This window comes from Pelodiscus sinensis, unplaced genomic scaffold (assembly GCF_049634645.1).
Source record: "Pelodiscus sinensis isolate JC-2024 unplaced genomic scaffold, ASM4963464v1 ctg44, whole genome shotgun sequence".
NCBI lineage: Eukaryota > Metazoa > Chordata > Testudines > Trionychidae > Pelodiscus > Pelodiscus sinensis.
In genome coordinates this window covers 198,898-259,845 of record NW_027465914.1, presented here as the reverse complement: position 1 = coordinate 259,845, position 60,948 = coordinate 198,898, and the positions used below count along the sequence as shown (strand labels likewise).

Here is a 60,948-nt window from a genome sequence, read left to right as displayed (position 1 = left end):
AAGGGGCCAATGTAGACGAGCCCATGCAGTTCTCAGATAGCCTTCTGACCCAGAAAGAGGCTAGACAAGAGGGAGGGTAACACACCTGAACAGTCAATGCCACTTACAGCCCAGAATTCATCAGCAACACTGAATTCCCAGAAAGACAAAGTGAAGATGATAAAAAAAACCAGACCCCATATCACTAGCTATAGGGTTTAGATCTAGCTTGGTGTGTATCACAGAAGAGTGGTTAGAGACCCCCAAGAGGCACTGGACTGAGGGTCTTCTACCATCTTAGTGGAGAAAGGGCAAGGGAGAAACCCTGCATACTGGTTACTTACAGTGGATCTTCTGGAAACCTCAACTTCTCTGAGGGTATGTCTTCGCAGCAAAGTTATTTTGAAAAAACAGCCATTATTTCAAAATAACTTCACTAGCATCTACACAGCCAAACTGCTATTTTGAAATTCATTTGAAATAGCGGAGCACTTATTCCAAATTTGGTAAACCTCATTCCATGAGGAATAAAGCCAAATTCAAAATAGCTATTTCATAATAAGTGCTGTGTAGACACATTGAAATAGGGGGCCTCCAGCCTTCCCAGGGTGCCCTGGTGGCCACTCCAGTCTCAACCAAGATCACTCCTCTCCTTCCTCCCTCCCCGGAGCCTTTAGGGGTTGACTCTGGCCACAGTGTCTGTGCCAGTTCCAAGCCTGCCAGGCCAGAGCCAGCAGTCACTACCCCTGACCCAGTGGCCCCAAAACATGAGCCAGCAAAGACTGGCAGCCAGCCCTCCACCACTCGCCAGGAGCAGTCTGCCAGCTCCCAGGAGCCTGACAGGGGCTGGAGAAGGCGGGCGCCTTCCTGGTCCAGGGTGGAGATCATGGACCTTATTCAGGTTTGGGGGGATTGCCCCCAATGTCCATGATCTCTGCACTAGAGAGAGGAATGCGGCCATCAATGGCAGGATAGCTGCCAGCCTGGCCCTAAAGGCCACATGTGAACCCAGGAGCAAGTTTGCATGAAAATCAAGTTGGTCTGGAGAGCACCCCAACCCTGAGCCTTGACCTTCTCCTCCCCTTTCTTCCTCCCCCCAAGTTTTCCCCCTTCCCTCTCCCCCCCTCTCTTCTCCCGTCTCCCGCCTCCTTTCCCCAGTCTCACCAGAGTTTCATTCTCCCCCCTCTCCCCCGGGGTTTTGTTAAATAAAGATAGTTTGTGTTCATGAAAATACGTGTATTTTATTTGACATCAGGAAGGGGGCAGAGGGAGAGGTAAGTGGAAGGACGTGAGGGAGGAATGAGGCACAAGCCCCCAGTGGGGCAGACCAGAGAGGCTCTGAGGGCTCCTCAGGATGGAAGCTCTCCCGCAGGGCCTCCTGGATACTGACAGCCCCCTGATGGACCTCTCAGATGGCAGCCTGCAGAAAGTTCAGACAGGTCCGCAGCAACGCGTCCACGAAAAGCACCAGAGTGCCCAGGGGCAGCTCTGGCTTCATGTCGCAGAGTGCTGTGATGTCCCGAGTGAAGGCAACCAGAGCACACAGAGACAAAATGGTTTCCTGTCCCTCATGGAGGTAGGCAAGCAAGCAGGGAAACCTGAGAACTGGCTGTCCAGGGGGGTGCCTTTAAGCACAGGCCTCAGACAGCCTCAGGCAGCAGCCACACAAAGTAACTCCTGACCTGATGCCCTGCCGGACCTGGTTCTGTCCGGCCTTAAATGCGATTCACCGTACACTCAGTGTGGACGCGCTATTTCGAAATAGCAAAACGCTATTTCAAAATGCATTTTGTGTGTAGACGCGCTATTTCGAAATAAGATAGTTTGAAATAATGCTGTAGTGTAGACATACTCTGAAAGAAGAAATCAGGCCCCTGAGTAATTGAAACAGATACTTCAAAGAGTTTAATTGGAAACATGTGCACAGTAAATACAAACACTATATTATTTACAGGGGAGGGTTATTTACAGGTGACTGTTTGTGAGACACAGCATGGCCAGCACCTGAGAAATAAACTTAAAGAGTCATCAGCATTTGTACAATGCCCCTTAATAAATATAATAACATGGGTTGGGATTAAGCTGCTGGATATGGAATGGAAAACAATCTCCAAAACAGGAAACACCACAAGATTAGGGGAACTCCTATTACCTAATATAGTGAATTATCAGAAAGTGTCAGTTCAACAGGGGGTCTCCATTGATCCCCTTCCCATATTCAGCCATCACAGGAAGAGTCTCTCCCCATTGAGAACCACAGACAATGATATCCCAGACCCCCTCAGCCTTTTACCCTCCTTTGCTAACTGTTGTCTGGTGACTCCTCATAGGCCCAGAACCCAGGAGGGCAAGAGTAAAGTGCTGAGAGAGACTAGAAACCTAACTATTCAGGAAACTTTTTCTATAAGGTGGAGGATCATAGCCTCTAAATTTGGTGGACGAATGATATGTGCACAGTAAATACAAACACTATATTATTTACAGGGGAGGGTTATTTACAGGTGACTGTTTGTGAGACACAGCATGGCCAGCACCTGAGAAATAAACTTAAAGAGTCATCAGCATTTGTACAATGCCCCTTAATAAATATAATAACATGGGTTGGGATTAAGCTGCTGGATATGGAATGGAAAACAATCTCCAAAACAGGAAACACCACAAGATTAGGGGAACTCCTATTACCTAATATAGTGAATTATCAGAAAGTGTCAATTCAACAGGGGAAAACACTGATCCCCTTCCCATATTCAGCCATCACAGGAAGATTCTCTCCCCATTGAGAACCACAGACAATGATATCCCAGACCCCCTCAGCCTTTTACCCTCCTTTGCTAACTGTTGTCTGGTGACTCCTCATAGGCCCAGAACCCAGGAGGGCAAGAGTAAAGTGCTGAGAGAGACTAGAAACCTAACTATTCAGGAAACTTTTGCTATGAGGTGGAGGATCATAGCCTCTAAATTTGGAGGACGAATGATATCTGCTGAGTACCTTCTTTGAAGGGCAGAGTGTTCTGAACTCCCAATAACATCAGAGGGAGTTTGAGGACACTCAGCAACTTATGGGACTGGACAATACAAGCACAGTTAAAGGCCCTGGATATCTAAAGGAAATCACCAAAATCCACAGTTAGATGCTTAAATGCCAATTAAAGCCACCCTTAGTGAATTCCCCCGGCATGTGTAATCCCCTAAGTAGTATAAGGGCCCTACCATCAATCAAACGTTAGCCCTGCCCCCTGACCCCGGAAGTCCCGCCCCCTGACCGCCAGAATTCCCTTCTCCCCTGTCACCGGAAGGCCGGCCACTGGATGGTAGTACATCCGGGTCAAGAGGGACAGCTGACCGGGTGTCATGTGACCCCCGTTAGGCCCGTCCCCTGTCACCGGAAGTCCCGCCCTTTGGGGTAATTCATCCGGGGTCAAGAGGGGCAGGTGACCGGAAGTAAGGAGTGTCATGTGACCCCTCTAAGGACTCGCCCCGCCTCCCTCAACCAATCAGGAAGGGGTTTTCCCCTGTAGGACCGCCCCGCGAACCGCTTTAACCAAGCGGGGGGGCAGTTCTGGGACCCGATGACCCGCCCAGCAGTGGGTCGTGTGACCCCTCTAAGAACTTGTCCCGCCTCCCTCTACCAATCAGGAGGGGGTTTTTCCCTGTAGGACCGCCCCGCGAACCCCTTTGACCAAACGGGGGGCAGTTTTGGGACCGGATGACCCGCCCAGCAGTGGGTTGTGTGACCCCTCTAAGAACTCGCCCCACCTCCCTCTACCAATCAGGAGGGGTTTTTTCCCTGTAGGACCGCCCCACGAATCGCTTTGACCAATCCGGGGAGTGCAGTTCCGGGACCCGTTGACCAGACCTGAGGCGGGTCGTGTGACCCCTCTAAGAGCTTCCCGTGACACCCTTTGCCAATCAGAGCATAGCACTTCCCCGTAAGTTCTAGCGCCACACAAAAGAGGCCATCTTGTTCCAAGAGCGCGTGTTTCAGAGAGCGTGCAAACGCTGAGCGGAAACATGGCTTCTTTCACCAACTTTGTTTTGGTGCCGAGAAGAAAGCGCTACATCAGCGACAGTTCCGAGGAGGAAGGAGAAGTTGAAGGGAGCCCTTTGGCCCAGCCGCTGATGGATACACCAATATCTGACGCCGAAACCCAACCGCTCACGATGCAGCCAGACAAGCTAGATGGCCTGGAGGAAGAAGGTGCCCATGGCTCTCAGGAGTCGGACAAGACGCTTGGAAAAGAAGCCAAATAGGTAAATGAAAGATCGAAGTTGGGGCATCATGGGGTTAGGAAACCGGGATTTTGTAAACTTTAAAAAAAAAATGACCAGAGCGTCTTACATTATTTCTTTCTGGCAATCTTTTGACAGCTTGACGATGCCTTTCTAGCTGACCGTCAGACCCGGGACAGCATTGCATCGGACGAGGAAGACGAACCGGGCCCACCTTGTTTTTGCTCAACACTGATACAAAGCATTGAAGAGAACGCCAAGGATGACGGCCATGAAGAATTCAGGAGGTGGCTGTGCATTGACCTAGTTGAGCCAGTGCCACATCATAAGCGTAAAAAAGTTATGCGCTCTATTGTACGCGTTGGTGTTTATACCGTCCTTAGTCACTGTCTTAGGGAAAAGCTTTTTGAGGATTGTGAGGGTTGTGTCATAAATGCGCCAGCCCAGCAGTACCATGACTGTTTGACTTGGACTCCAGAGGGTATAAACTGCAAGCTCCGGGGCCTATGTGCTGAACTGTGTTTGGAAAGCTTATTAAATACTGTTATTGCCGTAGGTCCGTGGTCCCCAACACGGTGCCCGCGGGCGCCATGGCGCCCGCAGGGGCATTTGCATGCACCTGCCAGGTGCTTGGGGTTGACCTGGCCCTGGGTACATAGCGTGTGGCGCTTGCGCGGGGGGGGGGCGCGCTGGCCCCGGGCGCGTGGTGCTTGAGGGTGGGGGTGCCGGCCCCGGGCGCGCGGTGCTTGGCGGAGATGAGCATTATTATGGGGTTCTGGATGTGAAAAAGTTGTTCGGAGCGAAAAATTATTGTGAGTTTTGCCACACAGTGTACAGTCATGACCACTCTTGCAGGTATTGTTGCCGCCTCTGCTTGAGCGGAATGTGCTCAGACAGCGTGGGCGTGCCGCTGCGGTGTCCTAGCTGTAGACTATTTTGTCGAGCCAAAGAGTGCTTAGTCAGACACATAGACTGCGCATCGAAAAAACAAGTTGAATGCCTGTCTAAAACTTTGTGTGATGTGTGTCAGTCTTACATGGACAAGCGGCACCGCTGTAAAGGGCGACGCTGTAAGCAGTGTAAGGGCTTGCTTGTTGGCAACATTGACAATCATTTCTGTTTTATGGACAGCCTTAGAAAGCCCGAAGCCTCAGAAAAGTATATTTTTTATGATTTCGAATGCACGCAGGAGACGGGGTTGCACACTCCCAATTACATTTTTGCTCTGGCCCTAAAGCCAGAAAAATCCTGGGAATTTAAGGGTAGCAAGTGTCTTTCTATGTTCGTTAAGACCTTTATTGGCAAAGAGTTCCGTGACTACACATTCATAGCGCACAATTCCAAAGGTTACGATGCGTACTTTGTCGTGAGACAGCTACTGAAGGAAAAGATGTGCCTAGAGCTGATCACTCAGGGTAGTAAACTAATGTGTGTGAAAGTTAAGGCCCTGGACATTCGTTTTATAGACTCTTTAAACTTCTTGCCCATGAAGCTTAGCAAGCTACTGCAGGCGATGGGGTTTGAAGGGTGCAAAGGGTATTTTCCACATTTTTTTCACACCAAAATTACGTGGGGCCTATGCCTGGTGTGGGACACTATGGTGTAGACAGTATGATGCCCAGGGAAAAAGCAGAGTTTCTCGACTGGTATCGGGACCACAGCTATGAGACGTTTGACTTGCAGAAAGAGCTCGCGTATTACTGTCAACAGGATGTTAACATTTTGAGACAGGCTTGTATTCTATATAGAAAAGAGATTATGAACATGACAGAGATGGGGGATGTAGCAGAGAGAGGCCCTGGTAAATTCACTGAGATAAACCTGTATATCGATCCTTTCCAGTACATCACGCTGGCCTCCATCTGCATGGCGATGTACAGGTTTATGCTTTTGGAGCCTAACACGGTAGCTCTTCTCCCTCCAGACAATTACCACCGGCAGAAAAAGAGATATTCGACCCCATCTATTCAGTGGCTGCTGTATACCTCTTACAAAGAAAATATACAAATACGGCATGCTTTACAGGGTGGGGCACTACAGGTAGGCCCCTACTTTTTAGACGGTTATGCCAATGTTGACGGGGTACGCACGGCCTTTGAGTTTAACGGGTGTTTTTTCCATGGCTGTGTCACCTGTTATTGTGAAAAAGCACAAAACCCTATGACAGGGACAACTTTTGGGTTTCTTTATTACAAGACGCAGCTTAAGACTGACTATCTAAAACGACTTGGTTTTGTAGTGAGGACTCTCTGGGAGCACGAGTGGGAGGTGATGAAAGAAACAGACAGGGAGCTTGCAGGCTTTTTAAACCGAGCCCAGTTACCCCAGCCTCTCAGGCCTAGGGATGCTCTTTTCGGGGGGAGGACAAACGCTATCCGCCTATATTACAAGCCTAACCCCGGGGAAGAAATCCACTATTATGATTTTACCCTTTCGTAAACAAAACCAAAGAATACCCTATTGGACACCCCGATATAGTTTATGACAACTTTGGACCCCTTGCAAATTATTTTGGAATTGCAAAAGTTAAGGTGTACCCCCCGCGAGGCCTCTTTTTCCCATTGTTACCTGTCAGAGTGGGTGGCAAGCTTATGTTCCCGCTATGCCAAACATGTGCGGAAACCGAGCAGCGGGAGACGTGCACCCATACTGATGAGGAGAGAGCTATCCTGGGGACATGGTGCACGGTGGAATTGACTGTGGCCATAGCAAAGGGGTATACAGTGGCTAAAATCTGTGAAATCTGGCATTTCAGTGACAAATCTGACAAACTCTTGTCAGAGTATATCAAATTACACCTCCGTCAGGAACAAGAGGCTTCAGGGTATCCCGGCTGGTGCACAGACGAACAAAAACAAAATAAGTACGTTAACGATTTTTACCAAAAAGAAGGCGTGCGTTTACGCCAACACGAGATCAGGTCGAACCCAGCTAAACGCCAAATTGCTAAACTGTTTTTAAATTCTCTGTGGGGTAAATTCGGCCAAAGAACAAACCTACCCAACACCAGCATCGTAAGAGACCCTGATGAACTCTTTCGGTACCTGTTTTCCCCCAATTACGAGGTTTCATCCTGCGAGTTTATCGACAATGAAACAGCATGCGTGTCTTGGAAGCACGCAAAAGACCGGTACTCTGTCTCTGGCAATACCAATGTTTTCATAGCCTGTTTCACCACCGCTTATGCCCACTTAGAATTATACAGTCTCCTAGATGGGTTGCAAGAGCGGTGCCTATACCATGACACTGACTCAGTGATATTTGTGAAAAGGGAAGGTGACTGGAATCCCCCTCTGGGGGATTATTTAGGGGACCTCACGAGCGAGATCCCGTCAGATCAACACATCACTGAGTTTGTGTCGGCAGGCCCGAAAACCTACGGGTATAAGCTGTCGGGAGGAAAGGCCTGTATGAAAGTCAAAGGAATTACCCTAAACGTAGCAAACTGTGAAAAGATCAACTTTGACAGTTTGAAAGATCTAGTCCTGGACTATTGCACGGGTCTGCAAGAAAACACCTCAAAAAAGATAGAGGTGCAACAGCCCTCGATTGTAAGAAACAAAAATCAGTGGCAAATAGAGACAAAAACCCTTAAAAAACACAAAGGTGTTTATAACAAGAGGGTCCTAGGAGAAGGGTTTAAAACCCGGCCCTTCGGCTTTTGAAAAATGGATACGAGGTGGAAACACCCCTTTTCTGCAATTCTCGCAGGGCCTAGCAACTGTGGGAAAAGTTACTTTATAAAAAACGTATTGGATAATGCCAAACACACACTGTCTGTTATGCCTGAGAATATTTTGTGGTGTTACAGTTGTTGGCAACCTCTGTATAAAGAACTGCTCTGTAAATATCCCTTTACTAATTTTGTGGAGGGTCTGCCTAATGCTTTTGACGATGACCATTTGTTTCCTACTAATAAAGTGAATCTGATTATCGTGGATGATCTGATGAACTCTGCTTGTGAAAGCGATGAAATTGAGAAAGCCTTTACCAAGTACGTGCACCACAGGAAATTGAGCATTATGTATATCGTTCAGAACGTATTTTGTCAGGGGAAAAAGAGCCGTACGATTAACCTAAACACTAAGTACATGGTTCTGTTCAAAAACCCCAGGGATAAACTGCAAATCGCTACGCTTGCTCGGCAAATTTACCCCGGCAAGGCTCAATTCTTTCTAGAAGCTTTTGAGGATGCTACCAAAAGACCTTATGGCTACCTGGTGGTGGATTTAAATGCGTCCACGCCAGAAGCTTATAGACTAAGAACTGGTCTTTTCCCTCCAGACTGGCCGGTGGCTTCTACTTTGAAAAGAACAACCGCCGGGTATAAAAAGAGATGATTTATCGGCAGACCCTTTTTAACAGCTGGGGGTTGCCGACCGAAAACATGTCTAGCTGCGTGAAGAGAAACCTGGCTCTTTTAAAATTACTTAGCAAATCACCCCCGCAGCAAAGGAAGGCTATACTGTGTTCGGCCTCTGACGATTTAGTAGCGGCCATCTCAGAACTAGCACTCAATACCTTAAAAGGAAACGTGCCTTTGACGCAGAATCAAGTGAGCGTGCTGAAAAAGAAACGCACGCTTATAAAAACATTGTCTAATAAAAGGGTCTCGCTTAAAAGAAAGAAGCATCTGGTGAAGCAGTCTGGGGGGTTTATCGGCCCTTTGTTAAGTTTTGCTGTCCCTCTGATAACGGGGCTTTTGAATAACCGATAATGGAGTATGCAGAAAAAATGTACCTGGTGCCCAGCCATCAGCTGGAGCAATTAAGGGCTCCCCCTCCAGTGGAGGAAAATATCAGAACAACTGCAACTCGCTTACTGGATGCTGAAATGAAGTCTGTTCTTCAAAGGACTGACTTAGCCGAATACGAAAAGGCTAAACTCTACAGCGCTGTGCTTCAGAGATACCTAACGTACGTGAAGCAAAGTGATGCAGATAAAAGGAAAATAAGTCTGTTTCTACCAGAACAGAGTGACACCGCCAAACCTCCAGAAACAGAAAACACCTCAGACTCTGTGGTTCAGGAGGTGTTGGATAACGTGAATAAGCGTTATAAGAAAAACGCCTCAGTGTTGCTAAATAAGCTGGGCCAGGATAAAACTATCGCTTCCTGGAATGATAAAGGTGCATTTGTGTACAAAGGCTCGGTGGTGAATGGTTCTAACATGCTTGACTTAGTCAGAGCCGTCACCCAGACGCGTTCTGTCCCTAGCAGACATGTACCTAAAGGATGGGATGTGTTTATCAATGCCATGGCAGAACTAAACGTTCCATCTTCCATCATGGGCAGTGCAGACAACAGAGTTCTTTTGGAACGCCTGAAGGCCTCAGCCACTGACGCTGGGATGGATCGAGAAACACCAACTCCTTTTTTGCCTTCTAAAAAACAAAAATTGGCTAAACTGTCTGACTGGCTCAGTGTGTGAAGTTTGTCATGTTCTAAAAATAATTTTTGAACTTGATCACATTTTGCTTTAAATAAAACACTTCTCTATATATAGAATATCTATTTAATATATATATATTATGTCTAGGTATTTTTTCTGAATTGTTCATTGTTTTTAAGAAGAAAAATTAAGAAAAACAACCATCAGTTGCCTTTAAACCCCTCACCTGGGGTGCTTTACTGCGTGTCAATTTAATTTTCACATCCACCCCGTTCAACAAAAGTTTTTCTTGAAAAAACAGGTCGCTGTGTAGATGACCCAACAACTCCATTGTCCTGCTCTGGGACGTCAGCCTTGCACACCTCACAAATCCTAGATTCTCACCATCCAGCTGTTTTTTCGTGTTGTCCAGGAGTGTCTTTGTAAAACAGTCAGGCGGAAAATTGCTTACTAGGCGGTCTCCCAATGTAACGTCCAATTGACTGAAAATAGAGGCCACTGGGTAATTCACCAGGCCTACCGCGGCATCCCTGGGGAGTGCAGTCCCATCGCCTTTTACTATCTTGCAACAAAGGTAGAGTAGGATGTTGTTTAAATCCATATAATCTATGCCATTCCCTGCTATAAAAAAGTCGATGGGGGCAGTTTCTGTCACGGCTGACAGAGGCGGCACCTCGATGTAGATGCTTTTCTCAATGCTGGTCTGAGTAGGGGCTATCTGAAACAAGTCTAGTTCAGATTTGGTGCACTCTTCCGACCCGCAGTGAACGAAAGCCATGTTGACTAAAATATATCTCTTTTACCAGGTACAGAGCGTGTCCTCTTTCTCCCTGGCTTCCTCTTGGACTTTTGCTTATGGCCTGTCCTGCGTGTCAAGGCTCTTCTTTTAAAGGGTTTCGGGGGTCCTGTGCGTCGCGGATATGACGCATTTCTCTTTCTCTTCCTCCTTTTAATATACATCAGCCCTGACCCTTCCTGTTTAGCCGGATTCCCCACCTTCTCCAAGACAGCCTGGGAAACGTGGCCTACCACATCTCTGGCTATGTTTTGAGCGGCTGTTTTTATGTGGGGTTTAATAATCTCTAGCCCTCTTCGCAAAAGGGGTACAGCTTTTCAAAAAAGGCTACGGAATATACCGCCCACGCCGGCCCCGTACATCACAGGGGCTCCATGATATCCAGGAAGGGCATATCCAGCCTGGGCTTTGTAATAGTTGCTGTAGACTTTGGAGTCACCGTAATTTTTTACGATCGCCATAATAGTGTTTTGCTTTTTAGAAACCTCGCTCTTTCCGGGAACGCAGGTGCAGCTTCACAATCACCTTGCCAAAGCAAAATGAAACGCATCTGTTTTGATCCGTCTTTATTTCAATGGTGATGGTGTCGATGTGGTGTTGACTGATGGGTACGTAATGAGGCTTATCGTAGGTGATGGTAACAAACTCATTGTTATTTCCTCTGACAGGGACGCAGCGTAACAGGGGGACAGAAAAGTCCCCCACAAACTGGTGTTCTACAATATCCGTGTATAGATACAAGGAGTTGAAACCCCCTGTGATGTCTGCTGAGAAGGGACTCTTCTGGACACTGTGCCCGGGGGCCAAACCCAGAATGTTAGCTAGCTCCCCGAGGGTAGAAAACGTAGCAGTAGCATCGGTGGATTTAAGTCTACATTTTCTACTCACAGGGTCATAATTCATGATAACATCAGGCGGTCCAGAATGACGTGCCACAATGCTATTCATATGTTCCAATAATTCGGGTATAGTTGAGTAATAACCTCGCCGTAGGATATAACTCCATGGTTTATCTCCAAAGGTGATTTGGAAAGGGGTGTCCTCAGTAATGTTGTTCCAGCTGTTTGGATATTGTATTTCCGCTAACCCCACTTCCTAGGCCCCCGGGAGATCCAACGACTTTATTAGCTGTATTGTAAAGGCCGAGCTGGTGTTTTGGGGAAAAACCCCAGAGCTGGCGTTGCTGGGCAGAGTGATGTAGAAGCCCCCGTCCTCCATTTCTCTCCTTGCAGGTGGGATTGTTTTTATTCTCGCTTAAACGTTACAGAGTTGAGAAGCTTCTACCCAACTGTTAAATTTGTTGGGCCACCCCAGCCATTTCACCAATAGCTGCTTTTTTCTTCCTTTCCCTTTCTCTGCTAGAACTTTTTCAATCCTGTAAATCCTGTCTTGTTTGGGGTTCACCTTTTGTAATTCTTCAGGGTAAAACGACCCCGTCACTGTCTCACCCTCGTAATCTTTTAATCGGTAGACAGGTCTCTCACCCCTGGTTAAGGCTTCATCCACTATGAATATCTCATCGGTAAATGTTTGTTCATAACCATTTTTAAAGGCACCTTTGGTTTTAGAGAGTCTCACGTGGTCCCCTTTTCTAAAAGGAACAACAGCCTGTTTTATTTTAACATCATCTCCATAAACAGTTTTCCAGACCTTCAGAGAATTTGCGGGGTTCACATCAGCAGGTCTGGTCCGTATAGTTCTGTGAAAGCTCCAGCTGTAACTCTTTATAAACTCAGATAATATGTCAATGTAGCGAAAGGTATTGTGGGCTGTAAAATATCTCCACATCCTAGATTTTAAAGTTCTGTTAAATCGCTCCACAACCCCCGCTTTGACTTCATTGTTAGGAACAAAATGGTGGACACCATGCCGCTTTAACAATCCACTTAAAGGTTTGTTTAAAAATTCTTTTCCCCGATCCGTTTGTAATTTTTGAGGCACGCGACCTTCGCTGAAAATAGCTTTAAAGGCCTTGGCTACCTCCTTGCCCGTCTTGTCCTTTAGGCCTAAGGCCCAGGCATATTTTGATAAAATGTCTATCACTGTTAAAATATACTTAAAACTGCTGTTGCGTTTGGAGAACCCGTGCATATCCACCAAATCTGCTTGCCATTGTGCATCCATGTCTGAGACAATGGTCTTGTCTCTTTTAAAATGTATTTGAGCAGGCTTGTGCAAAGAGTAAGCGTCTTGGTCTGAAAGCCATGATGTTACCTGTCTTCTGTTCAAAGTTTTACTGTGCTTTTTGACTGCTTGAAACAGAGGGTTCACCCCACCAAAGCTGCCAGCTTCCCTGGGGGTGTAATATATTTTCTCTAACAGAGCAATCTGCGTAGACATGACTGTTATTTGTGTTAGTAAAAGATGCTGTAAGTATGGAAGGAACACATTCACACCAGCACATTTCATACAAGTTTTATTAAGCATCTGGATTAACACACCCTTTTACAGCCATCTGCAAATGGGCACCATGACACCCCCACCACTATCGCTATTAGGGAGTCCGAGTTAATTCATTCTTGCACGTTTGTTCTCGAGATCCATGTGTCAGATATGAGCAAAAAAAGCGGGCACAAGATAGATTTACTCCCACAGGATTACCGATGTGCAATTTCTCAAAGGTTTCTAGAAAGTCATCGTCGACCTGGCAAGAGATTGTCAAAAAAGAGAATAAGCTACAGCTGCTGGTTTTTAGATTCACAAAACACCCATGATGCCCCCCACCTCGATTTTTTCATTTACCTGTTTGACTTCTTTTCCGTTCACCTTGTCCGACTCCTGGGAGAGATGGGCAGCATCCTCCACAGGGACAGATAACGAGAGGCCGTCTAGCTCGTCAGGCTGCCGTGGGAGGAGTTGGGTTTCGGGATCAGATTCTGGTGTATCCAATAGCAGAGGGGGCAAAGGGCCCCTTTTCGCCTCTCCCTCGTCCTCGGAACTGTTGCTAATGTGGCACTTTCTTCTCATGTGGTGGAAGGCCCTCGTCACCAAAACAAACTCCAAACTTCTGGTGGGGGTGGTGAAGGAGTCCATGTTTCCGCTCAGCGTTTGCACACTCTCTGAAACATGCGCTCTTGGAACAAGATGGCCTCTTTTGTGTGGCGCTAGAACTTATGGGGAAGTGCTATGCTCTGATTGACAGAGGGTGTCACGGGAAGCTCTTAGAGGGGTCACACGACCAGCTTCTGGTCTGGTCAACGGGTCCCGGAACTGCACCCCCCGAATGGTCAAAGCGATTTGTGGGGCGGTCCTACAGGGAAAAAAACCCTCCTGATTGGTAGAGGGAGGCAGGGTGAGTTCTTAGAGGGGTCACACAACCCACTGCTGGGCGGGTCATCCGGTCCCAGAACTGCCCCCTGATTGGTCAAAGCAGTTCACGAGGCGGTCCTACAGGGAAAAACCCCCTCCTGATTGGTGGAGGGAGGCGGGGCGAGTTCTTAGAGGGATCACACGACCCACTTCTGGGCGGGTCATCCGGTCCCGGAACTTCCCCCCGATTGGTCAAAGCGGTTCGCGGGGCGGTCCTACGGGGAAAGCCCTTCCTGATTGGTAGAGGGAGGCGGGGCAAGTCCTTAGAGGGGTCACATGACACCCCTTACTTCCGGTCACCTGCCCCTCTTGACCCCGGATGTATTACCCCCAAGGGCGGGACTTCCGGTGACAGGGGACGGGCCTAACGGGGGTCACATGACATCCTTTTTTTGCTTCCGGTCACCTGTCCCTCTCGACCCGGATGTACTACCCTCCAGGGGCGGGACTGCCGGTGACAAGGGAGAAGGAACTTCCGGGGAGTCGGGGGGGGGGGGACTTCCAGGGTCAGGTGGCGGGGCTAATGTTTGATTGATGGTAGGGCCCTTATACTACTCTCCTACCCCATAGCAGAGCTGGCCGCATACCACCAATGTCTAGCTTCCCACCGAAGTATATGAGGTGCAAGCTGGAAACAAGCTGGCACAGACAGAGCACATTGTCCTCCAGCAATCCCTCTCTTGTTCCCATTCAAGGTAGCAGGAGCTCTTTGATCTAGTTGTCTGTGCTTCATTCCCCGAGCACTCATCCAGGTCAGATGTCTCTTAGGACCTGAGTTGCCACCAGCTGGACAATGGGACTTGGGTCATTCTGTAGGACCTGGAGAGCTGGAATTACAGAGAATATGACTCACTTTTCATATAGTCACCTATGCCTGCAGTAGCTGGAGATTTAGTACCAGTGAGTACCAAGCTACAGCAGCTCTCTGTCCAAACAAAGCTTTAGGTTCCTCCATTGGGATCCTTCCAAGCTCCAAACTGAGATGGAGGAGGGGGGAGAGGGGAGACCCTGACCCTACCAGAAACTCATCCAATTGGAAGGTGCTCCATTGACTCAATAGCTTCTGCTTTTAAGTTATTTTACATCTCCTGACAGAAATAAATCTGATGGTGTGGAGTTTGGGGTAGCAAAAAGTGGCTCCCAGGGAGCCGATGGAGCCCAAAGAGTGGATCACACAGGTTGGGAAGAGGCATTGCCAGGATAGCCAGGAGATGCACTGACTTATATCACACTGGCTGCAGTTTCCTCCAGGTACGTCTACACCGCAAAGTTAATTCAAAATAACAGCTGTTATTTTGAATTAACTTTAATAGCATCTATACATGCAAACCGCTATTTCGAAATTAATTCGAAATAGCAGAGCGCTTAATTCAAATTTGGTAAACCTCATTCTACGAGGAGTAACACCAAATTTGAAATAGCTATTTCAAATTAAGTGCTGTGTAGACAATTAATTCAAAATAGGGGGCCTCCAGCCCTTCCCAGGGAGCCCTGGTGGCCACTCTGGGCACAACCAGGAAAACTTGCTCTCCTCTCCCTCTGGCCCCAGAGCCATTAAAGGGATAGACCCTGGCCCGTGCCAGATCCAAGCCTACCAGCCAAGAGCCAGCAGTGGCCACCGGGGCCCCTGAGCCAGTAGCCACAAAACGTGAGCCAGCAAGGCACTGGCAGCCAACCCTCCACTGCTCCTCAGGAGCAGTCTGCCAGCACCCAGGAGCCTGACAGGGGCTGGAGAAGGCGGGTGCCTTCCTGGTCCAGGGTGGAGATCATGGACCTTATTCAGGTTTGGGAGGGATGCCCCAGCATCCATGATCTCCGCACTAGACAGAGGAACACGGCCGTCAATGGCAGGATAGCTGCCAGCCTGGCCACCAAAGGCCACATGCGAACCCAGGAGCAGGTTTGCATGACAATCAAGTTGGTGCGGTGAGACCCCCAACCTTGGGCCCTGATCTTCCCTTCTCCTTTTTTCCCTTTGCTTCTCCCTTCCAACTTCCTCCTCCCAGGTTTCACCCTCCCCTCTCCCACCCACTCTATTCCTCTCTCCCACCTCCTTTTCCCAGTCTCCCCAGAGGTTCACCCTGTTGTTCAATAAACCCAGTTTCTATTTTTGAACATACATGTCTTTTATTTGACATCAGGAAGGGAGGCTAGGGAGGAGTAAGTAGATGGACGTGAGGGAGGAATGGGGCACGAGCCCCCGGTGGGGAGGACCGGGGTGGTTCTGAGGGCTCCTCGGGGTGGACACTCTCCTGCAGGGCCTCCTGGATCCTGACAGCCCCCCGATGGACTCCCCGGACGGTAGCCTGCAGCAAGTGCAGCTGGGCTGATGGCAACAACCCTACGAGACGCATCGGTGTGCCCAGGGGCAGCTCTGGCTCCATGTGGCCGAGTGCTGTGGTGTCCCGAGTGCAGGCACTCAGGGCACTCCAAGACAGGACTGCTTTGTTGTCCCTCATCGGGGTAGACAAGCGAGCGGGGAACCCTGAGAACTGTCTGTTCGGGGTGGGGTTAGGGTCCCGTGAAGCACGGAGCTCAGTTAGCCTGAGGCAGCAGCCCCACACACTATGTCCTAACCTGATGCCCTGCCAGCACTGGTTCCGGCCAGCCTGAACTTCGGTTCAGGGTCCACTCAGTGTGGACGCGCTATTTCAAAATAACAAAATGCTATTTTGAAATAGGTTTTGTGTATAGATGCATAATTCGAATTAGCTTAATTCAAATGAACAATTTCGAATTAAGTTAACTTGAATTAACGCTGTAGTGTAGACGTACCTCTTTCAGAGCAGACTAAAGCTGAATCTGTCCTTTGATGTGTGGCTGATGCACTTCACACCTGTGGTATCAGTTACTGCTTGCTTGTCAGCTAAATTTCTTTATAACTCACTAATGAATAGGATTTCACCTGTATTTGTTACTTACAGGTCAACAGATGTTCCATGTCCAGCCATTTCATATTTTTGGTGTCCGTATGTTCCAGGATGATGCCTAAATAAGCAGTGTAAAATAAACATCAATAAAAAACCTTCTCTTGTTAAGTGCAAGGTGATAACATTGGCCCTTTGGCTTCTATTGTGGGTCTAAGGTGAGCTGTAGGCAAGAAAATACTAGAAAAGTTTAGCGTCCACACTGAAGAGAATAAGAGAAAAAAATTAAGAATGTTTACATAAAACCTCATTTGCTTTAAACAATCTATGTTCCTCTTGCCACTGCTGTCAGTTATTGGAGATATACTAGGATAGTGTATTAATCTAGTGGTGTGAACAAAGGGGCTGGGGCCAGGAATAAGTGCGTACTAAGCAAGGATCTCACATGGATAAATTAATTAGGCCACAATGCTTGCCTGGCTTGCATGGGTGTGCTAAGGAACGGATGGCACAGGGCCAAAGGGGAGGAATCTAGTGCTTCCTGGGCAAGGCAATCAGGAACCTGCAACAGCAGGCACTGTGTGGCGGTGGCCTGCCTACCTCCCAGTGATGAAGCACCAGTAAGGAACAGTGAACAACACTGAGCTTAGGTCTATAGTTTGAGTCCACACTAACTCTGACTACTAAAAATAGAGTGCAGGTAAGATGACAGAAGCAGTCGGAGGAGCTAGCCACCTTGAGAACAGACTTTTGGGTTTGGATGGGATCATCCTTGGAATAGTTAACCCCTCCTGCTACTCCTGCCACAGCTACTCTATTTTTAGCACACTAGTTTGATCGGAGAATAAACATACCCTACGTGACAGTGTGCCAGCCTCTGCTACTAAATGACTGCGCCATCTCAAAGCATTCTATTGCAAATTACAAATTCCTCCTAACACCACACTGGAGAAGTAGGAGAACATTAACATCTCCATTTATGCATGAGAAGTCACAGCACGGAGAGATTAATAGTAGCTCAGTGCTGCACACAGGGACTTTTTCTGTCTACCTCAAAGGGAATACCAAAAGGGACACGGCACACTTTCTCTCACCAGCTAACTTGGCTGCAACATTGGCATGATTTTGCGCAAAAGCAGCTGCCTGTCTACACTGGCGGGGAGTTCTTGCGCAAGAACACTGACATTCTAATGTATAAAATCAGTGCTTCTTGCTCAAAAACTATGATGCTCCCGCTCAGGAAAAAGCCCTCCTGTGCAACTGTTCTTGCGCAAGAGGGCAGTGTAGACAGGCCACATTAATTTCTTGTGCAAGAAAGCCCAATGGCTAAAATGGCCATCGGAGCTTTCTTGCGCAAGAGAGCGTCTACACTGGCACGGATGATTTTGCACAAAAGCGCCTCTTAGCGCAACAGCACATGCCAGTGTAGACGCTCTCTTGTGCAAATATTCTAACGCAAAAACTCTTGCGTTAAAAGTATGGGTATGTCTACACTACAAAGTTAATTCGAACTAACAGCCGTTAGTTCAAATTAACTTTAATAGCGGCTATACATATAAACTGCTAGTTCGAATTTCAATCGAACTAGCGTAGCGCTTAATTCGAACTAGGTAAACCTCATTCTACGAGGACTAACGCCTCGTTCGAATTAGGTAGTTCAAATTAAGGGCTGTGTAGCCACTAAATTCAAACTAGTGGGAGGCTAACCTTAATCGGGTTGCCCTGATGGCCACTCTGGGCCAAGCCAGGGAAACTTTTCTGCCCCTCTCCTAGCCCCAGAGCCCTTAAAGGGGCACGGTCTGGCTACAGTGCCTGTGCCAGTTGCAAGCCTGCCAGCACCCAGCCAGCAGACCCTGCACCTGGCATGGCATGAGCCAGCCACCCGCTGCCACCCAGCCCTCCGCCTCTTCCCAGGACCAGGCTGGCGGCTCCTAGGAGCCTGCCCAGGGCCACAAGAGGCAGGTGCCCACCTGGTCTAGTGCGGAGATCGTGGACATTATCGAGGTTTGGGGGGGAGGCCTCCAGCGTCCATGACCTCCACACTAGGCACAGGAATGCAGCCGTCTAGGGCAGGATAGCTGCAGCCTGGCCACCAAAGGCCACATCCAAAACCAGGAGCAGGTTTGCATGAAAATCAAGTTGTTCCAGTGAGACCCCCGACCCTGAGCCCTGCGCTTAGAACATAAGAACATAAGAATGGCCGTACTGAGTCAGACCAAAGGTCCATCTAGTCCAGTAGCCTGTCTGCCGACAGCGGCCAACACCAGGTACCCCAGAGGGGATGGACCGAAGACAATGACCAAGCGATTTGTCTCGTGCCATCCATCTTCAGCCTTCCACAAACAGAGGCCAGGGACACCATTCCTACCCCCTGGCTAATAGCACTCCACGGAACCAACCTCCATGAATTTATCTAACTTCTCTTTAAACTCTGTTATAGTTCTAGGCTTCACAGCCTCCTGTGGCAAGGAGTTCCACAGGTTGACTATAAGAAGAACTTTGTGTGAAGAAGAACTTTCTTTTATTAGTTTTAAACCTGATGTCCATTCATTTCATTTGGTGTCCTCTAGTCCTTATATTATGGGAACTAATGAAGAACTTTTCTTTATGCACCCTCTCCATACCACTCATGATTTTATAGACCTCTATCATATCACCCCTCAGTCTCCTCTTTTCTAAGCTGAAAAGTCCCAGTCTCTTTAGCCTCTCTTCATATGGGACCTGTTCCAAACCCCTAATCATTGTACTTGCCCTTTTCTGAACCCTTTCCAAGGCCATATCTTTTTTGAGGTGAGAAGACCACATCTGTACACAGTTCTGAAGATATGGCGTACCATAGTTTTATACTTCCCCTCCTCCTTCTTCCCCTGGCTTCCCCCTTCCAGCTCCCTCCTCCCAGGTTTCCACCTCCCCTCTCCCACCCTCTTTCTTCCCCTCTCCCACCTCCTTTTCCCAGTCCCCCAGAGGTTAACTCACCCCTCCCGCGTCCCCAGTTTTGTTAAATAAAGAGAGTTTCTATTTTTGAACACGTGTCCTTTATTTTTTACATCAGGAAGAGGGGGCTCGGGAAGGGTAAGTGGAAGGAGGTGAGGGAGGAATGGGGCACGAGCCCCCGATGGGGAGGACTGGGGTGGCTCTGCGGGCTCCTCGGGGTGGAAGCTTTCCTGTAGGGCCTCCTGGATCCTGACAGCCCCCTGATTGACCTCCCCCGGATGGCAGCCTGCGGCAAGTGCAGCCGGGCTGATGGTCGAGTGCTGTAATGTGCCGAGTGTGGGCATTCAGGGCACTCCAAGACAGGACTGCTTTGTTGTCCCCATCGAGTTAGACAAGCAAGCGGGGAATCCTGAGAACTGTCTGTCCGGGGTGGGGGTCGGGTCCTTTTAAGCACAGCCCTCGGCTAGCCTGAGGAAGCAGCTCCAAACCTTAAGTCCTAACCTGATGCCCTGACGGCACTGGTTCTGGCCAGCCTTAACTTCGGTTCAGGGTCCACTCAATGTGGACATGCTATTTCGAATTAGCAAAATGCTAATTCGAATTAGTTTTTAGGTCTAGATGCACTCATTCAAATTAGCTTATTTTGAATTAACTAATTCGAATTAAGTTAATTTGAATTAGTGCTGTAGGTTAGACATAACTTATTTGCGCAAAATCTTGCCAATGTAGACGTAGCCTATCTATATCTTTCTCACTCTCTCTTAACCAGCAATTAGAATAGGCAGCTAGGCCAGGCTAGAGAAAATGATTAAGAAAGGTGTAATGAAGTTCCTTGTGAGATTTCCTTACAAAGGACACATTCTACTATCTAAAATGAATTCCTATGAACTGAACTGTACAACTCCTCAGAGAAAGGTAAACAACAGATAACAGCCTAATGGTGGAACTGCTCATACCTGAGGCTCTGTATGATCTCCACTGTTATTAGTCCAGATCTTTGCAGAACACTGGAAGACAAAAGGAACCACTTATGGGGCAGACTGTGCACTTCAAAAGCTTAGCTGCTATGACCATACAACTCTAAAAGCTACGCATGGAAGCTCTGTGTTTCTCACCCAGGACACCCCGCACAAAGCTATACCTGAAAGTTCCCTGTCAGTCACTCTATTTGTTGCCGATCCCTGAGGATGAAATGCTGTCTCCTAGATCTCTTACCTCACCAGCAAACACACCCCCTCGTGGTGAGTCTGCGGATTTTCAAGAAGCATCCAAGTTCTCTGCTTCCAGAGTGTTCTTATCAGCTTCTCATTCACAGCCTTGAAAAGCACAGCCTCTAATGCTTCAATAGAAAGCCTGGGGGAAAAGAGGCACAGAACTGTAGTAACCAATAGAAAGGCACAGCCTAAGCAGTCAGGAAACCCCAGTTACTTGTCAGGTCTGTTGTTCATTGACAGTTCATCCATTGACAGTATCCTGGGGACCACTGTTTTTGGAAGGACTTAATCCCAGGAGGTATTTCAGTCTCATACATCTCATATTACTAGTGTTGCTATGGACAACATTTTGCAGTCACTTTCTCCTATCTGCAAGGCGTATGGGCACTAGCACAGTACAGTAATATGGAAAAAATTCACAATCAGACCCCAAAAGCTGGGACACAGAGAGATTAGTGATCACTAATGGATATTTTGGGGCCTTATCTCCAGCGAGATGTGACAGGGTGCTGAGAGCTTGTACTTGGGGTCAGCACTCTGGTAACTACTACTACTAATTAGCTTCCCCAGAGAAAGCCTAATTGGATAGAAATGTACCTGATTGCCTGGCTAAAGTGGGGCTATAGAATCAACAAACCTATTATCCCATTAATAAGGAATCTGCCTAAAGGGACACACAGAGGAGTGTTTGAGGGAAACAGAGAGCAAAATGCTAGGAGAGCCTTTCAAAGGGAGTTCTCTGAATGGAAACACTTTCCCTCCATCTGGAGGAGGGACTAGAAAGCTGAGATATAATGTAACGGTGCTATGCATGGACAGGTGGATTAAAACACTGGAAATAGTCTACACATCGGTAGGTACAGACAAGAAAGTCTCAACACGGGCTGTGTTCACGGAACACCTGTGTTTGTGGAAGACCTTCCCACCCTGTCCCAGCTGGGGGGGCTCATCCAGGATTTCCTTTTATCTATGCAAACTGAGAACGTGGCTGAGAAGATGTAGAAGTCTGGGTACTGGAGAGAACACTGCAAAAGGGTTCTAGAGCAGCAAAGAGAGGTGTAGGACATGGGTTCTCAACCTCTCTTTCTGAGGTCCCCTCCAATATGGTCCCTTCCAGTTCTAGGAGATAGGCAATCTCCATTAATTTAATTTAATACTCCACAGCCCGGTTCCAAGCCTCTGTCATGCTAGGCACTGGGGCTTAGGACTTCCAGCTCCAGTCTGTAACCCCACAGGACATTGGGGCTCAGGATTTACTGCAAGGTGCTGGGCCTCAATGCTCCAGCCCATCTGGGCTCAGAGCTTCAGCATTCTGCCCTGAGCTGCCGCTAGTCTAATGCCAGCCCTGCTTCTTAGCCCTTGAAATAAACCCAGTTGAAAATTGCAGGAGTAGAAGGCCCTGCAGACCTTCCAACAATCCCACCATGCAGAAAACCAGTCCTTGTTTGCCTGCTAGGCTTAGCAGCAAAAGAACCAGCAGGAATTTATATGGGAACAAGCCCAGGGATGGCAACGACTCCTCCGAAGTTTGGAGAGTTTATGACAGGAAATGGAAACCAGCCACAGAAGGTAGCGTTCTGCAAAGTGGGGCCTGAAAATAACCCTGATGTAGTTTTGGCTACCCTTAAAAGAGCAGCAGGTGGACCTGCGAGACACAGAGCAATGTGTGCCCTTCAACTGACACCACACAGCAGTGCGGATGGGAGGAGCTGCTGGTGCAGGACACTGGTTCCCAGGCATGACAGGGCCATGCGCCTCTCTGTTGGTCACAATGGCTCTTGGGAGCAGAGCCCTGTGGATGTGCAGAACCCAATGTCTATCTGCAGATCTCCGTGTCCAGGGGTAGATGTTTGTATTCGCGCAGGGCTCTAACCATTTTTTGCCTGTATTCTAACTCATTATCACTGACATCTCTGTTCTTTGATAATATACCAGTTCTTGTTTTCCCTATAAATACATCTAAGTGTTGTATGTTTTCCAGAGCTGAGTTCTAAAGTATAAGTGTAAGCAGGGGCTGAACTACTGCTTGCAATCAGCCAGCGAAAAGGAGAGAATACACCACATTTTGGGGGTGGGCATGCTCACTCAAATTGTTTAGCCCTGTAAGATAATTAACTGTTGATATATAAATACAGGCCTGTATGATAATTAACTGCTTCATGCTGGGATGGGGAAGGAATCTGGGGTGTGGTTATATAAATCCAATTCAGCCAGGGCTGATGGAGGACTGGTTGTCAGAATGGAATGTGATGTATTGTAACTAATTTGGCTGTTGTGGGGTCACAAACCATGCTACCCCTAAATGTAGGAACTGTAAAATATGACACCAGTGCTTGCAGGAGAGACACCATCATTGTAAGGGGTCTCAGATAAACAAGCCTCCCCCTTCCAGAGCTGAGTGAACTGAGTTGGGGACAAAGGGCTTGAGCCAGCCTGCTTCATGCCTGCCAGGTGTCAGCTGTAAGGCTGGTTCAACCTGTCTCTCCCCCCCCCCCCCCCGCCCCCCGCCTTCTAAGGGTAGACCTAAAGCAGACTCCATTAGGAGTCTTTTTGTTATTCCAGTGGAAGCTAGAAACTTTTTGCCAGCCTAGGTGGTAGCTAAAGAGTTGAAATCACTAAGAGGTGAAGTCACTGGTTTGGCCTGGAGCCAGACCCATTGCGGTCAGCAGAGGGGCTGGTGGGAGAGACCAGAGGGTGGCCAGCAGGGCAGCTGGAGAGGAGCAGTGGCAGGCAGCCAGCAGAGCGGCTGGTGGAGCAGCAGACCACAAGAGCAGCACGAAGGTGGCATGGCCTCAGGCTCAATGGGTGGAGTCATCAGGGTGATGTGTCTGGGACTGTACTGACAGAGCTGTAAGTGGGGCGTTTGAAGTGGGGTATGGAGAAAGTTTGGGTAAGTGAATGGGACCCTTAAATTGTTGGACTAGTGAGCCTGAGGGGCAAAGGACATTGCTCAATCCATTTGAGCTGGGATGGTTACTCGTGGGTTGGTTATGAACTCTGGCTGTGGTATTTTCCCAAGCTAATGCCATGTGACCTCTCTCTCTCTCTTTCATTAAAAGTTTCTTTTCTACACTCAGACTCTGTGCTTGCAAGTGGGGAAGCATTGCCTCTCAGAGGCGTCCAGAGGTGTGTGAATTTCCCAAGCTACTGAGTGGGGGCTCAAGACTGTTGTGTGTGAGATGGATGAAAAGGGAGTGTGTTTGTGTGTGTGTGGGGGGGGGGTTATTTGTTGTGTGCTGAGCTTGTGTTTCTTTGTTTGTTTGTTTGTTTGTTTGTTTGTTTGTTTGTTTGTTTGTTTGAAGGAGCTTCTAAAAGGTTTGAAATCTAGAAGCCTATGTTAATTGGCTGAGCCTCAGTCGGGGGAGGGGCTACCAGAGCTATATAAGCCTGTGAGTCCGCGAACAGGGAGCTTGGAGAGGGACTTTGGAGTGGGAGTTTAGAGGGCACTAGTGACTTCTGATCTTCTTTAAACCTAACTTTTATAATAATCTATATTCCAGAGATTTAATAAGCCCAGTTTTTACTTAAATTTATTCATAAAAAAATGGAGACAGAAGCCCAGCAGCAGAGTGGGGGCTATCCTGTTTATTACGTCGAGTGTAACATGTATGATTACCTGCCCTGTGGGCGAATGGCGTATGTGTGCACCTGTTGCAAGGAGCTCCTGGCCCTCAGAGACCGAGTTCGGGCTTTGGAGGCCAGGGTGGCTGAACTGGAGGAGCTAACAGAGGTAGAGAGCTATGTTGATGAGACTTTCCAGGACACTGTAGTACTGTCCCACCTCCAGTCTGAGAGTCCCAGTGCTCTTAAGGAGGATGAAAGTCTCAAGGGAACAGAGAATTCAATGGGAGCAGAGGGAAACCATCCCGTAGTTGGGACCCTCCTTCCCGAGGATGTTGCGGTATCCTCTCGCACCAACGATACCTCTGAGGGGGAGGGAATGCCAGATGTTAGGAAGAGGCAGGTGTTAGTAGTGAGTGATTCGATCGTTAGAAACATAGATAGTTGGGTTTGTGATGACCGGGAGAACTGTATGGTCACATGACTGCCTGGTGCAAAGGTTGTGGATCTCTCGAGGTATCTAGATAGACTTATGTCTAGTGCTGGGGAGGAGCCGGTGGTTGTGGTACATGTAGGTATCAATGACATAGGGAAGGGTAGGAGAGATGTCCTGGAGGCCAAATTTAGGTTGCTAGGAAAGAGACTGAAATCCAGGACCTCTATGGTGGCATTCTTGGAAATGCTTCCAGTTCCACACGCAGGACCAGGTAGGCAGGCAAAGCTTCAGAGTCTCAATGCGTGGATGAGACGATGGTGTAGGGAAGAGGGGTTTGGATTTATCAGGAACTGGGGACACTTTTGGGAGAGGGGGAGCCTATACAGGAAGGATGGGCTCCACCTAAACCAGGGTGGAACCAGACTACTGGCACTAAACATTAAAAGGCCGTAGAGCAGTTTTTAAACTAAGAGATGGGGGAACGCTGATTGGTGCGGAGATGCACGTACATCGCAGGGAGACTTCTCTTAGAGGAGAATCCATTGATAGAGATTCTCTAAGCTGTAGTCAGAAAGAGAGGACAAAGAGACTGAGGCCTGAGGAGGCCTAGATAGTAGTGTTTGTGTTGCCAGAGGTTGGTGGTTTCAGGGAACTGACCTATAGCAAGCACAAACAAGACTTTCTCATATTAAAAGCAGGTGATGGTAAGGTGCCTCATAACCCTGAGAACTCCTGGGGAGTGTCACACAAATGGACTGGGATTCTCTTTGTTTTGCTCCCTTTCTTCTAATTACCTGCAAGGGTTGCCCTCACATAGTTGTTGTCCTTTTCTGAATAACCTCCTTCGGCTGCTCATCCTGGGCAAAGGCATCTTTTGTCCTAGGGTTTGGCTGATCTGCTGCAGGAGAACAGTAAACAACTCCGGGAACAGCTCCTGCACAGTTTTGCTCAGCTGCAATGCTGACACCACTTCAAAGATGGCACATGTTGCCTGAAAGGAGAGCATGGTAAAAGAAGAGGTCTCTTCCTAACACTATCACACTCTCTCCCCTTCTGATACCTGCTGGACTAAATTCTCACTCCTGTCACTAACTTGATGAATGACCGAGAGCAATTCACTCCATGTGTGCCTTAGCGTCCCATAGCTGTAAAAATGTGTACGACCTATCAAAGCATGTTGTGAGTTGTACAAAACATCTGCAAAGCACTGTAAGAAATCTGATTCAAAGACTTTCTAATTGCCAGATAGTATTAAGTGAATCAGCCACATGCTCTAAATCTGCCATCTGTTGTTCCACAGAAAGCACAGCTGGAATCCAGGAAACAGTACTTCAGAAAAGAAGTGCCCATATGACAATATTATACCACTCATCTAGCTTTCCATCAGCATGTTTGTCACAAGGCAGAGAAATACATGTCTGTCGTCTAACTTACTATGAGAGGTTCAGCAGCTGCTAAATGCAGGTCTGTTTCTGTCTCTGAGGTCATCCTTCCTTCTTGACTTGTTGGAGTCTTTATTTTTTCTATTAGGACCTTCAGGACTTGAGGGGCGAGCAAGGGATCTGTCCCCAGAGATCTCCACAGCTCAGTGGTGTCACTGCAATTTAACATAAGTTATATGTGACCCCTGGAGACTTTTGTGGCTCTGACTATATGCATCATATTCAAGTAAAGAACAAATTTTCTCCTTGACTATGATCAGGGCTCACCAACCGCGCTGTCCGGCGATCTGTGCATGCACAGATCGTTCTGCGCATGCACAGGTCGCCCGAACCTGGCTCTTCCAGGTTAAAATCTACACGCCATGGGTGAGTAGATTGTATTATTTGTCAAGCCCTCCCTATGATGAGCAAGTTCAGAGTGCTGTCCTCCTTATATGGTCCTCATGTTTTACATATTGAGTTTCTAGTTACAGAACTAAGTTAAGTTACATTTCAGGTTACATTTCTACAGTGCATGACTGTTTTGGGATCCTGGAGGTATCCCGAAATAGCTACCCCACATTTACACAAGCAGCCCGTTATTTTGAAATATTTTTCAAAATAATGGGCACACTATTTTGCCATCCCAAGAAACTTTGTTGCATGAAGGATAAGGGATGGCTTGAAATAGCACATTATTTCGACATTTGGTGCTGTGTAGAAGCGCCACATTTCAAAATAGGCTATGCAAAATATGATACGCAATTTGCGGAGTGCAAATTGTGCATCTTATTTCAAGTTTAGGGTGCTGTATAGACACAACCCTAGTCTTACTGCACCATAACCATTAATGCTAGACTTCAGAAGGAAAGGACACAGAGCTCTAATCACAGTTCCTGTTTTCCTACTTCTCAGTAGATATGGAATCATGAGCATATGATGCCCAAAGATCTGGGGCCTGGGAGACAAGTTGAAGAAAGAAAAATGATCTTCCTACTAACTGGATGTACAACTACGAGAACAAATATTTGTGGCTAGCCCATGACCTCTTCACAAATGGCATTCCCTGGCCTCTATTTGCCAGAATGGGCATGTTCTGTTCACTCCCTATGGGGCACCTGGCATTGGCCACTGTCTGAAGACAGGATCCTGGGCTAGATGGACATTTGGTCTGACCCACTACAGCCGTTCTTATGTTCTTAGATTCCAGCACTGATGACTGATAATTCAGCTAGGGATGTTTGAATGAAATGATAGATATGCTTACCGCCCTGTCTTGAAGTACCAAGAATGAAAACTCCATTCCAGCAGCCATGCGCTTGCTGATACCAAAAGCCTGGTGCCCTATCCTTGCTAATCAGCCAGGAATTTGGATTTGAAGCTTTCATGCTACCAGAAAATGAACAGTCACTGGCAATTTCCAGGGTGATGTTAGTTCAGGGGTCTGGAGAGGCAAAAATCCACTCCAGTGATGCCAGTAAAGGGAAGTCTTTAGGATGCCAAAGCAACTATTAATTAATGGAAACAGAATGACACTTAATTTCTCCCTGCACCCACCTTGACATGGTCTTGGACCTTTCTGCAGAAAGACCCAAGCTATTAACCTTTAGGAATTATCTCAAACTGTCTGTGGCTTAAATGAAGCCTTACATCTTCCAGTGAAGCCGTGGGATCCATGGTTACCAAAATGAACACTGTAAGGAGCAGTATATACCTGTCCATCGGCAGATGTTTGATGAGGAGGCTGAAGATCACTGCCTCTAGGTGATGGTGAGCAAGAATGGACACTGACTCCACCAGGAACTGCCTCAAGCTACCCTGCTCGATGGTAGGCATATGTATATATATTATACTCAGGATATCTGGCACCTGGACAGAATAAAACCAGAAAAAATGTCCTTTTTCCATTCTCTCCATTCATTCTGCAGAACCAAAACGTTTATTTAGTCGTTTAGCAATTTGCTGTTCTTGTAGAAAATCCTCCCTTCAAAAAACAAGTATTTAGACATGGCTGCATAGATTTAACCCACAAAAATTATACATATCACTGCCCATACCTGGCTGTAACACCGGGTTAAAACATGCTGAGGCCCTAAGCTATGTCAAGTTAAAGAGGCCTCACTGCATTTCCAAAACAACATGTATTATTCTAACAGAAATGACAATGAAAATAGAAATAATAAAGTTATCTATCTATCTATCTATCTATCTGTACATAGGCAAAGAGGCAAGTAAAAACTAGCAATTTTGGGGTATTTTTAGAGACCCCTCATTATCTGAGGCCCTAAGATGTAGTTCACTTAGCTTGTCTCTTGGGGCCGGATATTCTCTTTTTGCATTTTACTCGGAGTCTAATTTTTCCAAGCCTTTCATGGCTGGAAACTGTGACAACAAGATAGACAAATAATCAAGCATCTTCCTTTTCACTTGGGGTACGGCTACACTAGCTTGTTAGTTCGAGCTAGGTAGGGTAATGAGGGCAAGCAGAGTTGCAAATGAAGCCCAGGATTTAAATATCCCGGGCTTCATTTGCATGTTCCCGGGTGCTGCCATTTTAAAATCCCCCTTAATCCGAACACAGTGCCTGCGGCTACACAAGGCATGGAGTAGGTAGTTCTAATTAAAGATCCTAATTCCATGAGGGGTAACGGTAGTTCGAATTAGGATCTTTAATTTGAACTACCTAGTCCATGCCGCATGTAGCCGCGGGCACGGAGTTCGGACTAAGGGGGATTTAAAAATGGTGGCGCCAGGGAACATGCAAAGGAAGCCCGGGATATTTAAATCTCGGGCTTCATTTGCAACTCCGCTTGCCCTCATTACCCTACCCAGCTCGAACTAACGAGCTAGTGCAGATGTATCGTTAGATTATCTCTGTCTTCTGCTGTTGATTCCCTCATTGCCTGACTCAGGATAGGAACACAGATGGAATTACCTTCCAATCCCAGGGGGAGAAACAGCAAGACTTGTATTCACTGCAAATGATGGCAAAGACCTGAAAGCCTGCAGGTTAGCCAGAAAAACCTCTCCAGCTTCTATTTTACCTCATCCAGCATGGCACTTCCACACTCCTTCAGGATGATTTTCATCCACAGACCGGCTGCTGTGGCACAGGAGGGGCTAGCAGACAGCATACCATCCAGTATGGCCTCAATAAAATCTGTGGCTTGGTCAGAGGGAAAGTACTTACTAACCACCTGTGGACAGATCAAAAACAGGAAAGATTGCAATGATAGTCGGCTCCAGTACTTTTAAGAAAGGAGGCCTAAGAGCTGTATAGGAAAATAATGTATTCATCAGCAAATTGCTAATTGGGCTCATATCTGGCAAGGCAGTTGCAATTAAAATTTTCTCTGTAATCTTTCTAGCTACCACATCTCTATTCTACACTAATAATATCAGGTTAGATCTTAGGTTATACAGTTAGCACAACATTGTATGGGACAAACAGGATGTAAATTTCCAGTTTATATTCTATGATGTACATGACATCTTTTCACAAAATATAAAAATATGCAAAGAGATGCATGCACACAAATATAGGTTCAGGTAAACACACAAGGTGACAAGACTGGTTTCTCAGCTTGATGTCCCGCTCACATATTTTCCCCCTGGATGGATGGATGGATGGATGTGCGCGCGCACATGCATGGGCATGTTCATGCAACTGTCTGGAATCTGTTTTTTACATGGCATTCATAGCATATATCTATGAAAAGCATGTTACTGATTACCCACGAATGCCTCACTCCCATAGCTCGCTCCAAGTGTGGAAAGACATCACAAAAGCATAAAACAATCATAGAATCATAGAATACTAGGACTGGAAGGGACCTTGAGAGGTCATCGAGTCCGATCCCCTGCCCTCATGGCAGGACCAAATACTGTCTAGACCATCCCTGATAGACATTTATCTAACCTACTCCTAAATATCTCCAGAGATGGAGATTCCACAACCTCCCTGGGCAATTTATTCCAGTGTTTGACTACCCTGACAATTAGGAACTTTTTCCTAATGTCCAATCTAAATCTCCCTTGCTGCAGTTTAAGCCCATTGCTTCTTGTTCTATCCCCATAGGCCAAGATGAACAAGTTTTCTCCCTCCTCCTTATGGCACCCTTTTAGATATCTGAAAACTGCTATCCCCCTCGATCTTCTCTTTTCTAAACTAAACAAACCTAATTCCTTCAGCCTTCCCTCATAGGTCATGTTCTCTAGACCTTTCATCATTCTCGTTGCTCTTCTCTGGACCCTCTCCAATTTCTCCACATCTTTCTTGAAATGCGGTGCTCAGAACTGAACACAATACTCCAATTGAGGCCTAACCAGTGCAGAGTAGAGCGGAAGAATGACTTCTCATGTCTTGCTCACAACACCCCTGTTAATGCATCCCAGAATCATGTTTGCTTTCTTTGCAATGGCATCACACTGCTGACTCATATTCAACTTGTGGTCCACTATAACCCCTAGATCCCTTTCTGCCGTACTCCTTCCCAGACAGTCGCTTCCCATTCTGTATGTATGAAACTGATTGTTCCTTCCTAAGTGGAGAACTTGGCATTTGTCTTAAACTTCATCCTATTTACCTCAGACCATTTCTCCAATTTGTCCAAGTCATTTTGAATTATGACCCTATCCTGCAGATTAGTCGCAACCCCTCCCAGCTTGGTATCGTCTACAAACTTAATAAGCGTACTTTATATACCAATATCTAAATCGTTGATGAAGATATTGAACAAAGCCAGTCCCAAAACAGACCCCTGTGGAACCCCACTTGTTATGCCTTTCCAGCAGGATTGTGAACCATTAATAACTACTCTCTGAGTATGGTTATCCAGCCAGTTATGCACCCACCTTATAGTAGCCCCATCTAAGTTGTATTTACCTAGTTTATTGATAAGAATATCATGCGAGACTGTATCAAATGCCTTACTAAAATCTAGGTATACCACATCCACCACTTCTCCCTTATCCACAAGACTCGTTATCCTATCAAAGAAAACTATCAGATTGGTTTGACATGATTTGTTCTTTACAAATCCAGGCTGGCTGTTCCCTATCACCTTGCCACTTTCCAAGTGTTTACAGACGATTTCCTTAATTACTTGCTCCATTATCTTCCCAGGCACAGAAGTTAAACTAACTGGTCTGTAGTTTCCTGGGTTGTTCTTATTTCCCTTTTTATAGATGGGCACTATATTTGCCCTTTTCCAGTCCTCTGGACAAGGGAAAATGAATGGTGCACAACCATTAGGACAGTCACCTAGTGTCTGTTACCTTAGCCATTTTGCAAGAGGTTTGAAACAGAGCCTCAGGGTCTGGAGTTGTTAGTGCCTCACGGAGACATCTCAGCTCCTCGTCTGCTGATCCCAGGTTTGTGCACTGACCTAGGATAGAGAAAAGGAGAAAAAGTATGGCAACATTTAATAAAACTGAACCTCTGATCCATAGATAATCATACAGGAGGATCTATGGGGTATGTTATTACCAGCTGTGTGTGAAATTTTGGCCCCACTAAAGCCAATGACGAAATTCTTGTTGACTTTAATGGAGTCAGAATTTTACCGTCAGGCTATGTCTAGACTACATCCCTTTTTCGGAAAAGGGATGTAAATTAGATGTATCGCAATTCCTAATGAAGCGGGGATTTAAATCTCCCCCGCTTCATTAGCATAAAAATGGCTGCAGCTTTTTTCGGCACGGAGCTTTGCCGGAGAAAAGCGCCAGTCTAGATGCTGATCTTGCGGAAAATTAAGCCTTTTCCGAAAGATCCCTTATCCCTCCGAAAAAGGGATGTAGTCTAGACGTAGCCCCTATGTCTGAAAGTTAACAGTAATGGCATGTGATTCATTCTGATTCATACAGGGTTAAACAGGCACTGTATTCTGTGTGGAGCCTTTTTCTCTGTATATCTGGTTTCAGTAGCCATTCTGCTCTCAGTATTTAAATCTAATCTCATAGTCAAGCAGAACTCATGTAGATTGATCTGAGGTTCTGATTTGGAGGAGAATTCCTCCACTGAACTCTCATTGTAAAAGAGATGGGGCTGACCAAAAGCTTAGGTAGGAAACCCAGGCTCTTCGCTCACTTCTAAATCATGAACTGTCTCTTTAAAGGAAAGCTGTCCTGCTCTGTCATCTCCCTCTCCCCACCCTACTCTGCAGAGGGGGGGCATATGGGCATATGGCGGGGGAGAGAGTGTGTGTGAGACAATGTGTGTGTGTGTGTGTGTGTATGTGAGAGAGAGAGAGAGAGAGAGAGGGACATGCTGGCTGCCAGAGAAATCTTAGAAACAGTGCACTGCCTCTTTAGATAGGCACTCCGTTACTCACCTGGAGCAGCACTATTGTATGTGTCCCTCTCCCCAAACTCTGCTCTGCAGAGATGATGACAGGGGCAAAGGGGTCACCCTGACTTCTGCACACCTCCCTGCTCACCTCCCCTCCACACACCACTAGCAGCAGATAGGATGGAGCAAGTCGGAGAGGGGCAGCTGAACACATGCTGCTGGCATGCTTGCTAATCAGCTGAGCGCTCCAGACAGAAATTCTGGGGAGAAGGGCAGATCTGGCCTGTGTGCTATATTTTGCCCACCCTCTAATATTTGCAGATTATTTATTATTTGTGCAGTTCTCTTCCAGCAATGTACTTACAAGGCCCCAATTATTCTGTTATATAAGTGTCGCTAACAAGACAGAAAGAATTACAGATGGAAAAAAGGGTCATTACAACAATGAAAGAAAGTGAAGGGTTACTTACACCTGCTCATGGTCTCCTCACCTTGTATATTGAGAAGACAGTTGATACAGTCAACCACCAACTGACGCGATGTTGTTACTGAAGCACAGGTATATGGTGCTAATAGCCCAATCAGATATCCAAACTGATGAAAAGTTTCCTGAGGCTAATTTAAAAAGAATGAAGAATGAAAGTTCTCCGGCTATACTGGACATTATTTGCCTTCCTTATTGTGAACTCCATTACTGTACCTGGGTACGGCACATTGGAAAACATAATCCTTATTGTACATGCAAATTGATGGGGTCTAAATTAGCTGTAGCACTCAAGAAAAATCTCAGAGTCATTGTGGATAGTCCTCTAAAAACATCTGTTCAACACGCAGCTGCACTTAAAAATGCTAATGGTATGTTAGGAACCACTAGGAAAAGGGATGAATAATAATATGATAAATAATAAGAAATTAGCAGTAGGGATATATTACCAACCACCTGACCAGGACAGCGATACTGACATTGAAATGCTGAGGGAGATTAGAGAGGCTACCAAAATAAAGAACTCTATAATAATGGGGGATTTTAATTACCGCCATATTGACTGGATACATGTCACCTCAGGAAGAGAAGCAGAGATAAAATTTCTCAATGGCTTAAATGACTGCTTCTTGGAACCCACAAGGGGAGAGGCAATTCTCGATTTAGTCCTGAGTGGAGTGCAGGATCAGGTCCAGGATATAACCGTTACCGGACCGCTTGGGAATAGTGACCATAATATAATAACATTCAACATTCCTGTGGTGGGAAGAACACCTCAGCAGTCCAGCACCCTGGCATTTAATTTCAAAAAGGGGAATTACACAAAAATGAGGAGGTTAGTGAAACAGAAATTAAAAGGCACAGTGACTAGAGCAAAGTCCCTGAAAGCTGCATGGAAACTTTTTAAAGACACCATAACAGGGGCCCAACTTAAATGTATACCCCAAATTAAAAAACATAGCAAGAGACCTAAAAAAGAGTCACCGCGGCTTAACCACCATGTAAAAGAAGCAGTGAGGGACAAAAAGGTATCTTTTCAGAAGTGGAAGTCCAGTCCTAGTGAGATAAATAGAAAGGAACATAAACACTGTCAAATCAAGTGTAAAAATGTAATAAGAAAAGCAAAAAAAGATTTTGAGGAACAGCTAGCCAAAAACTCAAAAAGAAATAACAAAATGTTTTTTAAGTACATTAGAAGCAGGAAGCCTGCTAAAAAAACTGAGGGTCCCCTAGATGATTGAGCTATAAAAGAAGCAATCAAGGACGATAAAGCCATTGCGAAGAAACTAAATGATTTCTTTGCTTCAGTCTTCACGGCTGAGGACGTTGGGGAGATTCCTGAATCTGCACCGTCCTTTGTGGGTGATGAATCTGAGGAACTGTCCCGGATTGAAGTGTCTTTAGAGGAGGTTTTGGAACAAATAGAAAAACTTAATGTTAACAAATCTCCGGGACCAGATGGCATTCATCCAAGGGTTCTAAAAGAACTCAAATGGGAAATTGGTGAGCTATTATCTGTAGTTTGTAACCTATCCTTTAAATCGGCTTCCGTACCTAATGACTGGAAGGTAGCTAACGTGACACCAATATTTAAAAAGGGCTCTAGAGGCGATCCTGGAAATTACAGACCGGTAAGTCTAACTTCAGTACCGGGCAAATTAGTAGAAACAATAGTAAAGAATAAAATTGTGAAGCATGTAGAAGAGCATAATTTATTGGACAAAAGTCAACATGGTTTCTGTAAAAGGAAATCCTGTCTTACTAATCTGTTAGAGTTCTTTGAAGGGGTCAACAAACATGCAGACAAGGGGGATCCAGTAGATATAGTATACTTGGATTTTCAGAAAGCCTTTGACAAGGTCCCTCACCAAAGGCTCTTGTGTAAATTACATGGCCAAGGGATAAGAGGGAAGGTCCTTTCTTGGATTGCGAACTGGTTAAATGACAGGAAACAAAGGGTAGGAATAAATGGTAAATTTTCAGATTGGACAGGGGTAACTAGTGGTGTACCCCAAGGGTCAGTCCTGGGACCAATCCTTTTCAACTTATTTATAAATGATCTGGAGAAAGGGGTAAGCAGTGAGGTGGTAAAGTTTGCAGATGATACAAAACTGTTTAGGATAGTCAAGACAGAAGCAGACTGTGAGGGACTCCAAAAAGATCTCACCAAACTGAGTGATTGGGCAACAAAATGGCAAATGAAATTTAATGTGGATAAATGTAAAGTAATGCACATCGGGAAAAATAACCCCAACTATACATACAGTATGATGGGGGCTAATTTGGCTACGACAAATCAGGAAAGGGATCTTGGAGTTATTGTGGACAGTTCTCTGAAAACTTCCACGCAGTGTGCAGCAGCGGTCAAAAAGGAAAATAGAATGCTGGGAATTATTAAGAAAGGGATAGAAAATAAGACCCAGAATATCTTACTACCCCTGTATAAAACTATGGTACGTCCACATCTTGAATACTGTGTACAGATGTGGTCTCCTCACCTCAAAAAAGATATTTTGGCCTTGGAAAGGGTTCAGAAAAGGGCAACTAAAATGATTAGGGGTTTGGAACGGGTCCCATATGAGGAGAGGTTAAAGCGACTGGGACTTTTCAGTTTAGAAAAGAGGAGACTGAGGGGGGATATGATAGAGGTCTATAAAATCATGAGTGGTGTGGAGAGGGCCGATAAAGAAAAGTTATTTATTAGTTCCCTAAATAGAAGAACTAGAGGACACCAAATGAAATTAATGGGTAGCAGGTTTAAAACTAATAAAAGAAGTTCTTCTTCACACAGCGTGTAGTCAACCTGTGGAACTCCTTGCCAGATCAGGCTGTGAAGGCTAGGACTATAATAGAGTTTAAAGAGAAGCTAGATAATTTCATGGAGGCTAGGTGCATGAAAGGCTATTAGCCAAGGGATAAAATGGTGTCCTTGGCCTCTGTTTGTCAGAGGCTGGAGAGGGATGGCAGGAGACAAATCGCTTGATCACTGTCTTCGGTCCACCCTCTCTGGGGCACCTGGTGCTGGCCACTGTCGGTAGTCAGGATACTGGGCTAGATGGACCTTTGGTCTGACCCAGTACGGCCGTTTTTATGTTCTTATGTTCTTATGTTCTTATCATGCCACTGTTTCAAATCCATGGTACACCCACACCTTGAATACTGCAAGCAATTGTAGTCCTCCAACTTATATAAAGTTAGGTTATAATTGGAAAAAGTTCAGAGAAAAGCAACAAAAATGATATGGGATATGGGATAACTCGTACAAGGAGAAGTTAAAAGGACTGGGACCATTCATCTTAGAAAAGAGATGCTTACAGGGGGGTATGATAGAGCCATATAAGATGATCAGAGATGCATGATATGGGTGTCCCTATATCTCTGACTGCCTGGGGCTGGGACTGGACAACAGGGGAGAGATCACTCAACAATTGCCTTGTTCTGTTTGTTCCCTCTGATGCATATAACACCCACCACTGCCAGAAGACAGGATACATGAACCATTTGTCTGGGGGATCCAGAATGGCCATTCATGTTTTATGTTCTTATCTGATTAAATAGAAATAGAAATTCAACTTTAACAGCCTGAGAGTATAAGAAGGCATCTATGACACTGACACAGCCAACCTATGTGTGACCCACAATAACTTAACAAGCGGCACTGCAATTGTATCAAGACAAGTCACTTATATGTTATTTCAAAGGGTGTGTCTAGACTACTGAGTTTTGTCGACAAAACTATACCTGCGTCTACACTACCGCTGAGTTCTGTCGACATAACGTCGACAGAACTCAGCAGTTTTGTCGACGCTGGTAAACCTCATTTTACGAGGCATAACACCTTCTGTCGACAGATTTCTGTCGACAGAAGGTGTTATTGCATGTAGGGTTGTGTCTAGACTACAGGGTTTTGTTGACAAAGCAGATGGTATCACCCATTTACCAGTGTATGCATAGGAAATAGAAAATTAACTTCAAAACAAAGCACGACAGGAGATCTGCATGACCTATTCTTTCTCAGGGAGAGATCCTGCTTAGACAATTTCTGTGAGGAGGCTTGCCAACCGGCTAGAATAGCTATAAAAGACAAGTTATGGGACTGATCTTCTCTCTCCAGTCTGCTTAAACTTTGAACAGGGGACGTGTAAGCCATAGGACATAGATCTTCCAAATAATTATTTGGAATAGTCTGGGAAATGCATGGAAAAACTAACAGCCTTTGCATCTAAACTGGCTTTGGATGTTGACCGGTTAGCATGATTCCAGAGAGACTTTTACAAGCCAGCCGTTTATTCCACCATGGTTGTGATCCTGAACTATGAAAAGTGAAAGTCATTTTAACAAATATCTATCACTTAACCATTTGTAACTCTCTTCTTTTTCCTTTTAACAACAAATCTGATATTCGGTTATTAAGGATTGGCTGATATTTAGGGAAGACCTGTGATTCATATTAACCTAAGGATAAGTGTCTAGTCCTTTGTGATTGGTGATTATATTAGACTTAGTTGTCTAGATGGGAACCAAGATCTGGAATGCCTAAAGGGTACTATTGTTTGGTATTTTGTTAACCAGAGTAGAAGCTCTTTTCTTACTGGTTTGGTGAATCTAATTATAAAATCACTCGTCTGGGGAACTGCCTGCCCTGTTTCTTACAGTCTGGCCTGAGTGCTGTCACAGCACTCTTATGGAAACCTTTCTCTTATGGAAGCAGAGGGATCTTAGTCACTTTGAGGCCCCAGCTGCAGGCCTAGTAGAATTTCTCATGCATTCACGTTGAATGTCAGATTTGATTTAAGTGGGAAAGTCAGCTCAAGGAAGAGTAGAACTATACTCACTGTGCTATTAACTATCTCCTGATAGGCAGTTAGCAGCCAGACACTGGCCTGCAAGGCCCTTTCTCTCTCCCACTCCTTCTCTGAACTGAGCCAGGTCTCTAGTAGCTGTTGGCAAAGCAGGAGAATGGACAAAGTTAGTACCAAAAAACCCTTCCAAACGTTTCTTTTAAATAGGTTTGATTGTCACTAAAATCCCTCTCCAAAGCATTTAACTTCCATATAGCAAAAGATTTATATGTCTCCAAAAAGAGACCCTTGTATATACAAGTCCCAGGGACCAGATTCACCTCTGGTGTACATAACTCCATCAAAGCCAAAGGAGTTACATGAGAGATGAGTCTGGCTCTGTGTATGTGAGGGCTTCTGTAGACTGTCTGATGGCAGCTGTCTAGCACATTGCATGCAGTTTGGGGTCCGGTGCTGTGTTCTCTTTCCTGGACAGCTTCTCCCATGCTGAGTGGCAAATGACAGAGAGGAGCAGAGAAGTCTCCCCAGCCCAGCTCCTTTTATAACTTTATTTTCATACCAACGTTGCACCTAACTCCCCTCCCCTCAGCTCTTCAAACTATTCTGTTTATGTCTGAAGAGCAGGAAGTCTTTGGTGAATGAGTTTCCATACACAGAGCTTAACTCAATACTAATTCATTCCTTTTACAAGAGGTGACCAGTTCTCACTGGTCCTCTTGAATTTGGTTACTGCACTGATGATTTTCTTTCCTGTCCATGTAGTGTTAACTATACTGGAAAAACTAGATCTCAGTCCACCACTGGCATAAAATGGAACAGCTCCCATGGATTTCAATGGGACACATTCCCACTTACTTCAGGAAAAAATTGATGCTTTCTCCCTAAAATTCACCCGCTGCGGAAAATTCCTCCACAACAGAAGCTTGAGCATCATCCCTGCTATAACACAAGAAACAATTATCACCCTGGTCCTATGGGCTACTCACATGAAACATTTCCTGGAACCAGTCTGGGGTTGGTTCTTCCTCAAGCAGGATCTTCATTAGCTCACTAAGGGCTTCGAAGGAGCACTCATACATCAACTGAAACCAGAAGAGAAGGAGTGAGGCTCAACACCAGATAATTTCTGCAGGAGGTGGAGGTGAAGTTAGCCATGACTTTGCAGGGAGGCCATGTGTGGCTGCTATCACCCAGTGCTTGCTGGGCAGAGATCTCAGTGGAGTCTGCCAGAGGGGAATTGGTGTCATATACCTCTATGTGCAGAGTATCCTCTAGTTTCTTGCCTTCCTCTTTCATCTTCTCCAAGGGAGGAAGGGGAAATACACTTTTAAAACACAGATCAAGGATCTCACGGTTTTCCTCCAGGGTCAGAGATGGTTTGAGTTTGCTGTCAGAAGACAGAAAGAGAAGTCACGTGTTAGATTCAATACCATAGCCAAGTAAAAAATGGGTTAAATGAATAAAGATTATCCCAATCTAGAACCCCAAATGCAAACAGCCCTTCACTTTGCAGCTGTGCACCTCTTTGTACCTCTGTTAATTATTTGCTCATCTAGAAGTAAAGCTAAAACTTCAATTCCCTTTTTAGAGAAATCCACCAGCTTCCTTCCCCCTGCCAGCTAGCCAGAAACCTCCATCCCCACCTGAACTCTTCTCCGTAGTATGGCATGCCCCACAACCTCCACTCTTGTGCCTTTCAAGCACAAATCTCCAAACAGACATGACGCATTCAAACCCTCAAAACAAAAACACCATGTGAGCATCAGCCTGCTCCCAACCTGACACTCATGAATTAACAAATGAGAAGACATCACAGTGCCAAGAAATATGGCATAGAATATCCTACCACAGTTGTCCAATCGCAAACATTGCCTCGTAACGAACTGGAGACACCAGGGAATCCAATGGTTCCTTTTTAATGAAGTCCTGAAATGCATGAACAGAGACATAAAAATAGGAAGTGGGTTTGAAAGGCAGAGAAGCCTCCCCCTCACCTTCTGAAACAGGGCTTTATACCAGACCTGTAAGAAACAGACACTGTTTCAGTGGCTCTCTGCCTCAGAAATGGACCGTAGAGACATCTGCTATACACAGGTCAGCAAGCTGTATCCTGGTAACTCATCAGACACTATCCATTCCTTCCAGTTACAGCCCACAATATGCCAGCATCCCGGCCAAGCACAGTGGACCCAGCATTCTGGGTGCCAGGCAGGTAAATCATGACACTGCAGTAGTATAGCTACAGCCAATGGAAAGAATAACATCTACCCGGACAATCAGTCTCATTACATAATAACAAAATCCCTTGTAGCTCAGGCTTCAAAGTTCCTAATCACTCACCATCATGTAATCAAGGAGCTCCAGTTTGTAAGAGAATTCAAATGCCTGGGAGTCTCCAGTCTTCAAAACTGCACAGCTAATCTCTGTTGCATTCTGGATGAGGGTTGATTTCAGGTCCATGTCCTACATTTCCAGGAAAAACAAGAGGATGTGGGTGAGAAACTGAGAGAATCAGATTCCAGAAGAGTAGAAATTAGATCTAGTCTCAGGAGAAGTGTCTGCAGACCCCAGAAGACAGAGAACCTCAGCTCTACACCCATCTCAGAAAAAGAAAAGGCCCAGGTTGATCAAGTAAACCCAGGTCCATTTACACAGAGTAGTCATGACTCCTGCTTGATGTGGGAGGGAAAACAAATTTTATGCAATTTAAACAAGAAACTTGTGCCTAGTAAATGCACAAGATACGAGGGCAGATTATTTAGAATTTAACTTGTTCGCAACATTGATCCCCAACACCTGAAAAACAAAATGTAAAACCGCTACTAGCCATTTCTATTGTGCCACATTATGCACATTCTACAAATATCCTGGTTAATGAACATGAAGTAGAGAGAAATCACTATTACTGACTCTTCCAAAAAAGTAGGAAATGTGCCCAGTCTGGGTGTGTTGCAGTGGACAATATCAGGGGCCATAGTTCTTAATATTTGTATTTGTGAACTACTGGAAAATGTCAACTTGGTTCATTTGTGATCAACTTTTTTTGACAATGAGAGTCTCAGTTAGGCTAAGTCTAGACTGCAAAGTCTGAAAAAGATACGCAAAGTATAAATCTTTCTCTGCTTTTCTTTCAAAAAAGGCTTTTTCGAAATTTGGAAAAACCTGCTCTTTCAAGCCATCCCTTCCTTCCTCATAAATCAAGGTTTACAGGGATGGTGAAAGAACGCATCCACTTTTCCAAAAAGTGGATGCGGTATTGCTTTTCTGGGATACCTCTGGGATCCTGGAAAAGTACTGCAGCCTAGACATAGCCTTAGACAGAGTAGAATGGAATGGCAAAGTGATGTGGAGAGATTAGAACTATGCACTGAGACCAGAATCAGGGCTGGCAAGTGGACAGCCATATATCTAAGGAGCAGAAATAATGAGCAGGCAGACAAATAGGAAGACAGATATGGGGAAAGGGAAGTAGATAGTCCAAGAAACAGTGATAGCAAATAAACTAAATACAAGCACTATTCCAAAAAGTCCCTTAACCCTCGTGGAACAAGGTTCACAGGGATGTTGGGATAGTGAGCCCGTTAGATTTCAAAATAACGGGCGCACTCAAAAGATGCGGAATAGCTATTTCGGGATACTTCTGATACCCTGAAATAGGTTCACAGTGTAAACATAACCTTAGAGTGTTATACTGCACAGCCTGAGTGTGACTGCATCTGAAATACTATGTAACTGTGACCTAGAGAATTTCAGAAGAACACAGAAAAACTAGAGAAAATACAAACAACAGCAACAAATAAGATATTTGTTACAGCTCACACTCCATCCATGAAGGTTTTAGATTTGATGCACATGACAAACGGTTGTTCAAAGGAGATTTTTAGAAAAATAAGCCCTCTCTTAGTAAACTCAGGTCCAGTGGAGGCACTGATCTAACTTCAGAGTAATATCCCCAACACTTATGCAAAAACTCTTACTTGGCAACCGGTTCTATAATGGTGTAGGATGTTCTCTGTGATGTCTGCCTCCACCCGAGACAGAAGTTGCTCTTTTGGAGCATGCATAGCCACTTTGCTGTATGTCAGCATCAGCGTGCTGCGGGTCTTGGCTCTTTTCCCATGATGGTAGTCCTGGACAATTGGAAATGTCACAAGAGACAATTACTTCTGATTCATTTTGCCTTGACATTCTGATCTGTTGCTGACTGAGGAATTGCTTTTGGCAGCGATAATAGCTTGTACTTGAAAAATGTATTTAAGCCAAACCATAACTGCGTGAGGCACAGAGGTATTGGTGTCTCAAACATACTGATTGGATAATTCTGACACAGAGAGCCCAAAGTTTTGACCCTACCCCAGTGAAATAAATGGGAGATTTGTCATTGACACTGATAGGCACAGAATTAGGTGCTAAATGATATGCCTAGATCTGCACAGTGAGTAAACAGCAAATCTGGCAATGGTGGCCAAGAGACCTAATATGCTGTTTTATCCTCTGGATAAATGGTTCTCAACCAAAGGTACGCAGAAGTTTTCGAGGGGGACAGATCAGATCATTTCGATATTTGCCTAGTTTTAGAGCAGGCTACCTAAAAAGCACTAGCAAAGTTACAAACTAAAATTTCATACACACAATGACCTATTTACACTGCTCTATATACTGCACATTGAAATGTAAGGAACATATTTATATTTAAATTAATTTATTTTAATTGGTATGGCATATAAAAATGGGAAATTAAGCAATTTTTCAGTAATAGTGTGTTGTGACACTTTTTTGTATTTTTATGCCTGATTTTCTAAGAAAGAAGGTTTAAAATGAGGTGAAACTTGGGGCACACTAGACAAATCAGATTTCTAAAATGGGTATATTAGTGCGGAAAGTTTTAGAACCGCTGCTCTAGAGCACAGGGTCCATAACAGTTGTCCAGAGAGCAGGTTGGTTAGTCACATGTTGCTTGCAACACCTCCTCCTTTACAGCTACTAACCTGGATTTAAAAAACAGCTACAAATACATTCAACACTTTTCCATATAATTAACTGGTATAGTTCCTACACACTGTGCATAGGAGAGGCATTCAAGCCATGAAACATCACATGCTAAAAATCAGTTGAGAGAGCCACGGATCCAGACTGTGCTCCTCTCTGCTTAAATGTAAGCATCACACAGAGCACATCCATTGGGGGACAGGGTTAGCTGACCAATGAGACTCTACCGGGGGCAGGAGATACTGTCTCTAGTTTAGAGGGAGAGGAAGTTTGAGAGAACCCCCTGGCTCCTTTACCTTCAGGCAACCAATAAACCCAGAAATCGTAAGTTTGTTCATTGCTGCCCCAAACTCCTGAAGTGTGTTCAAGATGAGGTCCAAGTGGCTCTCGGCAGAGAATGAAAGGATGGAAATGACTCCCTGTTACTCAAGAAAAATATTGGTTAGTGAATCTGACCAGGTGCCCAATAGACCCCCACAAGTCAATTCCTTTCACCCAAAGTAGTGTAAAGTGCCAATTAGGCCTGAGACCCATGGGAGGGGGAGCAAAGGGTGAGTGAAATAGCAACAAAGAGGACATGAAGCAAAATGGCATCTGTCCCGGGAAAACTGAGAGCTGAGTTGCCCAGGGGACATTCAGAGGGTACATGATAAGGTAGGGAGAGGGGCAGGGTCCTTACCAGTCTATCAGGGACTTCCATGTAATCTGTTTTCTTCAGAAACTTCTGAATCTGTGATTTAATATGGACCGGGTCCTGACAAACTGCCAAGCAAATTCCTAGTGCCTTATACAGGAAACACTGAAAGAAAGAGGCCAGCATTGAGATATCAAGAATACCACATGCTTGTCAGTATAGAACCAACCCAGCAACACACACTGACACAGGAAAAAACAACCGAGCCAAGACCAAGCATCCCTGCTGCAGGCACATCCCATCATCTTCCGCCACCCATTTAGGGAACAATTCAGTACCAATAGCTGCTCCAAGCAAATGCCAGCAGGGGAAGAGCAGGGAACAAGCAAACACAAATTTTATACACAAAAAAACCAATGAAGCAGAGAGAAGTCTCATGCAGCCCTCCAACAAGAATTCCAAGAGCAATTAACTAGAAACTAAACCTTAACAGAGAACAAACCTTCTCTTTGGAGGGGCTGGCATAGCCGGCCATCTGCTGGCTCAACTCAGAGCTTAGCTGGCTGCTCCAGGCATTGTCATTTATCTGCTCCAGAGATGTTCTGAGGAACTGTGTGTAAAACAAGAGCTGGTTTATTGAAAGAATTTTTGGTTGGGGCTTGAGAGTTTTTTCCCTTCCTTGTTCTCTGTTGTAACCATTCCAATATTCAGGTGTCATAGGAAGATTATTTCCCTATTGAGAACTATGAGCATTGACAACCCAGACTTCCTCTGCCGGTTGTTCTTTAACCTTTGCCTTATGATTCTGCTCAGTCCCCAAACTCAGATGCACAGCAAATTGGAGAATGAGATCTGACCATTGATTTTATAGCAGACAGAGGATAGGTCTAGTGAACTTTGATCAATGGGCCATCATTAACAAAGAGCCAAGCACCTTCTCTGAAGTGCTACAGACTCTTCATAACACTTTCTGCGGGTATGCAGGGTTGTGAGGTATCTCACTACCACCTGCCCTTGGCATGAGGAAGCATTCTCTATGCCTGCCAGGTGTCAGCTCCTGACTCTGCCAGACACAGGAAATGCAAGCACACCCTTCTCACCCGGACCCAGCTTTGCTGTCCTGCAGATAAGCAATAGGCATGCTTCAATCATCACACCCTCTACATATTCCCAGAAGGTCCAGCCCCTGTTCCACTGGACACTCCCAGAATTCACAGGTTTACTACTTACCACCTTACTATTTTCACCTCAGCATCACTGATCCATTTAACACACCGCTCTTAGGTGCATATACAGTGAAAATAAGTAGAGTTTCATTCACAAAGAATGGAAATTTGAGAAGCAGCAAGCAGAATTAATGTAAACAAAGATTACGTAAAAGTAAAATCACCACACACTTCCTAAAGGTTAAACTTAGATAACCAAACATTCCTCTGTCTCACAAAGGATAGCTCTCCCAGCTTGAAGCACCCAGACCAAATGTGATCCTCCTAAGTCAAGCAAGTTGGCAGCTTATTCCCTAGATGAAGGATAACTGGTACAGGATACCTCTGGACCTCCCAAAATAGTTTCAAGCATCTCACTAGTAAACAGGTATCCCCTATTGTTTGGTTTTCTTGGATAGAGTCGCCTCTGGAGACTTTGCAATCACTTAATTAGAATTTTCTCAGTCAATTAACATCCAGAATAGTGATAGAAATGTAGCCGTGTTAGTCTGGGGTAGTTGAAGCAAAATGCAGTTCATATGGTTGATGGATTTCCATTCCAAACGGCTAAATGTAGTGCCTTGCATGTAGAATTAACATCCATTGTGAATAATTACTCAGTCTACATACAGCCAGACAAAGTTGCTTTTCACCTTCTGGTGACCAGCCTCAACTCATAGACCTCAAAAGCATAAATTTTCAGTATACATCCAGAAGTAGTATTCCCTCTAAGGCTACGTCTAGACTGCAAGCCTCTTTTGAAAGAGAACATCTAGACTGCAACCACTTATTTCAAAAAAGCGAGCCGTTTTTTTGAAAGAGAGCACCCAGGCAATCTGGATGCTCTCTTTCGAAAAAGCTCCATTTGCATTCAATAAAGCCTTTTTTCGAAAAAGCCCCATTTGCATTCAATAACACCTCTTTTCAAAAAAAAGCCTTATTCCTTGTAAAATGAGGTTTACCGTGGTCGAAAAAACGGCTGCATTCTTTCAATTTAATTTCAAAAGAATGCAGTGACAGTCTATATGCAGAGGAAGTTTTTCAAGAAAAGGCCACTTTTATCGAAAAAACCCTGTAGTCTAGACACACCCTGAGATTTCCGATCCATGAACGGAATGAGTTTTGTCTTGTGCGCTGCTGTGGCACCTACCAGTTATTAACATACATATATATACTGTATATATATATGCAGTCTTTTTCTTTCTTCAGACTGCCATCATATTCTCTCAAATCATAACTTTTTAAAAAGTGTGCAGAAAAGAAATGTCTGTTCTTTTTAAAGTTTGCAAAACATTATGGTGATACTTAAAATAGTGTGCATTCTAACCTACTTGAAAAAGCACATTTGTACAATTTAAAAAAAACCTCTTAAAACCCCCAAAGTAGTTGAAATTTTAAAAATTCAGGTTTTTTCAAAGAGCTGTAGTTGTGAAGACTCTTTAAAATGTGAAGCAAGTGCAACTAAGAGACGTGGTGATAGCTGCACGTATTTTCAGAGAATCATAAAAAATAGCTCTGCTACACATGAATTGCCTTATTTGGGTCAATCATGAATTAAGTTGGATGCCCAGTGATGATATTTAAATGTATTCATTGGTTATTGTGTTGCTCATACAAAGCATGTAATATAGTGAGGACATCATTCATAGCATATTCTGAAAGGCACTTCACTTTGGTCTAATGAGTGAGTGGCAGCTGGTTACCATAATTTATGTCTTCAATTTGACCTGTAAAGCCATCAAACCAGAAAGAAGGAACAGAGCCTGAGGGACTCTTGATCCCTACTAAGAGAAGCCAATCCCTCAGGGCCCAACAGAACTGACGAAACTGGGTTTCTGTGCCCAAAGTATCCAGTACAAGCCAATTCAGGAGCCAAGCTTGAGTAGCTCAGCAGAGCCCATACGTCGCAACATGAGGAAATTAAACCCAAGATGCTTGCCAGATCCCACTGCAGTATCCAAACTCCACTGAAGGGATAGCAGAGGACTGAGGTATTTGTGATGTTACTTGTTTGTGATGAAGGTGATAGGTCCTGCCTCAGCTTATTACTGGAAAGTTAGGAGGGCGGCCAAAGCCACCCAAACAGTCGCTGCTGGCAGCCACCACTGGCCACGCGGCTCGAGCCCCGGCCGTCCAAGCAGCTACCCCTGGCCATCTGGCCCCACCAACGGGGCCATGGTGGCCTGTCCACTCCAGCTGGAACTGGAGCAGCGAAAGCCTCACCATGCCCTGGCTCCAGCCGGAGCAAACAGGGGCAGGGCAGCCTGCTTGCCATCATGCAGCCCTGCTAAACTGCCTCTGTCACCACTCACCTTCCGATCCAGCAGGACAGTGAGAGGAGAGTGCTGCTGCGTGGCTCTGCAGGCGAGGTGTGTGGGCTTAAAATTTATTGTGCGTGGCCATGCAGACACGCAGCTTGTAAGGCCTGTCCAGAAGGCCTTATATATTATCCATCCAGACATTTTGCAATGATTATGATGATCAGTGTGGCCAGCAGAGGCTTTACATGATACTCTTTGATGAACTGAAATGTAGAGATCAGCTCTAGAGGATCCTGGCAATTCTATGCACCCCGCAACCTCTGTCAGTTTCCAAAGTCATACCCTCAACTCCCATTGAAGTCAGCAGGAGATCCAAATTTTGAACAGCAGCCAGGTTATACTGGAAACCTCACAAGAGAGCCTTCATGGAGACATATATAGGTCCCTGCTGACCTACTGTCCATCCAGTTCCTTCATGCCAGCCTACTCTGACAGTGGGGAGGGGTGGGATTTGGAAAGGACATGACCACACATCTCGAACAGCAGTTACAAAAAGGTAGGTAACTGGTTTGTTTCTTTTTCGAGGGCTTGCTCATGTCTATTCTGATAGATGACACCCAAGCAGTTCCCATGGAGGAGGGAGCCAGAATTAATTGAAACATCACATCACCCCTTACCTGTTGGGTGATGGTGTGGTGTGACATGACGGTGCAAATAGAGGAACACGTTGCTGCCCTGCAAATATCCTCAATGGGAATCTGTAGGAGGAACGCTGCCAAAGATGCCTGTGCTCTGGTGGAGTGAGCTGATGGCGCTGGAATTTTGGCAAAGTAATAACAGGAAATATCCACAATGAAATATACTGGGATGAGATGAGAAGTCCCTTCATTCCTTCAGCCATGACAATAAAGAGCTGTGGTGATTTACAAAATGGCTTTGTGCATTCAGCGTAGAAGGCTAGGGTAGGGTCTGTCTGACACATGGTTGGCATGATGTTTTGGGAAGAAAACCAAGAGGAAAATGTCCTGGTTTAGATGGAAGAGGGAGACAACCTTGGGTAGGAACACCAGATGCGGACAGAGCTGCACTTTGTCCTTACAAATGACAGTGTATGGAAACTCATAGGTAAAGGCCCGGAGCTCTGAGACCTAACTAGCCAAGGTTATAGCCACCACAAAGACCACCTTCCAAGAGAGGCAAGCTAGAGGGCAGATTGCTAGGAGCTCAGACAGCAGTCCCATAAGTCTAGAGAGGACCAGGTTAAGGTCCCACTGTGAAATGGGGATGTCTGACCTGGGGATACAGCCTCTCCAAACCCTTAAGGAAACATCCCAGCATAGCATTGCTGAACAGAGATCTTTCCCCAGCCCCAGGATGGAAGGCAAATAACCACTACGTGGACGTTAATGGATGACAGTGTCAGTCCCTGGCACTGGTTAAGGTATAAAAAGTAGTCAAGCACAAGGGAGATGGAGGTTTCTTGTAGGGGGATGTACTTTTCGAGGGACCAAACTGAAAATCACTTCCAGATTGTTAGGTATGTTGCCCAAGGGGAGGGTTGCCTCCTGCCCAACAGAACCTTTCTAATGGAGTCTGAGCACTGTAGCTCGAGCTGGTTTAACCATGGAGTTTCTGCACCATGAAATGGAGGTGCCCCGGGTGAGGGTGCTGTAACTGGTGATGGTCCTCGGTGATGAAATCAGGATATGGAGCAGAAGGATTATCGGTCTGTCTACAAATTGGTTCACCAGGCTGCTGAGCCTATGCTGCTGCAGCTACACTGCTGCTCTGAGGATGAGTTCCGCCTTGTCCTGCCAGATCTTGAGGAGAACCTTGTGTACTAGAGGAAAGAGCAGAGACATGTACACCAGGTGACTGGACCACGATATCTTGATTGCATCTGCTACCGATCCACAACTGTGGGTCTGGAAGGAACAGAACTGGATGCACTTATTGTTGCTCCTTGTGGCAACCAGGCCCATTTAGGGATAACACCAATTTTGGAAGACAGAAAGGACAATACAACGTACAACAACTACAGCAAGAGATGCCTTGCAAAACATGAAATCAAATTCTCCAAAGACCATCACTGGCGGTAGGAAGGACCTGGACGGCTGATCAGTTCAGGAGGGATCAACATACATTGCTCACCCTGAAAGCGCCACTCTAGAAGTTTCCAAATCTGATCCAACAGTACTGCTAGTAAAAAAAAAAAAAATCTATGTCTATACTGGCATGATTTTCCGGAAATGCTTTTAACAGAAAAGTTTTCCGTTAAAAGCATCTTTGGAAAAGAACGTCTAGATTGGCACGGACGCTTTTCCACAAAATCACTTTTTGTGGAAAAGTGTCTGTGGCAAATCTAGACACGCTTTTCCGCAAAAAAGCCCCAATCACCATTTTCGCGATTGGGGCTTTTTTGCGGAAAACAAATCTCTGCTGTCTACACTGGCCCTTTTGCGCAAAAGTTTTTCGGAAAAAGACTTTTGCCCGAACGGGAGCAGCATAGTATTTCGGCAAAAGACCTGACAATCTTACATGAGATCGTCAGTGCTTTTGCGGAAATTCAAGCGGCCAGTGTAGACAGCGGGCAAGTTTTTCCGCAAAAGCAGATGATTTTGCGGAAAAACTTGCCAGTCTAGACACAGCCCTAGTGATTATGTGCATGGAACATGCACACACGTATTGGAATGGACAGGAGCAAGCACTTGAAGAAGAATGGAAAATTCTGGTGAGTAATCCAGAATTTCCCCAGACCGTCTCAGGCTTATCTGTCACTAAGGGTATGTCTACACTACAGCGCTAATTCGAACTAAGCTAATTCGAACTAGCGCATCTAGAACTAAAAACTAGTTCGAATTAGCATTTTGCTAATTCGAACTAGCGCGTCCACACTGATTTGACGCAGGGGGGCATTTAAGGGCAGCTGAAACTGGTTCTGGCAGGGCATCAGGTCAGTAGTTGTTTTCTGTGGCTGCTGTCTGAGGCTATCTGAGGCTCGAGCTTAAAGGGACCCCCCTGGACAGCCGGTTCTCAGCTTTTCCTGCTTCCTTGCCAACCTCGCTGAGGGACAGCAAAGCGTTGGTCTATGTGCCCGTCTGTGTCGGTGCTTCCCTTCGGGGGGGCCGCCGCAGGTTGCAACATGGAGCCACAGCTCGCCCTGCACCTTCTGGTGCACTTTCTGGACTTGCTGCTGCAAGCCTGCCACCAATGGCTCGAGGCTGCCTGGCACCACATGGTGCACATCAGCCCCCTGCCTCTCCGCCTGGCCGCCCTGGGGGCCGTGGAGGAGCTGCGGCGGCACCCTGGCACCGGCGTGCCCCGCCGCGTCTGGCGTCTGGACACCAGCACCGACTGGTGGGACCGCATCGTCCTGGAGCGCTGGGAGGACCGACAGTGGACCCAGAACTTCAGGATGGGAGAGGGGAGGGGGAACCTGGGACAAGGGAGCTGGAAGGGGAGGGAAGGGAGGAAGGGAAAGGAAAGCTCAGTGGTGGGAGTCCGGCTGCCTCTCCCGTCTCGCCACACTGCGGGAAATGGTTGTGGAAGGGGGGCAGGAGGGACAGGGGTGTGGAGGAAGCAGGAGCGGAAGCAGGAGCGGGAGCATGAGGGGGAGCAGGGGGAGCAGGGGGAGAAGGGGGAACAGGGGGAGCAGGAGGAGCAGGGGGAGGAGGAAATAGGAAGCGGTCGAGCAGGCTCTGGAGGTGGCCTCGCAGGGCACGGCCCTGCTCCTCCAAGGCCTCCAGACTCCTCCGGTGCAGCCTCAGGTCCTCCTGGACCCAGTGGTCCCGGGTGCAGAGCTGGTTGTCCATGAACTGGAGGTGCCGCCTTTGGTACTCCTCCTCGTTCCTGGCTCTCCAGGGGCCCAGGTGTGTGAAACCCAGCTCCCCTCTGCAAGGCCAGGGCCCCTGCAGGATCCCCAGCTGCTGCTCCTTGGTGGTCAAGGCCCAGGCGCACGATCCCGAGGCTCCCTCTCGCCCCAGCCCCCCGTACACATGAGGGGAACACGATGGTACTCACATGTGGACGCCTCCCCGGCCTCGGACGACACAGGCGAACGGCTCTGTGGGGTGCCTCGGGGGTCCCGGGTTCTGGGTAGGCTGGCGGCAGGCTCCTGGCTCTCAGAGCTCTCTGCCTCCTCCTCCGTCTCCTGGAGCGGGCCCTCTGCCCCGGGGTCTATCACGTCCCGGGGGGCAGGGACGGCATGAGCCCCAGGAGGTGGTCCAGGGCATGGAAGTGGGGGCAGGCCTCCGGGTCGGCCCCTGGCTGGCAGGCCCGGGAGTAGGACTGCCACAGGTCCTTAATTTTGCACCGGACCTGCTCCCGGCTGCGCTGGTGGCCCCTGGCAGCCAGGCTGGCAGCCATGCAGCTGTAGACGGCCGCATTCCTGTGGCTAGTGCGGAGATCGTGGACATTGGAGGCTTCCCCCCAAACCTCGATGAGGTCCACGATCTCTGCATTTGACCAAGCGGGCGCCCACCTTTTGCGCCCCCGGGCAGGCTCCTGGGACCCGCCAGGCTGGTCCTGGGGAGCAGTGGAGGGCTGGGTGTCCTCGGGTGGCTGGCTCATGGTGTGGCAGGTGCAGGGTCTGCTGGCACGGGTGCTGGCAGCCTTGCAACTGGCACAAACTGTGTAGCCAGTCCGTGGCCCTTTAAGGGCTCCGGGGCCGGGAGGGGGGCAATAGAGTTTCCCTGGTGTTAACCAGAGTGGCCACCAGGGAAACCTGGGAAGCCTTAGCCTCCCACTAGTTCGAATTAAGGGTCTACACGGCCCTTAATTCGAACTAGCTAGTTCGAACTAGGCTTAATCCTCGTAAAATGAGATTTACCTAGTTCAAACTAGCGGAGAGCTAGTGTAGCACCTATTAAAGTTAGTTCGAAATAACATCCGTTAGTTCGAATTAACTTTGTAGTGTAGACATACCCTAAGTTCTTTCATTTCATTTTCAGCACTTGCCACAAAAATGTTCCTTGTCTCGATTTACACGAGACTGTAAAGAGCTCTAACTAGAAAAAGATACATGAGAAAGTCACCAAACCTTGTCTTGTCTTTGCTGCTTTTTAGGTTTTCACATAATAGATTTTCTTTTGAATGTCAAAAAGTAAGAAAGACTCCTTTACAAGTACCCCAGTGATGCAATACGATCATTAGCATGCTGGTTTTCAGGTTAAGTTCTGTGTCATTCCCAGTGGTACTATGAAGCTATTTATAATTAGAGCAGTCTGAAAAATGGTAAGTCTGTTTCGCAAAACAGGTGGGATTTTTTGTTTGTTTGTTTTCTTGATTTTCAATGCCACAAACAAAAAGTGAAGAACTAAAACCATTTTTCAGTTCTTTGTTTTCTCCTTTTCTTACCCCTCATCACCATCCCTTTTTTCCCTCTTCCATTTTCTGATTGAAAAGAGGATAAAAAAAGAAATAAACAGGAAAACAACTGAAAAAAAAACCCATCCGTTTAAAAAAACCTAAATATTTTCTGTTTGGGTTGGGGTTGTTTTGTTTTTGGTCGAAATAAAAAGTTTCCATGAAAATGTTTTTGAAAAAAAAAAAAGTTTTTCATCAAACAAACATTGCAAATAAAATGATTTGTCCCACTCTGCTAATAATGAATAATTTATAATTAATTCTTTCCCAGCTGATACATTTGGGTGCGGGGATGTATGCTAATACATCTGAAAGTCATCCTGTACCTGAAGCAGCATGTGCTCCCACTGTTCATGGTTCAGAGAATTCTCTGTGTTTCCTATAAAGCAGGAGGCAAAACAACAGTGTAATTTACAACAGCAAGAATAGCTGTCCCCATTATACCCTCTGCAGTCAATCTTCTTAAAACTACCTGAGCTTTCAATGATAAAAGGGACTGATGCCAATGTAACATACCTTTTTATTCAGAGTCAGTCAACCCACGAGGAGCGAGATGCTGGACACTCCATAGGATACTTTGGGGTTGCCACCCCAGCTCCTACTTTGGGAGAGCCCATGGTGGCCACCTCAGTTGTCCTATGGATGGGTCCAAGAGAGACCCAGCAGCCTGCTCTGCCCTGCCCCACCCTGCCACACTGCCCTCTCCCAGCCTGCTGTGTGCATTGTATCTGTGGCAGTAGGAAGCAAGGTGCCCCGGCTCCAAGGCAATGCGCTTCCCATGGCCACGGCGATGCTGGGAGAGGGCTGTGGGGCAAGGCGCAGAAAAGCGGGCTGCCGAGCCATTGTCACTCCTGTTGCTTTGGTGATTTTGAAGGCAGGAGCCCATCCTACTGCCATCCTGCACCAGGACCCCCCAGTAATCCCTCAGCTCAGAAGAGGGGGCTTCAGCAGCAGGGCAGAGCAGGGGCAGGAAGGGATAGGGTAGGGCAAAACAGGGGCAGAGTTTGGAGAAAAGGTGAAGCAGAGGCAAGGTAGGGCCTGGGGCTGGTGGGCTGCCCTAAGCCTCGCCCCTGGGGAGTGCCCCAAGCCCTACAACCCCTGACAGCCCTGCTCCTAATTACTTTTGACTTCAATGGGAGCTGAGGGCACTGGACGTCTCATCAAACTATTTAGCACTAGGGACATTAAATATCGTTTAATCGACTAATTGACTAGTTGATGAATTTTCCATCGACTAGTTGATTAGTCAATAAGCGGGGGAGCCGCAGCAGGGTTAGCTCTCAGTCCCGGCAGCTAACCCTGCTGCGGCTCTACCTTTAAAGTGAATTAAGAGCTGACAGGCTCTTAATACATATAAAAGGCTGAAGCGCGAGCCGGGATACCTGACTGCTGGCTCACGCTAGCTCTCCCCTGCTGAGCTTCTGATTTTTTAATGTATTAAGAGATGGCAGGCTCTTAATACATTTAAAAAGCAGAGTCGCAGCATCTGGGATGGAGCACAAGTCAGGAATAAGCTGATTTCCGGCTCGCATCCAGTACCCGCTACTACCCTGTCTCCTGCGGAGATGGTGCTTGGGGGAAACCAGCTTTTAAGCCGGCTCTCCCCAGCACTGGCTCCTGCTCCCCCCACTTGCTGTCGCTGCTAGATGCAGCAAGAGGGGGGGAAGCAACTGGTCAAGGAACTAGTCATGTATCCGATAAGCTTTTGCTTATCAGATAGTCAACTAGTTACTTACATTCCTATTTAGAACATCAGAAAACTGGACTTAAATGTGCATGCACATTTTTCCTGCATAATACAAGATTCTGACTTGATCCTAAACTTGTGTAGCTTTACTGAAGTCAGTGGAATTATACTGATTTACATCGACTAAGAATCTGGCCCTGTTTCTGAACAGCCGGCTCTAACTTACCCTTCTTTAATGTCTGCAGAACATAGTGCTGTGGACTCTGTACAGAAACAGCAGCCAGGGAAGATACAGCTCTTTTTTTTTTAATAGCAAGCCCACTTGAAAATTGTAGGGTCCAATATATATCAGAAACACATTGGGATTGTGCGTCACTTAGGGTATACCTACACTAACCACTGGATCAACAGGCAGCGATTGATCCAGAAAGGGTCAATTTATTGCCTCTAGTATATATGCGATATATTGACCACCAAGTACTCTCCTATCAACTCCAGAATTCCACCAGAATGAGGACAGTAGGTAGAGTTGACAGGAAAGCATCTGGTAAGTAGATCTAAGTGTATCGATTTCAGATACATTATTCACATAACTGAAGTTGTGCAACTTAGCTTGCTGGCTCACAGTTACATAGTGCAGAGACTATATTGTCCTAGCTTTGTCACTATAACCATATTGACATAACCCCGTAGTATAGACACAACCAATGCTAAATTTTTTCCCACTGATGTCAATAGTTTCATACGACTGTAAAATTGGTGAAAGACATCAGGCCTACAATACGTAGATTACACATTATATGTAGGGCACCCACTTGGTCAACGTAGCTTTGTTGTGACAGGCATGGATTCTATTGCTAATATATGGATTAAGTTTCCTTACAGAAAGAAAAACTGTGGATTTTTAAATTGAACTAATCTTGACAAGAAACATAGGCTGAGTCTAGACTGGCAAGTTTTTCTGCAAAATCATCTGCTCTTGCGGAAAAACTTGCCAGCTGTCTACACTGGCCGCTTGAATTTCCCCAAGAACACTGATGATCTCATGTAAGATTATCAGTGTTCTTGTGGAAATGCTATGCTGCTCCTGTTCAGGCAAAAGCCCTCTTGCGCAAATGCTTTTGCGCAAGAGGACCAATGTAGACAATGCGGTATTGTTTTGCGGAAAGAAGCCCCGATCACGAAAATGGCGATCGGGGCTTTCATGCGCAAAACCGCGTCTGGATTGGCATGGACGCTTATCTACAAAAAGTGCTTTTGCGGAAAAGCACCCGTGCCAATCTAGACGCTCTTTTCCGCAAATGCTTTTAATGGAAAAATGTTTCCATTTAAAGCATTTGCGGAAAATCATGCCAGTCTAGACGTAGCCCTAGGCTTTAATTTTTCAGAAAAATTCAGTTTGCAAAAATCAGACTGTACTTGTGACCACAAAAACAGTGCATAAGAGTTTCACAAACCTCCAGTTTCATGTGTATTGAGCTTCCTAAATAACCACCTAGCTAAGATCAGGAAGATACTGCTGTAAAATGGTCGTTCAACTGAAACCTTCCTGGCCTGATTCCATCCTAAGTGGTTGGCCCCCGGTTTGACACTGGAGTTAGCTCACTGGTTCACAATTGTAGAAAAAGTGAGGTGTCTAGAGCCCCAGTTTCAATTCCACACTATTCCCACGGACTGCAACATGCATGGCACCACACATGTCAATAGGAATCTGCATTTTCTGCTTTCTCTTCTATCCTCCATGGACCACGTCACTCCCAACTAGCACTTTACCTTCAAGGTGCTGCAGCAGAGCTGGAATCTTTACTCCCCACATCTCACCCACTGCTGCATGGATATTTTGGTGCAAGGCTTTTAGCAGCTGCAAGACAGAATATCCGTGTCCTTCTCTTTCGTAAGGAGATGAGGCTACAACCTGTCAACGAGGGAGAAAGCACAGGCTAAGTTCTGCAGCAAGATACCAGCTTGTTCCTGAAGGAGGAAATATTTCAGATTCTCTCACTGTGGAGACTACACATTGTAGAGCTGCTGCTTCTACTGCAGTGACTTCCTAAAGAAGAAAATATTCTAACTAGCATGAGGGTGTAGAACAGTGTGTCTCTGTCTGATCGGGGAGGGTGGAGAGAGACCCAATCATACACATTCTTCAGCCTAAAGCATTTAGCTGGAAAACTGATTTTTATACTTAACTGTTCCACTTCACATTTCTCAGAAAACCTGTCCTCCATGGTCTACTTACCAGGAGTCGTGCCAGCAATCCCTGAGGTGTAGGGAGTTTCCCTGGGAAAAGAAATAGAAGATCATTAATTATGCCAGACTTCGGAGAATCCCGCTGATGTTGTTCACCTAGCCATTTCCAATATGCCCACCAATGTTGCATGCAGCTGATAATATTTGCATTTCCATAGTGTTTTCAGGCGGAGCATCTCAAAAGTGTTTTGCAAACATGAGTTAATTCCTCCTCATAGCACCTCTAAGAAACTGGCATTAACTAGTCCTCAATTTCACAAGTGGGAAAGCTGAGAGAGAGCAAGTGATTTCCCCAATGTTATATCAGAATTTTGGTGGTGATCTGGAACCAGAACCCCCAATTTCTAGCTCCCTCCCATTGCCATGTTTTAATCCCAAGACCATCCTGCATTCCTTTTAGTCTCTTGACTGAAGATGAGAGAATTGGAACAGGCTGAATCTGGTCATTTCATAGTGGCTGGTGAGAATAAATGAAAGAGTTTCTGTTATAAACCTTGTCCACTGTAGTCCAGGCAAGCAGCTTCTCCTCCTTCTTGCATCTTTTTCTCAGCCATTTCCTGGAGGCATCTGCAGAGAGGCTTCAAAGTGCCAGTGTACTGAGTTGGCACCACATACGTTAGAAGCCTTGGCCATAACACCTGCACAGAAGAGCAAGACAGTTCAACACTTGGCTATTTTCATTCCCCCACCTCCTACTGGCTGAATCCTTCTGTCATGCACCTTCTCCTTTTAGTCATCACTGACCCTTCCCTATCTCGTTACCTTATCTCGATCTCACTTTCTCCTCCCCTCCGCCATCATCTCACTCTACCTGTCCCAGTAATCCCTCTCTCTACATTTTAAGTACACTGCCTTGTTTGGAGAGCATTAGCAAACTGGTTCTCATCCGGAGATGAATCATCTTTCCCTGTATTATAAAGCTACTTAGACAGCACCATAAATTCATCCTGCACTTTTCAGACATACAGAAGGCACAATCACGGCCCCAATAACTGTTTAAATACAGGATCACCAAGTCTACATTTCCAAGGGATTCATGGGGAATCTAAGGAGACGTTGCACTCAGGCAATCGTGGTAATTAAAAGAAGACCACTGCATTATGGTTCCTTCCAGTGAAGTTCCTTTTTATCTTGTCTGTACTGTGAATCGCTTCCTCCATGATACAGAGGTCCCATCATCTCTGACATGAACTTGACATGCTGTACCTCCATTATCCTGACTGGCAAGAAGCTTCCTTATGGAGAGGTACAGTAGATATACGGAAGAATGTCTTTATTTCACAAAGCAGTAGCAACATGTCACTTACTTGGGTCATTCCAGTGACTGATATGTCCAGGCCTTGCAGGATGTGAATGCACATAGTTTGGATAGTGCTTTCTTCCTGAACATCCTGGGAGGGAAGTTTTGTCCCCTGCTATGAGATAGATACATAGAATTTACTAGCTAGTGGGAAAACACTGGCTGTAGAAGCGGTGTCTATTTCTTACAAAGCCTTTCTGAATATTGACCTAGGAGAGCTTTTCCATTGCATTAGGAGTGCACAAATCATAAAATCATGGATTAAGGATGGAAGGGACCTCAGGAGGTCATATAGTCCAACCCCCTGCTCAAAGCAGGGCCAGCCCCAACTAAATTATTCCAGCCATGGCTTTGCCAAGCCTGGCATTAAAAACCTCGAATGATGGAGATTCTTAAGGGAAGAGAATAACAGAAACACCTAACTGGTGGGTCAGAACCCAGGCTTAGGAAAACCCCAGCACAAGGGGACACAAAGAAGATGGAGAGAGGCTGTTCTCAGTAGTGACAGATGACAGAACAAGAAGCAGTGGTCTCAAGTTGTGTGTGGGGGGGGTGGATCTTAGGAAAAACGATTTCACGAGGAGGGTGGTGAAGCACCGGAATGGGTTACTGAGGGAGGTGGTGAGATCTCCATCCCTAGAGGTTTTTCAGTCCCAGCTTGACAAAGCCCTGGCTGAGATGATTTAGTTGGAATTGGTTCTGCTTTTAGCAGGGGGTTGGACTCGATGACTTCCTGAATTCTCTTCAAGCCCTATCGTTCTATGATTCTATAAAAGAGTTCCCTGAACAGTATTCATTTTTTGAAAAATTTTCAAAAAAGAACATTTCTTCTTTTTATCTCTGAGGAGAGCCACTCAGACTCTGCCCAGTGGAAATAAATATGCAGAACCTAGAGGGAGCCATTCTGTTTGTTCTGATGCCCCAAGCAGCTTGATCATTCTGTGCATAGTGAATGTGAGTCTATCTATAGGCTAAATTCTGTTCTTCCTTACACCAGACTAAATATTGATCAGCTCTACTGATTTCAGTTTAAATAAGAGCAAATGTGGCCTGATGAGAAAGAGTTGCCTCCTACTTTCTTTGAGATGGGTAGCATGAAAAAGAGGCAGTTGGTGAGTACTGCCATAAGCTCCCACTTCGTAGCTAAAGGGCCAGGCAGAGCTAAGATCCCCAACAACTTACTGTAAAGTTAATGTATATCATGGATCCCATCGTGGAACTCTGTGTCTGGAGTCCATGACTCTGCCCATAGCTGGAAATACCCATTGAAAAGATTTTGAACTAGTACACATAGAACAGAGTATGAAGTGTGCAGCAAACTTTTCCAGGTTCTAGACATCTTGATGTAGGCTGCATAACTTCAGTGTTTTGCTAATAGTTGAAGTATGCTTCAGCAGCCACAGGATTGGGCACCAGTGTGTTCTTTGGAGAGTCTATTTATAAAAAAGATGTGCTTCCTTATACAAGAGCATTTCACTGAAAGATTGTGTTGTCAGAATTTTCACTGACTTGCCCGAGGTCTAAGGAATGTAGGTCGCACTGTCAGATGTAAATATCCAGAATCAGATTCTGGTCTCTGTTACACTTGTGTAAATCCAAAATAATGCCGCTGAAGTCAGGGGCATTACCCTGGCTTTACACGAATATCACTGATCAGATTCTAGCTCTAATCCTTCAGTCCAGCTGCATCCTTGAGCATCCAAAGCTCCCACTGAAGTCAAGGGGAACAATCAGCATGCCAGAATGGCAGAACTGAGTCCTAAGTGTTAAGAACTCTCCTTACCAGATTTCTGGTGGACACATCGAACTCTCTGAAAACGTATGCAACCATATCCCCTGCTGCACAATTCTCCACGCTTCCTGAACTGAGCAGCTTCTTGACGAAATGGAGAGCTGCCATCTTCACCTGCAAGGGTAGAGATTATGCACGAGTTATTATTATCCCTTCTGCATGCAATATGAGACAGGATATGAGAGTCCTTTTGCTTTTGCTTTTATCTCTTTGGAATGGTGGCTGAAGTACAAATGATTAACACATCCGTTATGTAAATTCCTTGCAACACTGGCTACAGAAGTACCATGCAAATGCCAGTTTTCACTTTCAGGTGACACTGTAATTAGGAAAAAGGCAGCATTTTCTCCTATAAATGTAAACAAACTTGTTTGTCTTAGTGTCTGGCTGAACAAGAAGTAGGTCTGAATGGACTTGTAGACTCTAAAGTTTTACATTGCTTTGTTACAGTTAACAAAAAATATCTACATTTGTAAGTTGCATTTTCACGCTAAAGAGATTGCTCTACATCACTTGTATGAGATGAATTGAAAAATATTATTTCTTTTGTCATTTTTACAATGCAAATGTTTGTTATAAAAATAATATAAAGTGCATAGTACACACTTGTCATTGTGTTGTAATTGAAATCAATATATTTGAAAATGTAAAAAACCACAAAAATATGTAATAAATTTCAATTTTTAATCCCATTAATTTTTAGTTAACTGTGATTAATTGAAACCCTATTAATAATCTCAGCCTAAAAATGTGTCTCATTGCCAGACTCTCCACTGAGTGAAATACTTCCGAGATATTAACAGCAATACCACTATTCCACACACAATCTTACCTTAGCACTCTGATCACTGAGAGCAGATTTCACTGCCTTCACAATGCGAAACTTTCTAACTCTTGTCTCAGGCACTGAAAGATAAGGAGAAGTGTGCAATATAGTATATCTTTGTTCCAAACACTCATGCTCCACATTAGAATGTGTCCTGGGCCCTATTTAAGAGTACTACCAAGCTTCACTCTTATACAGAATCAGCGGGGAAAATATAGGACCAGACTCTGATCTCACTTTCACCAGTCTAAGTCTGAAGTATTTCCACTTCTGTAAATAGCACCATCATACTATCCTGATGGAAATATTGTAAGAGAGTTAGACAAATGGATGTCAGTGAAGTTAGTCTGTGTTTACCACCAGTAGAGCAGATTGGATAGACACCTATCAGGGATGATCTAGACAGTGCTTGGTCCTGCCATGAGAGCAGGGGACTGGACTTGATGACCTCTCAAGGTCCCTTCCAGTTCTAATAATCCATGACTATATGATTCTATGTGTTACAGCAGGGGCAGATGACCATTTTGCAGGGCCCCGGGAAGCATAATTCCACGGGCCCCACCCCTTTGCCACGGTGCATGAACAGTGATGCCATGCGCAGGCGCGGGGATTTTGAAGCGCAGGACCCGGGGCGGCCGCCCCGCTCGCCCTGCCCTATATCCGCCCCTGTGTTACAGATCCTCTGTGCCCCATTTGCAGAGATCATGAGTATGTTATAGCCCTACCATGCCTGCAAAGCCTTGGTTCTTTAGATCAACCTATAGCAGCTCATGCTTTTAGCTCTGGATGTCCCCAACTCAACCCCTAGCACGATGGCGATGATCGCAGCAGTCACAGTTACTCCTGTGTTACTTACAGTCAGCACCAATAATATCTGTGAGCAGATTCAGGGATTCCACACGAACAGTCTCCTTCTTAATCTTCAGC

General features: G+C 45.9%; 3 protein-coding genes across 5 annotated transcripts in view; all 3 read right to left on the bottom strand.

Annotated features, from left to right (window-relative positions):
* Nucleotides 1-1,858: 1,858 nt before the first annotated feature.
* Nucleotides 1,859-39,311, bottom strand: LOC142824840 (maestro heat-like repeat-containing protein family member 2B). 2 transcript variants are annotated; one of them, XR_012899408.1, is made up of 14 exons: nucleotides 38,965-39,311; nucleotides 38,700-38,795; nucleotides 37,747-37,851; nucleotides 32,919-33,042; nucleotides 31,416-31,525; nucleotides 29,183-29,335; nucleotides 27,853-28,007; nucleotides 26,152-26,314; nucleotides 25,512-25,708; nucleotides 20,722-20,859; nucleotides 20,463-20,513; nucleotides 16,628-16,693; nucleotides 13,139-14,532; nucleotides 1,859-13,040 (listed from the first exon to the last, which is right to left on the bottom strand). XR_012899408.1 is itself a non-coding variant. In XM_075916628.1 (13 exons), the coding sequence occupies exons 1-13, from the start codon at nucleotides 39,007-39,009 to the stop codon at nucleotides 14,511-14,513; spliced, it is 1,425 nt and encodes a 474-aa protein (XP_075772743.1). In that variant the 5' UTR covers nucleotides 39,010-39,311; the 3' UTR covers nucleotides 1,859-14,510. The 2 variants fall into 2 exon arrangements, 1 of the variants encoding a protein (XP_075772743.1); XM_075916628.1 differs by having other exon boundaries at nucleotides 1,859-14,532.
* Nucleotides 39,312-39,398: 87 nt separating this feature from the next.
* On the bottom strand, nucleotides 39,399-56,158 carry LOC142824862 (maestro heat-like repeat-containing protein family member 2B). 2 transcript variants are annotated; one of them, XM_075916653.1, is made up of 7 exons: nucleotides 55,627-56,158; nucleotides 43,839-43,946; nucleotides 43,382-43,501; nucleotides 42,999-43,121; nucleotides 41,691-41,843; nucleotides 40,054-40,176; nucleotides 39,399-39,639 (listed from the first exon to the last, which is right to left on the bottom strand). In XM_075916653.1, the coding sequence occupies exons 2-7, from the start codon at nucleotides 43,869-43,871 to the stop codon at nucleotides 39,556-39,558; spliced, it is 636 nt and encodes a 211-aa protein (XP_075772768.1). In that variant the 5' UTR covers nucleotides 43,872-43,946; nucleotides 55,627-56,158; the 3' UTR covers nucleotides 39,399-39,555. The 2 variants fall into 2 exon arrangements, with proteins under 2 accessions (XP_075772768.1, XP_075772767.1); XM_075916652.1 differs by lacking the exon at nucleotides 55,627-56,158 and having other exon boundaries at nucleotides 43,839-49,174.
* A 3,004-nt stretch (nucleotides 56,159-59,162) lies between these two features.
* The window catches only part of LOC142824843 (maestro heat-like repeat-containing protein family member 2B), an 11,666-nt gene continuing 9,880 nt past the window's right edge, over nucleotides 59,163-60,948 (bottom strand). Inside the window, exons 7-9 of the mRNA XM_075916631.1 lie at nucleotides 60,878-60,948; nucleotides 60,028-60,101; nucleotides 59,163-59,309 (exon numbers count right to left, since the gene is read on the bottom strand). The exon at nucleotides 60,878-60,948 is cut by the window's right edge and continues 43 nt beyond it. Coding sequence (XP_075772746.1) covers nucleotides 59,163-59,309; nucleotides 60,028-60,101; nucleotides 60,878-60,948 — 292 coding nt within the window. The remainder of the gene's footprint in view (nucleotides 59,310-60,027; nucleotides 60,102-60,877) is intronic.

What these genes read in the sequence shown, in the direction of transcription:
- LOC142824840 (XM_075916628.1), bottom strand. Translation starts at nt 39,009, where the DNA reads ATGAAAGAGGAAGGCAAGAAACTAGAGGATACTCTGCACATAGAG. An exon ending in CTGTCTTCTCAATATACAAG is followed by an intron (nt 31,526 to 32,918) that starts GTGAGGAGACCA and finishes TCTCTATCCTAG; the next exon opens with GTCAGTGCACAAACCTGGGA. An exon ending in GAAGTGCCATGCTGGATGAG is followed by an intron (nt 28,008 to 29,182) that starts GTAAAATAGAAG and finishes TATTCTGTCCAG; the next exon opens with GTGCCAGATATCCTGAGTAT.
- LOC142824862 (XM_075916652.1), bottom strand. Translation starts at nt 44,054, where the DNA reads ATGACACCTGAATATTGGAATGGTTACAACAGAGAACAAGGAAGGGAA. An exon ending in TGGAAGTCCCTGATAGACTG is followed by an intron (nt 43,122 to 43,381) that starts GTAAGGACCCTG and finishes CTTGAGTAACAG; the next exon opens with GGAGTCATTTCCATCCTTTC. An exon ending in ATTATAGAACCGGTTGCCAA is followed by an intron (nt 40,177 to 41,690) that starts GTAAGAGTTTTT and finishes CTGGAAATGTAG; the next exon opens with GACATGGACCTGAAATCAAC.